The sequence below is a fragment of the Lathyrus oleraceus genome, chromosome 7, assembly GCF_024323335.1.
Source record: "Lathyrus oleraceus cultivar Zhongwan6 chromosome 7, CAAS_Psat_ZW6_1.0, whole genome shotgun sequence".
Taxonomy (NCBI): domain Eukaryota; kingdom Viridiplantae; phylum Streptophyta; class Magnoliopsida; order Fabales; family Fabaceae; genus Lathyrus; species Lathyrus oleraceus.
In genome coordinates this window covers 546,070,415-546,142,503 of record NC_066585.1, presented here as the reverse complement: position 1 = coordinate 546,142,503, position 72,089 = coordinate 546,070,415, and the positions used below count along the sequence as shown (strand labels likewise).

At 33.0% G+C, this 72,089-nt stretch overlaps 5 protein-coding genes across 12 annotated transcripts; 4 read left to right on the top strand and 1 right to left on the bottom strand.

Annotated features, from left to right (window-relative positions):
* Nucleotides 1-5,137: 5,137 nt before the first annotated feature.
* On the bottom strand, nt 5,138-7,206 carry LOC127107594 (glyoxylase I 4). Its single transcript, XM_051044888.1, has 3 exons — nt 6,882-7,206; nt 6,678-6,783; nt 5,138-5,698 (listed from the first exon to the last, which is right to left on the bottom strand). The coding sequence occupies exons 1-3, from the start codon at nt 7,034-7,036 to the stop codon at nt 5,426-5,428; spliced, it is 534 nt and encodes a 177-aa protein (XP_050900845.1). The 5' UTR covers nt 7,037-7,206; the 3' UTR covers nt 5,138-5,425.
* Nucleotides 7,207-30,057: 22,851 nt separating this feature from the next.
* LOC127107975 (uncharacterized protein At2g34160) lies at nt 30,058-31,733 on the top strand. The gene is made up of 5 exons (XM_051045333.1): nt 30,058-30,324; nt 30,468-30,516; nt 31,098-31,160; nt 31,273-31,337; nt 31,447-31,733. The coding sequence occupies exons 1-5, from the start codon at nt 30,208-30,210 to the stop codon at nt 31,552-31,554; spliced, it is 402 nt and encodes a 133-aa protein (XP_050901290.1). The 5' UTR covers nt 30,058-30,207; the 3' UTR covers nt 31,555-31,733.
* Nucleotides 31,734-35,577: 3,844 nt separating this feature from the next.
* On the top strand, nt 35,578-37,225 carry LOC127107974 (40S ribosomal protein S11). The gene is made up of 6 exons (XM_051045332.1): nt 35,578-35,589; nt 35,676-35,716; nt 35,812-35,912; nt 36,520-36,664; nt 36,758-36,847; nt 36,975-37,225. The coding sequence occupies exons 1-6, from the start codon at nt 35,578-35,580 to the stop codon at nt 37,063-37,065; spliced, it is 480 nt and encodes a 159-aa protein (XP_050901289.1). The 3' UTR covers nt 37,066-37,225.
* Nucleotides 37,226-41,607: 4,382 nt separating this feature from the next.
* On the top strand, nt 41,608-47,400 carry LOC127107972 (uncharacterized protein At2g34160). 4 transcript variants are annotated; one of them, XM_051045331.1, is made up of 9 exons: nt 41,608-41,663; nt 43,024-43,103; nt 43,867-43,983; nt 44,223-44,436; nt 45,202-45,332; nt 45,481-45,529; nt 46,480-46,542; nt 46,650-46,714; nt 46,803-47,400. In XM_051045331.1, exons 5-9 carry the CDS (start codon nt 45,216-45,218, stop codon nt 47,127-47,129), a joined length of 621 nt encoding a protein of 206 aa, XP_050901288.1. In that variant the 5' UTR covers nt 41,608-41,663; nt 43,024-43,103; nt 43,867-43,983; nt 44,223-44,436; nt 45,202-45,215; the 3' UTR covers nt 47,130-47,400. The 4 variants fall into 4 exon arrangements, with proteins under 4 accessions (XP_050901288.1, XP_050901286.1, XP_050901287.1 ...); XM_051045329.1 differs by having other exon boundaries at nt 43,867-44,111; XM_051045330.1 differs by having other exon boundaries at nt 43,867-44,137; nt 44,234-44,436.
* Nucleotides 43,050-53,580, top strand: LOC127107971 (O-fucosyltransferase 13). Of its 5 annotated transcripts, none has more exons than XM_051045323.1 (5): nt 50,934-51,288; nt 51,392-51,471; nt 52,074-52,144; nt 52,254-52,342; nt 52,494-53,580. In XM_051045323.1, the coding sequence occupies exons 1-5, from the start codon at nt 51,086-51,088 to the stop codon at nt 53,452-53,454; spliced, it is 1,404 nt and encodes a 467-aa protein (XP_050901280.1). In that variant the 5' UTR covers nt 50,934-51,085; the 3' UTR covers nt 53,455-53,580. The 5 variants fall into 5 exon arrangements, with proteins under 5 accessions (XP_050901282.1, XP_050901284.1, XP_050901280.1 ...); XM_051045324.1 differs by having other exon boundaries at nt 50,940-51,213; XM_051045326.1 differs by having other exon boundaries at nt 51,117-51,213; nt 52,035-52,144.
* Nucleotides 53,581-72,089: the final 18,509 nt, after the last annotated feature.

Here is a 72,089-nt window from a genome sequence, read left to right as displayed (position 1 = left end):
TTTGCATTCATATAAAAGTCAGATACTAGACAAACTAAAAGTTAAATATGTTCGGTGGATTCACTCACATGTGGTGGGTCTTACCATTCATTTAAAAGAGAAAATAAATTAGCAAGAAAGGGAAAAAAATATTTTAATTTTTTATAAACATTAAAAAGAAGTATTAAGGAGTATTCACTCTTACATAATCAAGGAAACTAAGAAAAACAAACAATTACAAACCTACAAACAAAAACCAAAACATCAACTAAAAACAATAAAACTACTTCTAACAAACTCCGAGATTGTTACACCAATCGAACAAAGAAATGTTCTCTTTTTTATGAAGTACATTAAATCAATCATAAGTTAAAGGTTAAATAAAATTTAACGTGTCCATCAGAACACTATCTTTAAAAAGAATATAATTTCTATAAGACAAAATGGACCAACAAAAGGCAATATAAAAAAATCAAAAAGAAAATAATGAATTTAAATCTTTGAGCCTATCCAACAAAGAACCCACATGAGACGAAGCATCAACTCCATTCCACAAGCAAAAATTATTCCATAAGAAATTAGAAAAAGAGCAAGAACAAAACAAATGTTCCACATCCTCCTTTTCATAAAACACAAGGGACAAACCACATTATGAGCACCTTCAATGATTCCCCGCTTAACCAATTCCAACCTCATAGACAACTTATAAAGAATTAACCTACAACCAAAATAAGGATTTTGATATGGACTTTAGATTTCTATAAAAAAAGCTAACGCTTTTGCTTTAAGAGGTTCCAAAATAGACACCGAAAAACAAGATTCACTAATCCTCTTGTAGCAATCTTTAACCGAAAACCCGTTTTTATGTCTCCACTAAACAAAATGGTCTTCTTCATGAGGCTTATACTTCACCCCCGTGCAAAATCAATAACAAATCCTCCGAGAACAAGGCATCATAGCCACACAAGACCACCCCCATTGAAACCAATATCCCACACCCAAGAGTTATTGAACCAAAATCCCGCCACTCTAACTTTAAGGCAAGCTAAATCACACAACTGATATAAATAATGGAATAAGACATCAAAATAGGAGGATCCAAACTTATAAAATCTTCCCATTTCCAAGCTTTTAAGAAATTGATGAAGAGAACCAATTAAAATAGGAAGAACTATCCACAGGTTCCCCAATAGCACACAAATTCCTCCACCACAAAGACGCCTTCCTACTCAAACTCGAACCACCTAAAAAATCCAATTTCACATCCCCATACCTACAAGAAATTAAGTCAGACCACAAGGAATAATCATCATTTAAAATCCCCTATTTCCAGTTACTTAACAAAGCAAGAATGAACAAACAACAATGTTTCACCCCTAAACTACCTTCTTTCTTAGGTAAGCAAATAGAATCTCAACTCACCCAACTAACCTTCTTAACAGTTTCGCCCCATCCCCATAAAAAAGTTATTCGGAAGTTTATGATCTCATTAATGATCACCTTAGGTTCCTTGTAGAAAGGGAATAAAAAATTGGAATGTTAGCTAAAACGAAATTTAAAAGAACCACCGTACCTACAATAGACAAAATGTTGGAACAAAATTGCTTTGTACCATATCCCTTAGATTTTAATGATAACAAAGTATAAAGAACAATTGGGTAATACTAATAGTTGTTCAAGTGTGTAAGACCATAGACTAAAATTTTAGAAATAATCTAAGTATTGGTTCTGATAATGAACATCTAAAGAGAAGCTTAAATACCAGAATCTGGAGGATCAAAAGTCTTCTTCTGAAGAAGTCAGCCTCTGAAGACCAGACTTTGGAGAAGTCTGCTTCTGAAAATCAGAATTTGACGCTAGTCAAAGCGCAAAGACCAAGTGACTCTGATAGATCACGGTCAGACTCTAAGGTCATTTTGTCTTCTTCTGATCACGTGAAGATCTAACATATTTTTTCTAATAGATAGTTGGGATGTATATGATAATTCCTTTTGAAGCAAAATAATTTCAAATGGCTATTCAACAACATGAATCATTTGAAGAAATATCTAATGTCTCTATTCAAGCTTCCCAAACACTCTCTTGTGCAATTTCTACAACATCTATTTTCCTTATCTATTTAAGGAGTTGAATGCTTGAATAACTACAATCAAATAATTGACATTAAATTACTTGTTACTCTATCATAACAAAAACACAAGTTTAATTTATGATCTCTTATCTTTATATATCCTAGAAATCCCTAAGTATTAAGAGTCTTCTTTTATTGTATTTTGTCTAAACATTTGATTGTATATCAAGTGTATTATCCCAAATAATCTTTTATCTTTTAGGTTAATTGTTATATGTCTCTTACTTAGTGTTTAAGCATTCAAAGTCTCTTACTGGTGTGCTTGAGCATAAAAGTCTCTTATTTTGTGTTCGAGCATTGGGAGTTTCTTGCTTGTGTGCTTGAGCATATAAGTCTCTTACTTTATGGTTGAGAATTGAAAGTCTCTTTCTTGTGTGCCTGAGCAACTTGTAATCTTGTGTAATTATAGTAAAAATCTCTTGTAAATACAATGAGAATTGACTATTCTCGGCTTATGAGAGGAACCAAAATAACTTTGTGTGTCTTTTTCTTTCTTTCATTCCTTATTCCCTGATTATCACTCATCTCTAATTGATTTAGATTTCATACTTTATGTTTAGAATCTAACTATAGCTTTAAAAAGAAAGAAAAGTCTAATATAATTCAACCTCGTTCTTGTGTTGGATGACGTGAACTCATAGAAGGTTGATCTGAAGCCATTAAGGGCATAAATAACCAAATCGAGATCATCAAGAGGATGTCTAATTATAGATAACTCATCAGCAATGAATTTGAGAGACTAAAGGTATGAGGAAGCTAAAGATGTTCATTTCGTAATAAACTTGAGACGCTATTTGAGGGACATGATCTAAGATCGGGATCTATTGTTAAATGCTCGTTGAAGAGCAAGTAATGCTTCATGAGAAGTATCTGTCGAAGCCATGACTGGACGAGCTTCAGGATCACATGAACCAAAAAAACTTATATAAAGAAAGCTTGTATTAACGAATCCACATAGAGTATGTCGAATTATAAACAATTTTACCTTCAGAGGTGATTGTGGTTGAAGGAAATTGTTTGTTATCAGTAACAAAGCTATCAAGATCTCTTGTAATAATGAGTGAGGAAACACTACTACAAATAATATATTTCATGACAAAACTTTCACGTTACTCTACCAAAAATCGAGGTAAAAAGTCAAAGTGCACAATATTTTATATTATTTTTTATTAAATACCATATATTTCCTCGGTTCCTAAATAAAATCGAGGGGGGAAATGTTTCAGAACATACTTCGAATCTCAGCATCAGCAATTTATGTTTTTGATTTTTTAAAAGTGATATTTTCCTTTTTCTTTTATTTTAATTTATAAATTAATGATCTATTCATTTGTATATAAAAATTAGGGATTAGATTATCATATTTTATTATAAAAATACTCGTTAATCAGATTTTACCCTAAGTCTTACGAATCATTCTCTGGGATATATTACAAGACATTAAAAATATTCAATGTTCTTCAATATTGAACAAAATATTTTATAATAAATTTCATATGTCGTAAATTAAAGAAAATATTGAAAATTTTATTGCTTCCTTCGGTTGACAATATTGAGAAATTTATTCCTAAAAACAATCATCCATTTCTCTTTCATGTTCTTTGTCATGTGAAAGCATTTTCCATAAAAAATATTTGTCGAAAATAATGAAATCTCTTTAGGATGGATTGCAAGCACAGAAAAAAAAAATCTCAGTTGAAATAAATAACTTATCAGAATTTTAGAAAGATATGTTATTCTCCCAGAATCAATTGTCAAACTCTTGATTTGTTTGAACAATTTATTTTATTATTCTGTGTAAACAATGTAAATATAAAAAAAACTTTTTTCTCTCGTTTTTTAACAGAAATTGAGAGGTATGTCATTGAACAATTTATTTTATTATTCTGTGTAAACAATATAAATATTTTTAAAAAAACTTTTTCCCCTCGATTCTTAATAGAAATCGAGAGATATATGGCAATTGGGTTGAAACTATTTTATTAAGGTAAAATATAAGTGTGTTTCTTCACCGTCCTTAAACAAATATTTGTTGTTCATTTAATAAGCAAATCTTTGTTGGTCATTTAACGAGTATCAATGCTCAAGACATTATCATTAATGATCCTTGTGAAATCTAAAAGCATCAGCATCATTATAAAAGCATTATGAATATTAATGAATCTACAAGAAACCCAAACGTTGTGAAATTCTTTATGTTTAATCAGAGCACTGTATCAATGTGATAGATAATATGTGATTGATAAGAATACTATATTTGATGGATTGTAAGTGCAAAAAGAAATTCTTTATATTTAATCAGTGGATTGTAAGTGCAAAAAGAAATTCTTTATATTTAATCAGCACTGTAGCAATGTGATAGAATGATAATTAATAAGAAAATTATTTGGAATTCAAGATTTGTGTTCTTATATAATTATATAATTTAATATCTATTTAATTTATTTAATTTTTTTAATTTTTATATCAAAAATAAATAAATGTAAAAATCATAAAGAATATACTATATTTAACATTTATTCTTCATTGATATTAATGAAATAATATTTTTATTTTAATATTTTATAAAAACAATAATATTATATGTTAATAATATAATTTATAAACAAATTCCTCAATTTTATTATAAAATTGAGAGATATATAGTACCAATTTAATAGAGTTATAGTCAGTGGAGTTGAGTTAGATTGATCTTTTTCAAAGGAAGAGGTTCGAGAGGTTAAAGACACTTGTTCAAGTATTGCTTGGATCGATAAGAAAAAACTGTTATGTTAAATGTACTATAAAGTTGATACCATATAAACAAACACGAAAAATATGCAAGTTAGTGTAGTTAATATTGTTCCTTTATAATACTGAATGGAGTAGAATGAAATAAAATAAATAAAAATATTACTATTTTATGGTAGAATTAACTAATTAATATTAACTCCCAAATTCAAATATATTTATAAAAATTGAAAAGGGGGTCCCACTCCATTATATCCTTTTCTTTTAAATTAAATTAAACAATATTTAAAACATAAATAACAAAAAAGACAATATTATATACCAAACCTTAGACAAATAGACTTGTAATAAAGAAAAGACCATAACAAACCAAACACCAATCACAACAACTAAAAAAAACCACTCTGTTTCGAGTACAAACAACTTGACAATTATTTACTAATAACAAGTACATAATAAATAAAAACAACATCATAAATCGACAAGTAGAAAGCAACAACAAAAGAAAAGCAAGTACAATTCCATGACTCATCGAAGATGCATGAATTGGTCACATCACAATCACAACAATACTATAATAACCAATCACTTAACAATCTTATGTATCTGATGTTGTTGTTGTTGCTGATTCTGATTCTGCATTAGTTGTTGAAGATTCAAACGAGAGCATGATCTTGCCACCTCACCAGCTAATGGAATCACAGGAAGACTGTCACAATTGCATATCTCAATCATGAATCCATCTGGATCATGAAAAAATAACTGATCTACTTGAATTCCACCTTCCTCTACTATTGCTCTAACGTAATCGATTTCCATTTCTTTCAGCTTTTTCTCAACTGCTCCCATACTCTCACACTGACAATTTACCAATTCAAAAACAATCATATATTGAGGGAAAAAATAAGTGATTAAATTTTAGAGATTTTTATAGTGTAATTTATGTAAAAAATTTAAAGCTAAAATAAACACGTCTCATATTTCATACAATGAAAATTAATGGAATATTTCCTACAACAATATATAGTAATTAATGATGTCATATTTCATACAATAATGATATAAGTGAAATATAAGTGAAATATAAGTGAAATATAAGTGAAATTAACTCCGTCCTACAACAATATTAGTTGATTTTTTTGGACAATTATTAATGATTTTTTTATTTTATTATATACTAATAATGATAAATATAAGTGAAATATCTCTTATAACCAAATATTTTATTTTAAAAAATACTTTTATTTTAAATATAATACTCTTAAATATTTAATAAATTCTTTTCTTCATAAAAAAAATTATTTTTAAAATATAAAAATTTCAAAGAAACACTTAAAAAGAAAGAGAAAACGTATTAGGTAAAATGTCTTGACTTATTAATGCTATGATAGCTACTATAGAATGAATGATAGGATGTTAGGCAAAGCAAATTAATGATGTTATATTTCATTAATTAATATAATAATGCATGTATTATTTACTTTTTGAAAAAAATAAAATAATTTTAAAAATATAGAATTAATTTTAAAAAATTAAATTCATAATTTTAGTAATAAAAAAATTTAAAAATAAATTTAATTTATTTTTCTTTCAATTTACAAAAACCTTATCACCCCAAAACAAAAGTAGATGATAAAGACCTTAAAGATTGCATAAATGTCCGTGATATCACACACATATGTTTAATTTTATTTTTGGATTTTTTCTATACAGTCACTTTAGGCCATTTCTTTATCAAGTTCCTTCATCAATTGAATCACGTCTTTTATTTTTATTTTTTAAACCTGAACAACAATAATCAACAAACAATAATATAAAATTTACTGAAAATGTTTACCTGAAAAGATATATGATTATCCTTTGGATTAATTTCTGTTTTCTTTGGTAACTTTTCTGGGTTCTCTGCTTCTAACAAATGAATACCAATCCCAAACCCAAATAGCCTGCAAATTAAATTTCACCATACACAAAAATCAAATTTCATATATAAAATCAACAAAAAAAATTTAATTTCTAAGAAGAATAAATAAATAAATAATACCATGCTCCATCAAAATTAAAAGAACCAGGCCTTCTAATTGGGAAGAAACCAAGAACATTCTGGTAAAAATCCATTGATTCTTCCACTGATCTGCATATGAGTGATATATGATTCACAGATTTCAAGTGCAAAGGGTTTCCAACACTTTCCTTCATTTTCTCAAACAAATCAACACCCGATTGAACAAAATAAGAAAGATAAAGGTATCAAAAAATGATTATAAATAAAAACTTTTGAGAAAATTAATGAATGTGATTACAAATATTGTCAAGGAATACAAGAGGTAGAAAAATGAAACAAAAAATGTTTGGTTGTAAGATATGTCACGGAATTTACATAACAGGATACTTGGTTTATATAAAGATGGAGAAGCTACGAATGTTTGCCACGTGTCCGTATGTGTCATACGTGTCGGTTACGTATTTTGTACGTGATATGATAAAAACACACGTTGGTGACTAGGATTGTGTTATGTGGGGCCCTGACACGTGAGATGATGTGTTTTGATATATACGGTTAAGGTTATTGTGATTAGGATGGATTTATATTGTTTTTCCTAACTTATCTTAGTTAGTATCTTTGTCTCCCAATTCAAGTTCTAAACTATTTTATAATTTTAAAAAGGACTAATATTGATGCTACGGGTGTTTAAATTTAAATTCATTCAAATAAATATTGGAATGTTGTTGATAGGAGAAGATTCAATCGCTTTTTTGATTGATTTAAGATTTTTATGATTTTTTTGTGCAACGATTTGAAAATGAATATATGTGTGTGTGTGTAAGAGAGAGTGTGTGTGTGTGAGAGAGAGAGTATTGATTATGTAGGAGAAATGAAGAATGTATTGATTATTTGTTGATCTCTTTGATCTGAACTTATGTATAATACAAATATAAAGTGACTTCCTATTTATAATGAGACTAATTGCACATAAAGTAATCTCTAATTAACTAACTAATTGACTTTAACAACTTGTATTCGGCTCTGTCGAATACACACACCTTAGACTACTAGAAACTGTATTCGACTCTATGTCGAATACATGCATATTCAACTACTATAAAATGTATTTGACTTTCTATCGAATACATATAACTTCGACTCGGTCGAATCCTGCATTTACAAACATGTTTAACACAAAATTACATATTTAACACACCACTTAATTCATTGTATCTAATATATCTACATTTATCATAGTTCTCAATCTCTTAAACAGATCCACATGCACATCCTTTGTCATGATGTATGTAATCTGATTCTTAGTTATGTAGTGCTCTAAGTTTAGTTTCCCATTTGTTACTTGCTCTCTATGATAATGGAATCTCATCTCAATGTGTTTGCTTCATCCATGTGCTATTAGATTCTTAGCCAAATTGATAGCAGACATGTGATCAATCTTCATGATCATTGCTCCATGATTCTTACCTGCAATTTCCTTAATCAGATTCACCATTCATGTTGATTTACATGCACAAAGAGAGACAACTATATACTTAACCTCACATGATGGCAGAGCTACAACTGGTTTTTTTCTCGAGCTTCAAGCAACTGGTGCACCACCTAGCATAAACACATAACCAACTGTGGATTTTTATCATTAGCATCACCACACCACCTTGAGTCTATGTATCCCACTAGTTTGCATTCCTTTCCTGAATCAGATGTAAGAAACAAAATTCCATTATCCAGTGTTCCTTTAAGGTACCTTAGTATCCTCTTGGTGGCTGCAATATGAGATACCTTTGGTTTTTGCATGAACCTACTCACAATGCCTACACTATATGTTAGATCATGCCTTGTGTGATAGAGGTATCTCAATGATCCAATGAGTCTTCTCTATCGTGTTGGATCAACATCATATTCATTTGAGTCCTTCATTGATTACAGTCTTAGTTTAGATGGTGTCGAAGTTGCATTGCAATTCTCTATCTCAAATATTTTGAGTATCTCACTTGCATATGTCCTTTCGTGCATCAGCAAGCCTCTACTACTCTTGTAGAATTAAATATCAAGGAAATATGAGATGTAACACCCGTATATAATACATGTCTAGAATTACATATTATACATAGCTGTAATGTTGGTATTGAAATACATAAGTGCCTAGTAGTAACATTGTGCATATTACATGTCCAAAATGAATACAATTATGGCACAATATATAAAATGGTGCCCAAAAATATAAACTAGGAACTAGATCATTATAGAATGATCTTAAAAGTAATATCTACACAGCAGAAAAAGCCATCTAAAACATCGAACAAGTAAGGACATCAAGTTATCTTGTCATTACCCTTCACCTGCTCAGAACTACTTGAAAAATAATCAACAACATAGGGTGAGATAATAATCCTAGTGGGTTCCCTATCTTATGGGTCCCCTCGGCTCTACAGGGTTTCTAATCGATTTTCTAGCTTAACTCAACAAGGGAAATAAGACTTAAGCAAAGGGGAAAATCTCGCAATATATGACAACATGTTACCTGAGTTCTCATAACTCAAAAAAATCACTATTCAGATTCATGAAACATCAATCCTCGAGCGGACCTACGTCTAGGGCAAGCTCGATTCACGCATGCTCATATGATTCTACTTTCATGGTGGATATCGGGTCCTCCATGAGACTTAAACTCAGTTCAAGGGACCGTCACCCGTATGGGCCTCTAACCCACTTAGGGTATCTTTCACCGTATGGGCCTCTAACCCACTTAGGTGTCCATCATGATTGGGCCTCAAACCCAATTGAGGTACGATTCATTGGTGCCACATCCCATTCCTACTTTACATAAGCATATCAAAGGGGATGCGCACCCTCAAGGATTTTTTTTATCTGAATACATGATTAGTTCCACAAAACATGATTGAATTCGCCAAACACTAGGCAACCTCATTCACCAATAATCACATCATCAACACATGTTCCATACAATGCCTATCATTCATGGCTTAACAATTATTTGTCCATGATACACACCGAGGTATCATTGTGTACAAGAATTGGCCTTTAAGTTATTCATCATATCCTAATTATCTTTCTAGTTCATTCAATTAGTTTGCACCTAGGATTTTCCTCACCAATCATTATGAATTTTCAATCATAATATCACATTCATACAACAATTAAGTCAAAACATATTCATCATGCTATCATATATAAAATATAGTTGAGTCAATGATAATTCCATGCCCACATATCATAGGACAAGTTATATGACCCTTAGGATAGTTTAGGAAGCACAGAAAACATGACTTTTGCAAAAACCAAAGGCTACAATTGATTGCACAAAACCCACAATCATTGCACCAAGTTCCATAACTCTTTGTTTATGATTTTGAAAAGAATAACTGATTGTTAACATAGTGCAATCGATTGTATTGCTCCTGAAACGTGATTTTCAACTTTTTTGTGAAGGGTCAATCGATTGTGAGGCAGTGACGATCGATTGTCACAGTGAGTCCTGTAAAAATAGTTGTTAAAACATGTTTCTTCCCATTCCTAACCATCCCTAAGTTCATCTAACAACAACCATCCATAAGACACAAGATTTTCATGGTATAATACACCAAAATCCACCACTCTAACCATAACAATGCTCAATCATATTCAACAACAACAATCATAGCAATTTCACATGAATGATGGAAGAAAACATAACAACATGTCAAGAATCATCAATTTCTATCATATGTTTTACAAACCCTAACTTCTTTAATCACATAGTTTCTACCTAGAATCCACCTTGCTAAATAGATGAAGAAGTTATTGAGAAATGATGAGATGAAATGGTGAAGAAAACCCAAGCTCTAAGTTCTTCCAAGTTCCTTATTCTTCTTCTTCTTTTCAACATGTTCCTTCTCTTTATCTCTTTGTTTCCTTTTTCCTCTTTCTTATTTTTACTGATACATTGCAATTAGATTAGTACAAGTAGCATGACATGAGAAAGCTGGTATAAGTTGTGTGGTTAGAAACATGTGATCACAATTGGATAATAAATTTGTGTGGTCAAGAAGCAATGACAAAAGTAGTAACATATATATTAAGTGGTACAATACTTAATAGTTTTTTCTACTAAAGCAACTGACTCATTATTAATATTAACAAAAAACGTGAAAATTCATATATATTTCGACTCGATTCGCATGCAATTTAGTGTTATTTTCATATGTTTTTGTAGTATTATGTCGATATTATTTAATTGTTTTAGGTATTTATCGAAGAAGAGCATTCGTACGAGAAAACCGGGAAAAAGAGCAAGAAATGAAGAAAAAGCGCATAAATAATCATTTTCTAGTGCATGGCGTTCGCCATGCATCTCACAAGACACATATTCCACTTTTTAAGGCCATGGTGTTCTCTATGAACCTCATGGCATTCTCCATGAACGCGCAGTTCAGAAAAATAAGGAAACCAATTTGCTCAGTCTCCACCAACTTATGGACATTTTCTCCACGATTTCCACACGACTTATGGACGTTTTCCAGTAGCATATGACTATATATTGATAGTTTTCATCATATTTTGAGATCAAAGTTTAGACGCATAAGTTTTATTCTTAGTTTTAAGCAAAACATACATTCCAAAATGATAAAGCTCTCGCATTGGGGGACTATCACACTATATTTCTTAGGATTTTTTAGTGTAAGCTTGGATCAAAGTAATTGTGCCAGTATTATAAGTTATTCTCCGTTCCGTTGTTTGTACGAAGTTATTTCCACATTAATTCCAGTTTTTCAGGTTCTTTATATAATTGCTTTAATTTATTTCTACTTGTTTAAAGTTTATTTACTTAAAATTTTGTTGTTAATTTCCATTACCATGAATTGCATGTTTATGTTTAATACCATATTCGACTAAATTGCTTTGAGTCTGGTATGTGAGGACCGTCGTTCCGACGGGACTCGGTAATAAGTTGGCGTAAACCTTTTTATAAATTATTTTTCTGGTTTTGATTTTTAATTTTATATACTGAAAAGTTTTGCACCAGAGTGAAATCATTAAGGTTTTGAGTCAATACCATAATGGTCCTGAGGTAATTTATATGCCCAGAAACCAGAATGTCGACCAAGTACTTAGAAATGTCCAACATAACAATTTGGCGGGATAAAATAACATAACAAACGTGGTTAAACAGATCTTGGCCCAAAATGGCCTTAATATTGGCCTACATAGGCCTAACTATATATCTCATTTGTCAAAGTATGCTCGACAAACTGAACTTCCATCCCCAAATTTACTAAGTTCTCTGGTGAGACTAACGAGTCGACATTTGAGCATGTAGCTAGATACCAGGCTGATGCAGGGGATATAACCAATAATAAGAATTTGAAGATGAAATGCTTTCCAAATTCTCTAAAAAAAAATATTTTACGTGGTTCACTACACTTCCCCCTAATTCCATACATATCTGGAATCAATTAGAGGGAGTGTTTCACGAGCAGTTCTATATGGGCCAATTGAAAATTTACCTTAAGGAGTTGGCTAGTGTCAGGTGTAAAATGCCTGAATGGGTAGATGATTACCTGAACAGGTTTAAACTTTTTAAAGCAAGATGTTTTATGTAAGTCTCGAACATGAGTTAGTCGAAATGGCTACCGGTGGCATAGATTATTCAATCAGGAAAAAACTAGATACTCAGTACCTTAGGGATATAGTCCAATTAGCGAATAGGGTACGTCAGGTTGAACGTTTGAAGGCTGAAAAAGCCAGATCGAGTAAATACTGGAAAAAAGAAAAAGTTGTGTTTGTCGAGATAGATGAAATAGATAGTTTGTTTGACACAGATACCAGTTATTTAGAAGAGAGTGAGGTCAACGTGGCAGAGTTAAAGTTTGGACCTCCATATAGATGTAAATCACTGAAGCCTTCGAATGGAAAGATTCCCATAGAACCAAAAAATGAAAAATTAGTCACAAAGACTTACACATTTGATGTAACTAAGTTTGATGAGATTTTCAACTTGTTGATTTCTGACTGTCAGATAGTAATTTTTAAGGGGTAAAAAAATCTGTCGTTAGAACCAAGAAAGAAAAATGATTTTTTTAAATTTCATAATTTTCTTAGACAAAAATGCTTAATATAATTCTCGTGGGATAAATAAGGTTCTTATCACTTGCTACTAGTTTGACTCGGTATACCGGCACACGCAAAACAAAGGATCAACATCTTAAATGTTTTGTTTTTGAAAATGTAGAATCTTGAACAAAGCGAAATGTGTCATTTTTGCCAATATCGTTCTTACTTCTTTGTCTGCATATAGTATGTGAGTTTATTGGTCTCCTCAATATTTTTATTTGACATGGTATGAAGGATTGATCTATTGCATATTGTTGTTTAGGAATTTGTCTGACACGTTTGCAAAATATTGATTTGTTATGAAAATATGTTTAGAGCTTGATGGAATCACACAATAAATTGTATCTATAGTTTGGAAGATTGAAAAAAATTCTTGATAAAAAAAATAAGCTATGTTATGTTCCTAGATAAAAAAATCTCTCACCTACATGAAAAGTCATTATTAAAACTTGTGATGTATTTAAAAATGGTTTCAATTTTAGTATCTGTTATGGAGATACCAATTTTTAGTTTCAACCATGGCTATAAGCATCATCTTTTTAAGAATATCCAATTTATCATTCATCAATTTATAGGATTGGAGATTAATTAACTACGAATTGATGATAAAATTACATTGCAGAAATAAATCTTCTGATGCCAAAAATAAGTTACTAAATTAATTTAGAGATTGCAACCAACTTTTATTATTTTTGTTAAAAAACTATTGATTATATAATGAAAATTTTAATATTGAATATATTATCTAAAGCGAGTTTTATTAGTTGTTAACTATACATCAAAATTATGACTAAAATTGAATATGGAAGCTACCTCTTGCAACTAAGTGTTCAATTTTTATTTGACAAATTTTTTGTAACTCCCCTTTCAATAAAAAAAATTCTACAACAATGATGCGTTAATGTTTATCCTACACGTCCTTAATATGTTGTAATGTCTAAATTATTGCTCATTATTTACTATTTGTCAGTGAGTTGTATCAATTTGGCATGGGCGTTGCTTTTCAAATATTCGTACAAAGTTGTTTTGAACTTCTTAAACTATATACAAAATATGGCTCTATCCCCAAACTCGGTTTTTTTACCGAGATAATCCAGTTTTTTGAAAAAATTCCCAAAATACCCCACGTTTCAAAAAAATTCCCAAAATACTCCATTTTTAGGAGGTGTCGCCAATTGGATTGGCGATTCCTCTTAAAATTTAAAGGGAGACGCCAATTGGATTGGCTAGGGCAGGTGCCCTAGCCAATCCAATTGACGCCCATGTGTAATTTTTAAGAGGAGGCGCCAATCCAATTGGCGACTCCCTTAAAAAAACCTCAAATGACAAAACCTCCAACATGAAAGTTGTATATATTTTCAAGACAATGAATTTGGACATAAATTTTGCATCATTTGGATTTTTTTTGAGAAAGTTATGGGCAGTTGAAGTTGGACTACTGAGTTTTTCAACTATTATCTGACCTATAATGTTTTGCATTATTGCATGTGTTTCTTTTAGAATTATGAAATTTTGTCCAACATAACATTTGAAGTAGACATCTCAAAATTTTCAATGTACTTGGTCCCACCTCAAAATAATTAAAAATGAGTGAGTTAGGTCCTTGCGAACTTGACCCAAAATTAGCGTTTCTGTCAAAACATGTGTATGTGAATTTTGCCAAAAGGGACCAACTTCAAGCCCTTCTGTTTGAATGATAAAACCCTCAAATGACAAAACCTTCAACATAAAAGTTGTATATCTTTTCAAGATAATTAATTTGGACTAAAATTTTGAATCATTTGCATTTTTTTTGAGAAAGGTATGGGCACTTGAACTTGGACTCTTTGACATTTCAATTGTTATGTGGCCTATAATGTTTTGTATTATGACATGTGTTTATTTTTGAATTATGAAATTTTTTCCAACATAACAATTTAAGTAGACATCTCAAACTTTGCAATGCACTTTGTCCCGCCTCAAAATCATAAAAAATGAGTGAGTTAGGTTCTTGGGTAGTTGACCCAAAATTAGGGTTTGAGTCAAAACATGTGTATGTGAATTTTGCCAAAATGGAGTTTAGACAAAGAAACCTAATGTTTGGAGTTTACATAAAGATAAATTTGATATAATACGACTTGATATTAATAAAATTTGGAGTTTAGACAAAGAAACCTAATGGTGATGACCGAGATCACCTAACCGACCTCCGGTCCCACATCCCCTAGCTACCCTAACCCTAGGCCCTAACCCACGTTGACGATTCTGCACCGGTGTTTGTTCATCTGAGGGGCCAGGAGCGTCATTACCTCTTACAGGAGAAGATCCGTTGAGGTATTCAGCCAAGTCAGCATAATCTTCAGTATTCAATGATGGTGTACCGGCGTAGCTGAGCTCATGACCCATGCCAGAGAGCTCTGACACGTGGCAGTCTTGTCTCATGCATGCTGAACAAGTCACTTGTGGATGGCTTGTATGATTGACACATCATCTCTGACTATCTTACATGTCCGACACGTGTCTGTCTTGTCTCCTGCATGCTGATGACTAACTTCTTGATAAATTGCATGGTTGACACATCATCTCAGACTGTCTTGCATGACTGACACATCATCTCAGAACTAGCTTACATGTCAGACATGTGGCTGTCCTGTCTCCTGCATGCTGAAGAGTCACTTCTTGATAGCTTGCATGGTTGACACATCAACTCACACTTTCTTGCATGACTGACACATCATCTCAGAACTAGCTAGCATGCTTGACACATCATCTTAGAGTAGCTTGAATGTCTGACACATCATCTCAGAACTAGCTAGCATGTGAGAAACTGATACCATATATTTAAGTGTATTACTATCAACATCCAAGACACTTCACTCACATTCATCTGCACTTGCAAAATAGTTTTCATCTCCACAATGTCATCTTCATCATTATACAGTGTCAACATTCACTGCAACGGTGAAACTTTTGAGTTTGAGCTTCATGATTTTTATTTTCGAAACACTGATACCATTAGAATCACGATCAAGAGAAATGCAACCTTTTTGCATTTGAAAAAAAGAATACAATCCTTTATAGGATCAGGTATTGTGTCAAAGATCACATATCAAAATCCAATATTTTTTGAGAATGGTCAATGCAAGTTTTTCCCCCTTAAGGTCCGAGACGATGAAGATGTTGAAAACATGTTTGTTAGTCATGAACATTCAGGCAACAATTGTATCGAGTTGTACATTACTCTACAACGATGTATACCATCTCAACAGTCTCAACTAACCGATCAGGATGAAGCTGGTGAAGATGATGCAGATGATGCACAATGGTCAGATGAACTCAACCCAGAAGCAGAAGTAGAAGTCGACGTTATTGATGAAGAAGAAGAGGAGACCGAGATACAGGTTGATCACATGTTGAACAACGACGATGAAGATGATGATCAACCACCACCAATACCTCATAGTCATGCCTACAATCCGCCTCAACATATGACAAATATGGATCTTCACGACGATGAAACATCCGACAGTGTCTTCTATAATCCGTATCCGAGACCAGTAGGCGAATAAAAGGTGGGAGACATGTTTCGTACCAAAGAAGAATGTGTATTGGCAATCAAAAAATTCCACATGAACAACTTTGCTGACTTTACTGTGAAACGCACTGATTCTAGAAGGTATGTTATCGAATGTCGTAACATGCTTTGTAAGTTTCGTTTGGTTGCGTCTTACAAGAAGAAAAATGACGCTTGGGAGATCGCTTCAATAGACCCACCGCACAGTTGTGTTGCAACTAACGTTGAACAAGATCACCGTAAACTGAGCACAACTTTGATATGTCAAGACATTCTGCCATTGGTAAATAAAGACCCATCAGTGAAGGTGAGTATAATTATATCCCATATCCAAACAACATATAATTATACTCCATCTTACAAGAAAGCATGGATTGCGAGGACAAAGGCTGTTGAACAGGTTTTCGACAACTGAGAGGATTCATTCAAGGAATTGCCACGGTTTTTATGGGCACTAAAAACATATGTCCCAGGAACTGTGGCAATTATGGAGACAGTGCCAGCAATGATGCCAGACGGAACCTGTGCTACAGGTAATAGAATATTTCACCGTCTCTTTTGGGCATTTGACCCGTGCATCAAAGGTTTCACTTTCTGCAAACCTATCTTGCAAATTGATGGCACTTGGTTATACGAAAAATACAAGGGTACTTTGCTCATGGCGGTTGCACAAGACGGTAACAACAATGTCTTTCCCATTGCCTTTGCTCTTGTTGAAGGTGAAACGACTGGTGGATGGGGTTTCTTTCTTCGATATCTCAGAACGCATGTGGCTCCACAAGCCAATCTATGTTTAATTTCTGATAGACATGCTGCCATTGAGAGTGCCTACAACAACCATGACAACGGATGACATGATCCTCCTTCTACACATGTCTACTGTATCAGACACATTGCACAAAACTTCATGTGTGCTATAAAAGATAAGAATCTTCGCAAGAAGGTGGTGAATGTTGGGTATGTTTTAACTCATCCGTCATTTCAATATTATCGTGATGAAATTAGACTGTCTAATGAAGACGCGGGGAGATGGATAAATAACATACCAGTAGAGCAGTGGACAAGAGCATTTGGCGGTGGTTGTCGATGGGGCCACATGACAACAAACATTGTGGAATGCATGAATGGGGTTTTCAAAGGAATTCAAAATTTGCCGATAACCGCCTTGGTAAGATCAACCTATTATAGGTTGACTTCTATGTTCGCAACCAGAGGTGAAAGATGGAGTGCAATGTTAATGTTTGGGCAAGTATTTAGTGAGTGTTGCATGAAGGTCATGAAAGAGGAAAGCATCAAAGCTAGCACACACGCTGTAACAGTCTTTGACCGTCATAGACAAAATTTTAGCGTCCAGGAAACAATGGGCAACAACGAGGGGAGACCAAATTTAGCCTACACTGTTAGACTACACAGAAGTTGGTGCGATTGTGGAAAATTTCAGGCCTTCCGCATACCTTGCTCCCATGTCATTGCAGCATGTGCTTATACTCGTCAAGACGCTTACAACCATTTATCTGATGTGTACAAGGCCAACGCCATCATGAATGTATATAGTCAAAGCTTTTCAGTACTACCAATGGAGGATTATTGGCCTCCATATGAAGGAGATATTGTTTGGCACAATGAAGAGATGCGTAGAAAGAAGAAAGGAAGGCCAAACAGCACACGTATCAGAACAGAGATGGATTCCACAGATAAAATGATAAGATTATGTAGTATCTGTCGTCAACCAGGACACAACAAAAACAACTGTCCCAATCAAGGAGCATCATCTAGATCTTAAGCTTTTTGTAACATTGTATTTCTGTAACAATCAATCATTATATATCATTAAGTTCTTGTTACAACGAGTTTCATAACAAACATCAGTACAAAACATCTGAAAACATAAATAATTCTAACTGATTACAACAATCAAATTAATGTCGTCTCGACCGAACATCATTTCCTTAGCATCCTTATCAGTCTTCATTCGCACCCAACCAAAGATACTGTCAAGTCTCTCAATACTTCTGATTTTTCCCCTTCTGGTATTTTCCCGTCTAACCATCGAACCAGCTCCCTCTTCAGTTGATCTAACGTGGTGATGTTCCAAAACAGCATCAGCAATTGAGGTTTGTCTCTCGCATAAATCACCTTACCGTATCGGCGACGAACATCAAACATGATAGCCAAATGATTATATGAGTTGTGGAACAATTGGTCACACAACGCATCTATTTATAAGACAAAAAAGGCATTTTATGAGGGAGTACTACTCTTAAAACCTACACATAGGCGCCAATTGGATTGGCTAGGGCATCTGCCCTAGCCAATCCAATTGGCGCCTCCATTCAAGTTTTAAGAAGAGTCGTCATATGAACAACTTTCATGTTCATCAAAAATCCATTTGAAGCATGGAAGGTCATCATTCATTTCAAAACATTATAGGTCATTTTGACAGAAACCCTAATTTTGGGTCAAGTTCGCAGGGACCTAACTCACTCATTTTTAATTATTTTGAGGTGGGACCAAGTGCATTGGAAAATTTGATATGTCTACTTCAATTTTTATGTTGGACAAAATTTCATAATTCTAAAAGAAACACATGGGATAATACAAAACATTATAGGTCAGATAACAGTTGAAAAACTCAGAAGTCCAACTTTATCTGCCCATAACTTTCTCATAAAAAATCCAAATGATGCAAAATTTATGTCCAAATTCATTGTCTTGAAAAGATCTACAACTTGCATTTTGGAAGTTTTGTCATTTGAGGCTTTTTTAAGGGAGTCGCCAATTGGATTGGCGCCTCCTCTTAAAAATTACACATAGGCGCCAATTGGATTGGCTAGGGCACCTGCCCTAGCCAATCCAATTGGCGCCTCCCTTTAAGTTTTAAGAGGAGTCGCCAATTCAATTGGCGTCTCTTTCTAAAAGTGGGGTATTTTGGGAATTTTTCTGAAACGTGGGTATTTTGGAATTTTTTTTTTAAAAACTGGATTATCTCGGTAAAAACACCCCAAACTCTCCTAAAAGAAAACTCTTGTGCTATATTTTTTCATGCGATAATCATATAAAAACTTTTGTGATAGTACATGCAGAGCCTTTAAAAAAAGATGCTTTTATTCTCTTTCATGTAAAAAAAAAAAAGAACACCCGCATAATAATTATATTTTCTTTTTCAAATTTGTCACTTTTATAAATAGATCGAGAAATGAAGCAAAAGGGTGATAATTCCTTACTGGTTCTGTTAAGTGTCTATGCAGTGCATAGTAGAAAAAAAGCAAAAGCAACTTGGTATATATGAATACTAAATAGTAGTGCTAAATATAATCACACTAGCTCATACCTAACATTTCAAACTTTAACGAGAGGATTATGGCGTATACAGTAGACAACCACAAAAACAACTTGGTTCACTTTCTTTTCCTTTTGTCTAAAGAATGTTTTTTTATGCGATATATATATAAAGTTAATTTTGAAATGTATTATATTACTCTATAGTTGAAATTTCTATCATAAACATAAGTTGGTCAAAAATCAAGAGAATAAGATATTAAAACAATAAATCATAAATTATTTTATAAAATATTATTTATAATATTTAATAAAATTTAATATAACTTAAATAAAAAAAGTAAGTTGAATAGATATGAGAATGATTCTTTTCAAAATAATATAAATTATATTTTTTTATAAAAAATTATATTAATTAAGTATAAGGGGTGCTAACCCAAAATAAAAGGGAACCGAAAAAAAAAATCACAACTTCAAATAGGAAAACTACACCCCAACATACTCCCTAAAATTGGAATACCTCACATCCTTAACTAAATCAGCTCTACCTTTAGACAAAATAGAGATCCAAACTCAACTTATCGATTTAATGAAAAGCAGAATTTTTGCACCATTCCAAACATAATTATTAAAAATCACCTAATTCCTACTCAACCATACACAACAACAAACTAACAACCAAAAGAAAGAAAAAAGATAAGGTTTAATGACTCCGACCAAATATTCATATATCAGAAATATTATATTTACATAATTTTTACTGTTTACCATATTTATACGACCAACACAATATATATATATATATATATATATATATATATATATATATATATATATATATATATATATATATATATATATATATATATATATATATATATATATAATAGGTCATGCATATATTAATATGCTTAATCAAAAGCAATGACGCCGTGCAAGTTCTTCAAGTTACGTTTTTAAGAAAGTTTAAGTGAAAAAAACAAAGCATGCAAGAAATTATTACCTTGAAGAGGTTAGCCTCCCTACATAATTGTATAGTCAAGAAAATGTCATAAAGATATTTTTAAGATTAAATATATTTGTGTTTCTTTTAAATATTTCAAATTTTATTTTTAATCTCTCAATTTATTTATTTTTAAAAATGGTCTTTCATAATTTTTCATATACACTTTGTCTCTAATACTAAAATTGTCGTTAATTCAGTCGTTAAATAATAAATTATTGTTAAAACCATTGCTAATTTCATTGTTAAATTGTAAAAATCGTCGTTAAATTGTTGAAGGGGTCAAAAGTATGGATGAAATTTTTTAGGAGGACCATTCCTTGAAGTAAATATTTTGAAGAACTAAACACCAAATTTGAGATATCTAAGAGGGTCCCAAACATATTTAACTCTATCTTTAATTATATATTTCTATAACATAATTTTGAAATATATATATATATATATATATATATATATATATATATATATATATATATATATATATATATATATATATATATATATATATTTCATTGTGGAATTAGAATTAATGTTGATTGATGATGTAGGACTCTAAAATCGTCGGTGTTGATCTCCAATACAGTGGTACAGAGTGGAGCTGTAAGGTTAGCACTCCAACGCCCAACTTAGTTCATTGTCCAAGATGATTGTAGTGAAAAGTGAAGATAAGAAAAATGTACCTTGAATCTCATGTGTGATAACTATATACTGAATAATTTTGATTGGGCATGTGCATCGTTGGGCCCTTTCCTTAAGCCTTTGGTCGATCCAAAACAGTTGCCCCCAAGGTTGTTCGAACGTGTATTGGCCTAGAAGTCTTTCAAATTATTCATAGCTTCTATAATGGTCTCCTTTACTCCACAAGGATGGCCTTAGATGCGACTTCTAGCGGAGCCCTCATGAATAACCCCCAAAATGTGGCATATAATTTAATAGAACAAATGGCTAAGAATCATTAGTCATGGGGAAGCATGCGACAAGTCACCGCTATATCTAACCCTAAAACTGGTGTACTCTATGAAGTGAGTATGTTTGACCATATGAGTGCAAAGATAAATGTTCTCTACCAGAAAATTGATAGTTTGTGCATCACTTCTTCTGAACCTGTTCCACCCACTATTGTTGCTTTTGTCGCCCCCAGTACTCTTTACTGTGAGATATGCGGAATAAACAGGAACACTACTAATGATTATCAAATGGTTCTCACAAGAGTATCCATCCAAGACAATGTTAATTTTATGAACAATAATCAATGGAACAATCAATATTCTGATACCTACAACCCAGGGTGGCGAGACCATCCAAATTTTTATTATAACAACAACAAACCTCAACAAGCTATGGGACCATCGGGTTTCCACAAAATCTATGTTAGTTTCCCCTAAGTAGTCTAATTTAGAACTTTTAATGGAAAACTTTGTGGTGACGCAAACTCGTCAAAACAATGATTTTAGAAATCAGAACCTCCACACTAATGAGGAACTTAGGCAGTTGGCTACCAAAATTGAAAAAATCTTGATACTCATAATAAAATGTTAGAGTCTAAGATCTATCAGGTTGCACAACAATAAGCTTCAACTTTCGTCCCTCCAGTGTCATTTTCGGTGCAACCCAAGCAAAATCCTAAAGGGGACCTAAATGTTGTGACAAACCGAGGTGGTAAGAAAGTGGCCAGTTCTAATGAGAGAGAAAAAAAGGTTAAGGTGAGTGAACCAACACTGCCTAAAAAGGAGGTTATGGAAGAAGTCGAGAAGAAAGAACCATATGTTGCTCATCATCCCTATAAACCACCCATCCCATTCCCACAAAGTTTTGCAAAGGCTAAAGTGAATGTCCAGCTTAAAAAGTTTGAGGAACTCCTTAAAAAGATCCACATCAATGTTCCTTTTACCGAGGTATTAACTCAAATACCCACTTATGTGAAATTCCTAAAAGAAATTCTTAATAAAAGAAAATTATAGTATCATGAGACTGTAGCTATAATTATTGATAGTAGTGCGGTGATTTAAAATATGGTGCTTCCTAAACTTAAAGATCAAGGGAGTTTTTCTAACCCCTAACAAACAGGCACCGTGAATTTTGAGAGATCACTTTGTGACTTGGGGGTCACCGTTAGCATGATGCCCCTGCCAATGTGCAAAAAGTTAGACATGGGTGAGATGAAACCAAAAAATGTCTCTCTTTATTTGGCAGATAGGTCGGTTGAGTACCCATTGGGAATGTTAAAGGATGTTCCAGTGAAAGAGTTCCAAAGGTTGTAAAGCTTACATCACGTTGAAAGAGGAGGATGAGAGCTCCTCCTTCGATTCTTGCTCGAGCTCAAATGATGAGTGTGCTAAATTTTGCTTGATGACACGTAAGAAAGGTGAAACTTCAAAGGTATATAATAATAATTATGAAAATGAGTATTCTTATAATGCATTCAATGACATGTATGTTGATTCTATAAAAGCGTTTAAGAAAATTTCTCTCCAAAAAGAAATGATTTTAAAACTTGAAGAGGTGATAAATAATCTTTATCGTGCTTTATAATCTCTTAAGGAAGCACATACATATTTAGTGGATGAGCATCGTAATGTTTTAAATAATTTAGTTTAAAAGATGGAAGTTGTGGAATGTGTTGAGTGTCCAATTTTAAAAGTTAAAATTGAAACTTTTAAGGGACAACTAACACATGTTGCTTCACTATCTTGTACTTGTTCTACCTCTTCGAGTGAAAGAAGAGAAGTTTGAAAGAAAAACCCTCATGTCACTAAAAGAAATATAAGAAGCATTTCATCTAAAGTTATTTGTCATTATTCTGGAGATAAGGGACACATTAGGTATTTTTGTCATGTTAGGAACATTTAAGTCCCCAATGGTAAAATGACATGGATTCCTAAATGTAACTCAAGTAACCCTAAAGAACCCACTAGTTAAGGATCTAAATTACCTATTTTATTTATCACATGAAAGTCTTGCCTCCGTAAAAAGATTATGGTTTCTAGATAGTGGATGTTCAAGACACATGACAGGAGATGCTTCCATGTTCGTCAAATTTGATAAGAAGGAAAATGGTCACGTCACATACAAAGACAATACCAAAGGTAAAATTCTTGGTGAAGGCATTATGGGAAATGCCCCCATAGTTACCATTGAAAATGTGTTGTTAGTCAAAGGGCTTAAACAAAACTTACTAAGTATTAGCCCATTATGTGACAAAGGTTATTCTGTAGTTTTTGATACTCTTAGTTGTGTAATTGAACATAAGACTAGTAAGGACCTTATGTTTAAGGGTTCTAGGATTAAATAACAGAAAGGACAATCTTGGTAAAATTCAATGCAAAATTTGGTATAAACTCTCACTTGCAATGTTGAGCTACCTAATTCCTTAATTTCTTTTCCTTATAAATAGAAGCTTTTTATATTTATGTTCACACTCTTGTTGCTTTCAGTTCCATGGTTTAGAAAACAAGCTTTTATACAGTTTCCAAGTTTTTCTTTTGCTCTCCGCAGTTGTTTGTCGTGTTGAGATGTCGAATAACATTGTTTACTCTCGAACAAGCTTTGCTTCCATCAAACACATAATGAAACATTGGGTTGTGTTCTTAGAGTATAATTCCACCTTCTTCACCTTTATTAACTCTATTTTTTCCCAAATTAAAAACTTTAACTCAATTTCTTGTTCGCGTATCTATATACCATTACTCTTGTTCTCACTAGCGCCCGAAACATGAGACATGGAAGGACAAAATGCTTAAGAATATTGAACCGGGATGACTTTATTGGGTTCAAATCAGGCCAACCCACATCTCAATTAGTTAGAAACACCACATATTGACCGAAGACGCAAAGTGGTGGCATCAGGCGGCGGGCACATGAGAGCACCTGACCCAACCTAAAACGCTTGACACTAGATTTTATAGGCTTGACACTAGATGTTATAAGCTTTCCTTTTGAGGAGTTAAGGTTGCAATTTTATGAAGTACATAATCAATCAAACCTAATGAGTAATCAATTATGAGCGTTAAAAAGTCTAATGATAATTTTTCTTTTTTAGCCAAATTTCTCACTTATAAATATATGACTCTTCTCACTCTCTACTCTCCTCCTTCTCATTTCTTTAATCTCACTAATTTTTTTGGATGCTTTAAGAGTGAAAAATAACAGTGATGATTTTCTTTTGTATTATGGTGATTGGGGTCTATTGTATTATGGTGATTAGGGTCTATTGTCCAACATAAGTGCCATCCAATGTGGGACCTCTGTATAATTGACTTTGACTCAGACCACATTCTCACTTAACATATGGCTCACTTAATCACCCCTTCACAATAGTGAGAGAGACACTTGTAGTAGCGACAATAATAATGATGTCATAATAGAGATGCAAGTCACTCTAGCGAAATTGCGTCATTACAACGTAACCCTGTAGGACAAAGTCTTGCTTCTTAAGTAACATCGTCAAGAAATAAGCCCACCAGAGAGAGCTGATATCCTTGATCCCTAACCCACATCTGACAAATCCGATGCACTTTGGTTCTAGAAAATTTCAAGCCTTCGTCCTTAATTAATTTCCATAGAAAGAACGACTCGCAGAAACACATCACTGCCATTAACATTTAGATGTCAAATAATCAATGTCGTTGACTCCTTGAAATAAAGACTTATATTCAACACTTTAAAGGGAGGAAATTTTTTAAGTGGTACGCGGACTTCCCCATACTTTCGTTAACTCTTTATCAAGGCCTCTCGAGAAAGTTAATCCATCAGCTTTCGACGAGTAAAAACGTAAAGGTCTCCACGACTAGCCTATTCAAAGTACATCATAGATACTCAGAGTCCTTGAGATAATATTTCATCGATTTCAATTAGTTAACAATTAAGATGTTACACCCAATTCAGAAAATGTTTATGAGAGCATTTCAAAATGGCTTAAAGGAAAGACACTTTAATGAGTCTTTTACCCCAAAACCCGCCACTTCCATGGTTGAAATTATGGCACGAGCTAAGTGTTATATCAAATGGGAAGAAAGCAACGCAGAAAAGAAAGTCAAAGATGTCAAGAAGCACGTTACTAGTGGTTCTGATCATTCACAATAAATGTAACTCAAGTAACCCTAAAGAACCCACTAGTTAGGGATCTAAATTACCTATTTTATTTATCGTATGAAAGTCTTGCCTCCGTAAAAAGATTATGGTTTCTAGATAGTGGATGTTCAAGACATATGACAGGAGATGCTTCCATGTTCGTCAAATTTGATAAGAAGGAAAATGGTCACGTCACATACAAAGACAATACCAAAGGTAAAATTCTTGGTGAAGGCATTGTGGGAAATCCCTTCATAGTTATCATTGAAAATGTGTTGTTAGTCAAAGGGCTTAAACACAACTTACTAAGTATTAGCCCATTATGTGACGAAGGGTATTCCGTAGTTTTTGATACTCTTAGTTGTGTAATTGAACATAAGACTAGTAAGGACCTTATGTTTAAGGGTTCTAGGATTAAAAATGTATATATGTTTGATCTAGATGACATATTAATGCATATGACTAAGTGTTTAGAAGCTAAGAGTGAAGATTCTTGGTTATGACATAGACACTTAAGTCATGTGCATTTTGACTTGTTAAATAAAATAACATCCAAAAATCTAGTAGTCGGACTTCCTAAAATAAAGTTTTTAAAAGATAAATTACGTGATATTTGCTAAATGAGAAACCAAACGAGAGTTTCGTTAAAACTAATAGGGTTATTTTGACATCAAAATCTCTCGAGTTTCTCCACTTAGACTTGTTTGGCCCTTCACTGACAAGAAATTTATGAGGCAACTATTACAGATTTGTGATTATTGATGACTAATCTAGATTTACTCGAACATTATTTTTAGCCCATAAGGATGAAACTTTTAAGACTTTCGTTGATTTTGCTATGGTTGTCCAAAATGTTTTTGGTTTTAAAATCATCACTCTCTGTAGTAATCACGGTGGTGAATTTGTTAACCATAACTTTTAAAACTTTTGCACTGAAAATGGAATTGCTCATAAATTCTCATGTCCTAGAACTCCACAATAAAATGGTGTTGTAGAGCGTAAAAACTATGTTTTGGAAGAATTTTCCCATACTATGATAAATGAAATGAGCTTATCTAAGTATTTTGGGGTATATGTGATTAATACCGCATACCATCTCTTAAACAAAATGATCATTCAATCGATTCTATATAAGAAACCCTATGAGATACTTAAGGGTAGAAAACCTAATATTTCTTATTTTTGTGTTTTCGGTTGCAAATGCTTTATTTTAAATAACAGAAAGGACAATCTTGGTAAAATTCAATGCAAAATTTGATGAAGGTGTATTCGTAAGGTACTCATCTACGAGTAAAGCTTATAGGGTTTACAATCATAGAACTGCTTCTGTAGAATAGTCAATTCGTGTTGCTTTTAATGATTCCTCACCTCAAAAGACAGAGAAGGATATATTTTTTTATGTTTCGGGCGTGATAACAAAAAGATTGATCAACAACGAGAGTTCCAAAGAAGACCTTACTCCTTCAATAAAGGATGAGAACATTACGGAAGATAAAAAGGAAAGCTTACATAAGGATGAAAAACAAGAGACCTCGAACTAGCTGCCTCGAAATTGGATAATCGCAAAGGATCGTTTGTTAGATCAAATCCTGGAAGACATCAAAAGGGGAGTAAGTACTACGTCATATGTTAACAATTTATGCAAGTACTCTGTTTTCATTTCTCATATTGAACCTAAATCGATATTTGATGCCTTACTTGATAAGAGATGGTTACTTGCTATGCAAGAAGAACTAATCCAATATAAATGTAACAATGTTTGAGACCTTGTTCCGCGTTCGGTCGGTAAAACCATCATTGGCACAAGATGGATGAAAATGGTGTAATTACTATAAATAAAACATGATTAGTTGCAAAAGGATATAGTCAAGATGAAGGGATAAACTACGAAGAGAATTATATTCATGTAGCCTATCTAGAAGCTATTAAATTCCTTTTGGAATTCACTTGCTATCTGGACTTTAAGCTTTATCAAATGAGTGTTAAGTATGTTTTTCTTAATGACCATATAAACGAAAAGGTGTGTGTCTCATAACCTCTGTTTTTTGAGGATCACGATAATCCTAGTCATGTTTTTAAGTTGAAAAGAGCCCTATATGGTCTCAAATAAGCTCCTAGAGCCTGGTATGAGCGAATGAGTGGATTTTTTTAATCAAACATGGATTCAATTGTGAGAAAGTCAACACCACTTTATTTATAAGACATAAGGAAAAACATATTCTTTTAGTTCAAATTTATGTAGATGATATTATTTTTGGGTCTACTAATGAATCTCTTTGTCAAGAATTTTCTAGTTTGATGTAGGGAGAGTTTGAGATGTCACTTTTGGGAGAACTAACAATAACATACTTCTTAGGATTGCAAATCAAGCAAGCCGAAGAAGGCACTTTCATAAGTCAAACAAAATATTGTTTGGAGCTTCTCAAGAAGTTCGATATGAAAGATTCGAAGAATATCTCAATACCTATAACCTCAAATGTGCTTATTGACAAAGATGAAAGAGGAGTGCATTTCAATGTAACCAATTATAGAGGTATATTCAGATCCTTACTATATTTAACAGTAAGCAGGCCAAATATCATGTTTAATGTGTGCATGTGTGTCAGACATCAAGCATCACCTAAGGATTCCCACTTTAATATCGTAAAATGTATTTTGAGGTATCTTAACGGAACCTCTCATCATAGTCTTTGGTATAGTAAAGACAGTGCTTGTAGCTTAGTAGGTTATTCTGGTTCTAACTTTGTAAGGTGCAAGTTAGATAGGAAAAGTACCAGTGATACTTGTCACTTATTTGGAAGTTGTTTAGTTTCTTGGCATAGTAAGAAGCAACATAGCCTTGCTCTTTCTACCGACGAGGCTGAATATGTAGTTGTTAGTAGTTGTTGTGCACAAATCTTATGGCTAAAACAATAATTATTAGACCATGATTTAAAACTTGGTTGTGTTCCGATTAAGTGCAATAATACTAGTGCAATAAGCCTTACTAAGAATTTGATACTTCATTCACAGACCAAGCACATTGATATCCGACACCATTTCCTTAGAGATCATGTGGGAAAAGGGGGTGTTGATTTTGAATACGTTGATACTAAAAGTCAGCTTACTAACATTTTTGTAAAACCATTGTCATCAGATTCCTCTCACAAGATTTGTAGGGATTTGAGAGTCTTAGACTCTTGATGCCTTAAATAGAATAAGGATTTTGTTTAGTTCCATTTGCTATATATTTTGTTTTCACTAATTTTGTAGCAAATAATAGCTTTTACCAAACTACAATGGTATGTCTCTATAACCCTTGTATCTAGTTTACATCATTCTATGTGTTTATTCTAGAGTTATGCATTGGTTTGCTTATTTCCTCCTTATCTTTCTCATTCATCTCTAACTTATATCTTTGATTGTTGTTATTTGAATTTGTCTTTTTAAACGAGTGTTGCTAATTATGTGCATTTGAGCATTTGTATACTTGTTCATGCGTTATTTATGATTGTTAATGCATTCCTTAACATACAAGTTTTGATCACTTAATTGTTAGTTGTTGAATGTTGATGTTGCATGTCTATTTACATTTTGTTGCTCGTGACATGTCTATATTCATGTTCGATATGAGATCTCTCTTGTTGTATATGCTTCTTAACTGTTTAGATCATATGTTTATTGGAATTATTTGTTGGTGGTTATTTACTTGGTTCTAAAAGCATTTCAATCTATCTCTTTTTGATGTTGTCAAAGAGGGAGAAGTTGTAATTAGTCTATAATTATTTTATGTATTTTTATGTTGTGAGTGGTTTGTGTGCAATGTTTCAGGGGGAGTATAAATGTTTTTCGCGTTATTTATTAGGTCGTGTACGAAGATTTTTTTAAACTCCGGGTATGAGGATGAGTATTATACTACTCTGTCCAAACCATTTCCATTAACATCCTCGATACGTTGTGAATATGTTATAACTAAGAAGTTAAACCAAATCCTACGAAAGTATATTTATGGATTTTTTCGGAAAGTATATTTCCATTTTTCTTGACAAAATAAGAGTGTAACTCACTTACGCATACATTTAGTGTATTTTGGATGTGTCCGAAAACGTATTTTTCAATTAAGGGTAAAGGAGTAGAATTAAAGATGGAAAAGTAACAACCTAAATAGAACATATAACTAATGGGCCTGAGTAGAGCCCAGAAAAAGGCATACGCAAGGCCCAATTTATACTATATTTTCTCTACAAACACATTCCGAAACAACAGAAAAGAAACATTGATTTGGGGAACATTTCATTGATTAGGGTTTCTGTTTTCACTACTCTTCGCTGTCTTCTCTCACAGTCCCACACACAAACACATCAATGGAAGCAATCACAGAAGGAGTGAACACCATCAACATCTCCGATTCTATTAAGAAGAATCGTATTCAGGTCTCCAACACCAAAAAACCCCTCTTTTTCTACGTAAATCTCGCCAAGGTAACCTAATTAACGATTTGTTTTTGTTTTGTTTTTGATATTAAATTTTAAAGCTTTCGAGTTTCTTCAGTTCTGTGTTGCTTTTCATTGATGCGGGTTTTGTTTAATATTTTGTTGATTTTGTTTTTGTTTTTGTTTTGCAGAGGTATATGCAACAGCATAATGAGGTTGAGCTTTCAGCATTAGGAATGGGTATCAAATCTTGAAACAAAATCTCTTTCATTAATGTTTGACCATTGTTTTTTGATTTTTCTGTTTTTAATTGGTTTGAGTTGAGTTATTTGTTACACATATCACTCTATATTTAGAATTGTTCATGAATGTTGTATTCTGCTAGTGTTAATGGTATCATATGTGAAGACAAATTGTTATAAGAGGATAAAGGTATTTGATTGGGACTCAAAGTAAAGGGATTTGTTTGATTCTGTATGGTAGATTTGTTTACTCCACCATTTAAAATTACCTCTGGTGTTAGTAAAAAAAATCACCCACGCCATTTAACAACACTGGGTTGAATAGGATTCAAAGTAATTTGTTGGCTATATTCTGTTTTTGTTTGTATTGGAATTGGGAGTCTTTGAGAACCATGACATTAAGCAATAAAATGTGTCTTGTTTTTCCATTGGTTATGACAAGAGTGTGTATTTCACTTTAGAAGCAAGTTGGAAGCTAATATAAATTGGGCCTTAGTATCTACCTTGTTTATATATTGAATCTTTTCTTGGTTATGTTTTTCCAATTTTCTGATTCATTTTATTACATTATTGTTACAGCTATTGCCACAGTGGTTACTGTTGCGGAAATTTTGAAAAACAACGGGCTTGCTGTTGAGAAGAGTGAGATACTATTTTTTTCTTTTTCAAATTGTTTCCCTTTTCACCTTTCTCTTTCTGCTACTCAAATCAGATGACCGAATAATAAAATTTGATTTGCTGAATCTTTATGCAGAAATCATGACTTCAACAGTTGACATTAAAGATGATTCCAGAGGTAGACCTGTCCAAAAGGCCAAGGTAATGGTGGTAATATGTTTTTGTCATAAATCCTCAAGCCTATGGCTTTGGATTCTGCTTTATGATGTTCTTTTTAAGCCTCATTTGTTGTGATAAATTGTGTTTTTAGATCGAAATATTGCTCGGGAAAACTGCAAACTTCGACGAGTTGATGGCTGCTGCTGCAGCAGCTGCCGAAAATGGTGAACATGGAGATAATGAAGAGCACACTGCTTGAAGTTCACCCATATCACCTGTCTTGGGTTGAGTTATGTCCTCTTGAATGAATTATTTGATTGTTGTTGGTAGATAGTGGACAAACTTATAATTTGTTATAAACTCTCACTTGCAATGTTGAGCTACCTAATTCCTTAATTTCTTTTCCTTATAAATAGAAGCTTTTTATATTTATGTTTACACTCTTGTTGCTTTCAGTTCCATGGTTTAGAAAACAAGCTTTTATACAGTTTCCAAGTTTTTTTTTGCTCTCCGCAGTTGTTTGTCGTGTTGAGATGTCGAATAACATTGTTTACTCTCGAACAAGCTTTGCCCAAATTAAAAACTTTAACTCAATTTCTTGTAACATAACTCGACATTGCATAAACAAAGGCATTGATCCGTATCAATGCTTTAAATTCATGAAGTTCATAACTCTGGAGTGTTCATCTCAATGATAGGTACAAAGATGAAATGACATGTCATAAAATAAAACAATGCATTTTTTTGTAAGGGTACTTCATTAAAAAAACTAACATTATAATCCATTACAAGCATAAAAGAACAAGATTAATAATGCCTGTCATGACGGGCCCTTGATATTGGGGGTGAGACCATGTTTGTACGAGGTTGGATTCAAGACTTTTTTTTCATATATCAGTCCACATCCTCTCAAGCGGAAGTCTTATCTATATATTTCAGAGCATTGCTCTTGTTCACCTATCTATATACCATTACTCTTGTTCACTAGCGCCCGAAACATGAGACATGGAAGGACAAAATGCCTAAGAATATTGAACCGGGATGACTTTATTGGGTTCAAATCAGGCCAACCCACATGACACTAGATGTTATAAGCTTTTCTTTGAGTTAAGGTTGCCATTTTATGAAGTACATAATCAATAAGACCTAATGAGTAATCAATTATGAGCATTAAAAAGTTCAATGAAATTTTTTCTTTTTTAGTCAAATTTCTCACTTATAAATAGATGACTCTTCTCTCTCTCTCTATTCTCCTCCTTCTCATTTCTTTAATTTCACTAATTTTCCGGATGCTTTAAGAGTGAAAAATAACAGTGAGGATTTTCTTTTGTATTATGGTAATTGGGGTCACTTGTCCAACATAATTGGCGTCCAATGTGGAACCTCAGTATAATTGACACATACCACATTCTCACTTAACATATGACTCACTTAATCACCCCATCACAATAGTGAGAGAGACACTAGTAGTGGCGACGGTAATAATGAAGCCATAATAGAGATGCAAGCCACTACGACAAAATTTCGTCTTTACAACGTAACCCTGTAGGACAAAGTCTTGCTTCTTAAGCAACAATGTCAAAAAATAAGCCCACAAGAGAGAGAGACTATATCCTTGATCCCCAATCCACGTATGACAAATTCGATGCACTTTGGTTATAGAAAATTTCAAGCCTTCGTCCTTAATAACTTTCCACAGAAAGAATGACCCGCAGAAACACATCACTGCCATTAACATTTAGATGTCAATAATCAGTGGTTGACTCCTTGAAATAAAAATTTATATTCAGCACTTTCAAGGGAGGGAAACTTTTAAGTGGTACATGAACCTCCCCATACTTTCGTTAACTCTTTATCAAGGCCTCTCGAGAAAGCTAATCCATCGAATTTCGACGAGTAAAAACCTAAAGGTCTCCATGACCACCCTATTCAACGTACATCAGAGATACTCAGAGTCCTTGAGATAATATTTCACCCATTTCAATGAGTTGACAATTAAGGTGTTATACCCAATTCAGAAAATGTTTGTGGGGGCATTTTAAAATGACCAGAAGGAGGGAAACTTTAATGAGTCTCTCATCCAAAAACCCGCCGCTTCCATGGCTAAAATTATGACACAAGCTGAGTGTTATATCAAATGGGAAGAAAACAATGCAGAAAAGAAAGCCAAAGATGTTAAGAAACGTGTTACTAATGGTCCTGATCCTTCACAACAATAACACTAGAGTCACCACACTTTGGCAGAACGTGTATAAATCCTAGTTCCATCTCTCTAACCCTATCTCTTTAAAATTTGTTATTTACTTTACTATTTAATTTTATTTCCGTTGTTTTTCTTTCTGATTTTGTGGATACTAACTATTAGCTTGGATATTCTAGCTGAAGAAATTCAACAAAGAATAGTAATAACCATGTTGAAAAATGCTAAGTGTCAATAACTTCAAACATATCTTTGACAAATTAACTATGCCGACTAAGATTGTTTGACTTACTTATCAGATAAGTTAAGACATATGATATTTTAATGTCCACGTAACATGATTTGGAAGAATCGCAGGAATAAATCCACAAGATTATGATCCCTCTCTCTTTGAAACATGTCCAAAATATTGGAAAGACTTACATAAAGCAGCTATTCGGCAAGTGTCGAATTTGACACGTCCACCAGATATTAGATACTTGAGATATTCTTAAGTCCACAAATTAGGTGTTGTGAAGTTGTCTCAATAACATTATAGGAATCGACCAAAGACTCTTGATAGAGGTAATCAAGAGGTTCAAAAGAAGTTATCAATACAATGAGCAGTTTGTAGTAGTTTTAGCAATTTTCAACGTTGAAGACGCGTGGAAGCAAGTTAGAGCACTGAAGCACATGTAATGAGATACATGTCAAATCATGTGGAAGTAACTGTTGTCGAAGGTTACTATTGTATTAGTATATACAGTCGTTCTCATTTTTGGGATCAGGGTTGCAAATTTAACATATTATCTATAGAACTAAAGTACCAAAATCACAAAGAAAAACAATTTATGAGATAATGTATGATTAAACATCCACTATTTAAATTCTTCAAGTATTCTTAATTAAAGCATTTTTACTTTAATGACTTTTGTCATGCTTTTTGTTTATTATTTTCATCCAAAACTTATTGTTGTTAGAATCTACATTTAGTTTGTTTATGTTCAAACATTTGAGATTCAATCATTGACATTTTTTATGCATATTTCTGCACAAATTGTCCTTGAGATTTTTTTGAGTTTAATCTCTTATGTGAACCAAACTCGTGACTGTTTACTAAAAATACCAGTAAATACTAACACAAATTAATTTTTAAGTAATATATTTTTTAAATTAATCACAAATTTTAAATACCACAATTCACCCCTCTTATGTTTAAAGTCACTTGTTCAATAAGAGCCATTGGGATATCTAACCGATTTGTATCTCTATATTTTTTTATTGATGCAAAATATATTTTTATCATTCATATACTCTTTTATGAAAATATCACTTTGGACAACCATCTTGTCAAGAGTCAATTCCTAATCTCCTTATTTTGTGTAGCTACAAGCTGATGATGTTGTTGGCCTCCTTGATAACTTTCTTAACTCTTTTGACCTCTATTTATAACTCCATTGATGTTGTTGACTTCTTTTATAACACCCTTGATGTTGCTCACATCCTTGATAACCATTTAGGCATTGTCTTTTAGGGCCACCTTATTGGTCTCTCCAAGATAGGTTTGAATGATTCCTCCATAATAAGGTGTAAATATTTGAATGAAGGTTATTCTGTTGACGATCTCCCACCTCCTTGATTGTTAAGAATATATGTATTCACTCAACATGTACATCATGAGATAAATAGGATTCACAATGCATTTGAAGTGAGATCCTACACACAACTCACAATATATGTTGTTCATTTGGTGAACTTGATAAATTTGAGTTTTGCACAGGTTGAGTGCATCCATTCTTCTTTCCACCTCAGACATGTTCTTCAAACTATTTGTTGTTTAGCACATGGTTCTCCCATGAATTCATATAAAATAGGAATTCTTTAGCGGTAGATAATATGTGATACAAATCTAAGTGTTCATTTGTAGTAATAACTTGATAACTTTTATAATTTGATTTGCAGTTTTAAAGTTTAAAAGAACTACCAACTATTGTACCAAGTATTTGTTTTGTATTGAGCTTTAGGCCATTGAAAACTATATGCATTTGAGATGTGATGTCCAGTGCGTGCGGCTTCACCAAATCCCTCCTCCGCAATTCCACCATGGCTGAACAAGTAACTTCTTGTTGCTTCGTTTTTCGTTTTTTTCATTCTGCTATGTTTCGATTTTCCATTGATGTGTATTTTTTAATCTGTTACAGACTGAGAAGGCTTATCTCAAACAACCCAAAGTGTTTTTATGGTATATTCAGCACTTCATATCTCAATGTGTGTTTTGTTTTTAACTGTGATGATTGTTGATCCATATTTGTTTGTTGTTTTTGCTCAATTTCGTAGCTCGAAGAAATCTGGTAAGGAGAAGAGGCCCGGTAAAGGTGGAAATCGCTTCTGGAAATCTGTTGGTCTTGGATTCAAGACCCCCAAAGAAGCCATCGAAGGTTCCTTTCTCTCTGTATTTATATATCTCAGTGTTTGTATATATATGGAGTGTCTTCGAGAGTGTGTTGATGTTTGGTTTTGAATGTATAAATGTAGCCTTTTGAAGGAGATGAGTGATGAACACACTTTGATAGCGAATTGATGCAAATCAAAATTAGAGAAAGATAGAAATAATGCAATAGAATACTACTAGAGCATTTTGGATTTGTGTAGTGGATGCTTAATTACATCTCTATATTTTTCTATGATTTCATACTTGTGAGGTTGCCAACTCTGTTTTTGTTGTGTGTTTTGTATTGTATTCCTATTGGAAGTATTGAGGTCTCGGGTCTCTATGATGTGCTTAGAAATCCTCAATACTTGTTCAAGTTATTAGGTGTTGCTTTTTAATGAATGGTTTTGGTATCTATTTTGAAAGAATTGGTATATATGTGGGGCAAATGTAAATGCTTGTATCTTGCTTCATGAAAGTGTTAATTGCAAACAGAATAATGGTCTCAATATATAGAGGCAGACTATTCTTAATATATCTCTGTATGATTATATGGTTATGGTTATTTTATTTCTGCTTCTAATACAGAAATGACCTTTGAATTTCAAATACAGGAACCTTTATTGACAAGAAGTGTCCATTCACTGGCAATGTTTCCATCCGTGGTCGTATCATAGCCGGAACCTGTCACAGTGCCAAAATGAATCGGACTATTATTGTCAGGAGGAATTATCTTCACTTCATTAAGAAATATCAGAGGTATTCTCCTTTAATGGCATGCTCTTCATTTTTAATTTGCATGCTTGGATAAACATAATTTGTAAAACCTTTTTCCTTACGTGCTCTACTTAGGTATGAGAAGAGGCATTCCAACATTCCAGCTCATGTGTCACCTGCCTTCCGTGTTAAGGAAGGTGATCATGTCATTATTGGTCAATGCAGGTGAAACTCTAGCAGAATTCTATCATTTCTGTATTAACCCATAAATACTTTTATTTTAGTATATTATCATATAGATATTGGTATATGTATGTGTGTGACTAAGCCTTTACTTGTGCCACTTCTATAGGCCACTCTCCAAGACAGTGAGGTTCAATGTATTGAAAGTCATCCCAGCTGGATCATCCAGTGGTGCAAAGAAGGCATTTTCTGGCATATGAGATTTGGTTGGCACTCTTAGTATAGAGATTTTATCATCTATGTTGAAAGTAATTCCCGATTTCTGTATGGTGAAGTTCTTATCAGTTTTGGTAATTTTTGTTTGCTTTTGAAGTTCTGTACTGTGATTTGATAAAAGATATTTTAATTATGTTTATTTTACTGGGCATGATCTTATTTTGGTTATTGAATACTAGTTTCAAATATTTTGAATTTTGGACAGAAAATTCCCCCTAAATTACTGTTTAGTATTTTAAACAAGTCTATGTGATCCAACATAGAACCTCAGTTTACAGAACCCATTACCCAACCTTATCAAATTTCAATGGGTTGGGTTCTTCGACGGATTTTCAATTTTGTTGTCAAAACTGTCCGATCCGTTCAGTTATGGGTTGAATTGAGTTTGTGGGATGTGTTTTAAATTAAAAATATTTTTTAATTTAAACCCTAAACCTGGAAAAAATGTGGTTTAAAACAAAAGCTTCAAAAATTTTCGTATACCTTAGACAGCGCTTTTGTAAAAAGCGCTGTCTAAGGGGGGGATTAGAAAGCGCTTTAGGCAAAAGCGCTGTCTAATGGGGGGGGGGGGGGGCTTAGACAGAGTTTTTTGAAAAGCGCTGTCTAAGGTATACCTAAAAAAATTAAAATAGGAGGGTCTTAGAAAGCGCTTTTGGCCAAAGCGCTGTCTAAGGGGGGGGGGGGGGGCTTAGACAGCACTTTTAAGATTTAAAAAAGCGCTGTCTAAACCTTTAGCAGCGGAGGTTTAGACAGCGCTTTAAAACGCTGTCTAAGGCTAAAAAAAGCGCTGTCTAAGGTCTTGTTTGTTGTAGTGTTTCCATGTATTGATGCTTTGTGGTGTCGGTTGTTCATACCAATATTCTATATTATTTGTTAGAGTAAAAGGAAAAACTATTATCATTTACCTTTTCCATTATGTCCTTCTAGTGATGGAAAGGGTGATGAAATGCTTCAAATGCTTGTTGGCATCTTTTTAGGATCGTTTCAAATTAAAGTGAACTCTAAGAATTGAGTCTTTATAAAATTAATTTTTTATATATATAATTAAAAATATATATACTTTTCACGATTTTTTGTAAAATTTAATTTTCAAAAGATAATAAAGCCAACTCATTTTATCTTTGTCATTGTTGATATTAGATAGGGTTTTATTAATTTTAATTTTAAAAAATTACATTCCGCATAAACAAGACTTACAAGAATTATTAACATTATTATATAAGCAATATATGCATTTGAGAAATAATCATTTTTTTTTTACATAATTAAGTATGTCAATTGGTGTATTATTTTTTACGTGTATAATTTCTTTTAAGATGTTTAGTTCTGTAAATAAATTCAGTTCATCAATATTTGAGTTTTCATTATGTTTTAATAAACGTTCAAGATTAAGAAAATATTCTTTTAATATTTTATTATATAATGACCTTATTTTTTCAATGCTAAAAAGAAATTCAAAAATATCATTATACAATTTAAATTGTTCAAACCTATTTTGTAATGAAATAATTGTTTTCTTTACTACTGACGTCTAAACGGACATGTCCGTTTTTTTAAAATAAAAACACGCATAAAAAATATAAATAGTATTTTATTAATTTTAATTTTGATCTAAATTATTTGTATAATAAACTTTTAAAGTGAGAATGCAGTTAATATTGAGAAGTTAGAGTGCAATTATTGTTATGTTAAACTTATAAAGTGAGAGAGAGTTAGATGGTGAAATTGAGAAACTATAGAGTTATTAACCATTCAATTTTTAACTTGTATTTTTTATTTTTTATAAAAAAAAAAGCGTATTTTTGGGAGAAAAAAAGAGAAGCCAAAAAACACTTACCCCCTTATATATAATTATAAATGTATAAAAAATAATCAATTTTTCAGGAGATTTAATAACTTCATTATCAATATTCTCATCAAGTTGTTTCTTTTTAAGAATAGTTTGTTTTAAAAATATTCTTTAATAAAAATGGGAATGTATCAAGTGTGAGTAATAGTCCTACATTGATTAGAAATGGGGAGACTTGGATGTGGTGTATCTCTCACAAAAATGTTATTATAAAAGAAAAAGTCCCGCAATGTTCAATGCTCCATAGTAAAAAAAAATCTTTCAACATATTTTTCAAAAAATGTAACTAGACCTTTCAGTTGTTCTATAGCAACATTAATATACATATCGTTAGATTGAAAATTTTTACTAAGTGAATTTATTGCAAACAATATCTCATACCAGATAGTCATACCTACCAAAAACTCAAAATTTTCAAGCTCATAAGTTATTAAACATTCAACTTCACTCTTTATTTTAAGTTCACCATTAACTTCATCTCATGATTCATTAACTTAAAATTAATATTTCTCCAATCCGTACTTCCTTCATTAGCTAAGTTGGTTCACAACGACCAACATATTACCATTAAATGTACAACCACCATAGTCCCATATTAATCTTCCTTCTGATGGATGAACTCTTTCTTTCTCTTAATGGCTTGTCATATCGTTGTATGACTGAAATTCCTATTTTTTCCGTTCCTAATTCTCTTTTACTAGCTTGCTCTTTCTCTTATTGTTTCCTTAATCTAGTTTCCTTTAGATTTTCACGAGCAAACTTTTTTAATTTATGCTTCAAATAGAAGTTTAATTGAATATTGTCATTGCATATAAGGTTAGACAATTTGAGATCTTTATCAAAGTTATTGTGCAATATTTTCACCTCTTTATTGGTTAAGAGAGATGGTGACTCCTCCAATATCCAATTAAAATTGTCATCAAACATTTCAAATATGACCATAATTTAGGTAATCAAATGTTTTAACACTAAACATCACAAACATATTTCATTCCAAAATATAAATTACCTTTTCTCGTATCATTAGTTAACTTAATCAAAGTCTAAGATTTCCCAAAGGATACTTGTTAATGAAATTTAAAAGTCAAAATCTTCTGATCATATACTTTACAAATTAAACATACCAATTTATTGACTAAATGGACTTAAATAATAACAAACTTGATGAAGTTTTTTATATAACTATCAAGTTTATCTAAGATATTCCGGAAAGATTTCATTTTCTTCATAATTTTTTGAAACCTCTTTACAATGTCCCTTTTAGTTTGGACTAAAAATTTGTAATGAATGTCCATGACAAATTTATCTTCCCTATCAATAATATTCAATATACTTACAAATGGTTTAGTAAATTTCACTACATCAACATATTTATTCTCAAATTCAAAGTCTAAGACTTGATCCAAATATTCTTTGTCTTTGCTTCTTTGGCATTAGGGAAATTGCCAATTCTTTACATGTTATCACAATTCTTAATGTGTCTTTATGAACTAAAATATTTTGCAAAATAATGAAATTAATGGCAAACCGAAAATGACGAAACATTTCTCTCCACATGTATATTTTCTCAACAAATAGAAAACATAATAGTGGTTACAAATATATTATCTAATAGACTTAAATACTTTTTTCTGTAAATCAAATTGGAGTGTTTTTATTTTTAGTTCTTAATGTTTTTTTGAAATTATTCTATGCTATTTTTTTATTTATTTTAGTTTTAAAATTAAAATTTATAGAAAAATCTATAAATTTTTCTTTGAATTTATCTACAAATTTTAATTTTAAAGATTTAAACTTAAATAATTTTAATATTTAAAAATAAAATAAAATTGTGTATTAAAAACAAACACACTAACCAAAATACTATTGAAGCCTGGGTAGTCTTATAATCATGTAGCACAACCTCAATCTCTTATTTTTAGGGGTGGCAAAACGGGCTCGGCCTGCTGGACACGGCCTGCTAGACATGTCCGTTTTGCCCGCACTTTTGTGCGGGGCGGACCAAAGATTTAGGCCCTCACCCTCAAATGTGTCCGTCCCGTTTTTTTCGCAAGCTTTTCCGGGCACGTGTATTTACATAAATTTTTATATTTTTAGGCTTAAAGAGTGAAGTGTCTGTGGGATTTCCCCGTCCCGTCCTCACTTTTTTGCGGGGCGGGTCTAAGTTTTAAGCCTGCATCCTCAACTATGACCGTCCCGCCCCGCCCCGTTTTTTTTGTGGGCTTTTGCAGGACGGACCTAAACGGGGCGGACATGTCGGTTTGCCACCCCTCCTGATTTTTCTATGTATCGCAACACAAAATTAATTTAATTGCATAAAAAAAAAAGCTAAAAACAACTTAGGAAATTCATTTTTCAATAACCTTCTAATTACATCACAGTTCTTTGAAATCAAATTGCCGTTTTCTCTGTAAAACCCTTATTCACCATCTTTGTCGTTTCCCTAACTTTCCCTGTCGTTTTCACGTTGCTATCGCCTCGTTACACTTTCTCCCAATATCCCATTTCTGGACTCTGGAGAACCCTCACTGTATGCTTCACAATTTCAATTTCCCCTTTTCTTTCTAGGTTCAATATGCCAAAAAAAAATTGAACTTTTTTATCCCATACAATAACAATTTCTATTTTTATTATTTATTTTTCCTTGTGACTTATCTATAATTTGTTGGGGTTGCAGAGGATAGGTAGATATATGAAGTGTTTGGGGACTCATGGAATGGAGATATCAAACAGGTACTTTTTGCTTAACCAAATCATATTTTTTGTTCTATTATTAACTTTCATCTTTGGAGGTTAAAAGTTAGTTATTTTTTTTATTAACTTTTGTGATTACTTGATTCATTCAGTGGACATCGGTTCCAGATTGGTTTTAATTTCGTATAGTTTTAGAATTATTTGGAACAATTCTACTTGTGTTTGTGTTTGAATGATTGAAACCTTGAGTATATGCTTAGCTTTACTTTGAACGCATAGTACATATTGAAGCATTAACACATATACCAAAGTAATATATCGATACTGGTAGTAGTTTGAGTAAATATAACTAATTCACCCATAAAAGATGTGTAATAAATGTCCATAACAAATTTTTCTTCACTATCAACAATACTCAATATGCATACAAATGGTTTAGTGAGTTTCACAATATCATCACATTTACTCTAAAATCCATAGTCTAAGACTTCTGCATGTTGTTTTGTTTTTGCTTCTTTGGCATGTGAAATTGCTCATATTTTATTTGATGTTATCACGGCTCTTACGCTATGTTTGGATAGATGGAATAAAATCAAATGAGATGGACTGAAATGGTATAAATTTATTTTCAATTATTTGAATTAATTAAAAATGGATGAAATGAAGCGAAATTTGATGGAATAGAGCAGGATCTGATGGAATGCATTGCAGTCTATTCCATCACTTTCCATCATTTTTTTGCACCTTCGATTTGGACGGAATGACAAAATTGCTCTATTCCATCATGAAATATCCAAAAAATAGAATGACATTTTTATTACATTCTACTTCGGATGCTCTATTTTACCTCGCCCCATTTCGCTCCATTTGTTTTACCATGTTCAAACATAGCCGTAGTGTGTACTGTGTGTTTATGAGTTATAATACTTTGCTAAGTAATGAAATGAGTGGCAAAAGAGTTGGAACATGATGAAAAAATTCTCTTTCACATATATACTTTCTCAACAAATACAGAACATAATAGTGGTTTCTCTTTCCATCCTCGTCGCAATCGCTGAGTGAAATCATATTTTCATCACAGTTCTTTGAAATCAAATGGTGGTTTTCTCTGTAAAACCCCTATTCACCATCTCTGTCGTTTTGCTCACTTTCCTTGCTGTTTTGACATTGCTATCGCATCGCTACCCTCTGTCCCAATACCGGATTTCTGGAGAACCATGACTCTATGCTTCACAATTTCAATTTCCCTTTCTCTTTCTAGGTTTAATATCCCAAAAAGATTTCAACTTTACAACTGGGTATTTTCAATATGAATTTTTAGTATCTCACACAGTAACAATTTTTCTATTTTTATTATTTATTTTTCCTTGTGACTGATCTATGAATTTTGGGGTTGCAGAGGGGAGGTAGATGTATCAAGTGTTTGGAGACTCATGGAATTAAGACCTTGCAAATAGTGGCTACAAGGACATCAAATAGGTACTTTTTGTTTAACCAAATCATAGTTTTGGTTCTATTATTAATTTTCATCTTTGGAGGTTAAAAGTTAGTTATTTTTCATTAATTTTTGTGCTTATTAGATTCATTAGGTGGTTATGAAGCATAGACACCGGAAACACGTAGTCATAAGTGTTGGTGTCGGTTTCGGACACGGACACCGACACGGATATACATTGTTTCAGAGGTGTCAGTACTACATATTTCAAAGTTGGACATCAGTCCAGCTTCTTTTTTTACTTAGTATTGTTATAATTGTTTGTTGGGATTAAACTTTTAGAAATTACTTGGAACAATTCTACTTGTGTTTGAATGATTGGAACCTTGAGTATATGCTTAGATTTACTTTGAACGCTGAAGCATTAACCCAAACACTTAAGTAATACATCGACACCGGTATTAGTTTGAGAAAGTATAAGTAATTGAATGTAACTACGAGAAAATAGAAGTAATTGGATATAACCATGTCTCCGTGTCGAACACTTATATCTGTTGGACAACGGATACACCTTCCATATGGACTATGAAGTATCAATGCTACATAGACATTGATATTGGAACTTAGAAGTTAGTGCAACTGAGGAGTTGAGTTTTGCTAATATCATTTTAAGCTGATAGGGTCAAGTTGGTTGGTTGAGACTTGGGATGAGGGTTGATGATTGGCTTTTTGTTTTCTGAATCAACCTTAATTGGCTTTCATTGCTGACGCCACTGTCATGTTTTGTTTATTCTTTAAATGTTGCAGCTCTACCGTTAGAAACCAATGGATATATCAGAGTGGATTGCTACGGGGGGCCTCAACCAAATGTGAAGAGATGTGAATGGTTGAAGACACCTCTTGAATTTTAACTTCAAACCCTAGGTTGATGTTCGATAATCTTTTGCTTGTTTCTTGAGATTGATATATAAAATCTGCCGTGATTGCACTTCTGTGACGGTGTGGAAATCGCTCGGCTGCCAAATAGAATGCTTGTCCTACCAAAATTTGAGGTGGCTTCATATTGGAATGAATCAAGGCAATATATCATTCCATTTCTGTGGAATTGGTTTTATTTGCAATTTGTCATTGGAAATAATGGTAATTGATTGGTATTATTGCAGTGGTTTTGCAGATATAGACTACTTCATTCCACGAATGGATGGCTTTGTCAAAGTCATCAAAACGTTACCACCATGAGATTGCAACTAAAGAACCTGCTCAAATGGACAGTTGCAAAAGGAAAGGCCAATTTGATTATGTTGAAAGCGTTCTCCCATCTCTTTCAAAACACAAATACATTTCAGTCACATTAGCAATGTCCCGAAGAAGGAACAGGTATGATTACGTATCTCATTTCTGTCTGCTATTATGTGACAACTCGGACATTTTTTGTTCAAAGACACCATAAATTAACTGCTATTAAAAGAAAACAAACATCTAAGATATTGTTTATTCAAACAATTTCATGGCGAATGAGCTTTTGCTCAAAAACTATATCCCCAACTTGGTCCTTGAATTAAGAGAAATTCAAAAAAGTCCCTAAAACTATAAATTATCGGTCATTTTAGTTTTTAGCCATAACTCTCTATGCAGTGTTGTCAAATAGCGGCACTATATTACTTTAGTATAACAAAATTTGAACAAATTGCCACTGTTCCATTATACCCTATTTAACGCAAATTGTTATCAAATAGCGGCTAATCTTCGGTGTAGGTTAATTTGAACAAACCACTATTTTCTGTGATTGACAACACTACCTCTGAGTACCATTGAGTTTTAGCTAACTCTTATAAGGACTGATTTGATATTTATCATGAAACCTTTAAGGGACTAATTTGAAATAATTGCTAGTAGAGGGCAATGCTCGGACAAAAATGATAGACGATTTAGATTTCCAAAGACCTTTTTTTTTTTGTTTTGACATTATTCCCCTAACTAATGGGCCAGAATACGGACCAAGGAAGAGTCATGGGCAAGGCCCAATTGTTATGACATTTTTCCTACAACACATTAGAAAATAACAGAAAAGAACATTGATTTGGGGAGCATTTCATCGATTAGGTTTTCGTTTTCAATTGTCTCCGTTGTCTTGTCTCACAGTCACACATACATCAATGGAATCGATCACAGAAGGAGTGAACAACATCAATATCTCTGCTTCTATTAAGAATAATCGTATTCACGTCTCCACCAGCAAAAAACCCATCTTCTTCTTCGTTAATCTGGCCAAGGTAATCTAATAAACGATCTATATATTTTCGTTTTCATATTAATTTTAAAACTTTCAAGCTTCTTCTTTAGTTATGTATTGTTTTTAGTTGATGCGGACACATTAGGTTTTATTGAATTGTTTGTTTTTGTTTTTGTTTTGTTTTGCAGAGGTATATGCAGCAGTATAATGAGGTTGAGCTTTCAGCACTAGGATCGGGTATCAAATCTTGAAACTAAATCTCTTCCATTAATGTTTGGCCATTTTTGATTTGGATTTTTATTCGTCTTAATTGGTTAGGGTTTTGAGCTATTTATTGCTTTTATCACTTTAACTATACGAGATTAAGAATTTTGACAAGCTAAAGAATACCGTACACAAAAACTATATTGATTTGTAGATGTTTCTCTCGAAAGCACAATGTTACACAAACTACCTAATCTTGTAGACAGCTTCTGTGTATGTTTGAACTCTTGAGGCCTCCTCAGGTTGAATTGCCGTTTATTGATAAGCTATTTCGTACTAAATGTTGTCTATTGCAGTAAATAGCGGTCTGTTCAAATTCCGCTATGCTACAATAGCTGATCGTGGAACAATAGCGATTTGTTCGAATTTTTTGCTTCGCTATAGTCTCGATTTGACAACATTGGTTCTTAGGTCTTTAATGAGTTTTTTAGGTTAGTTTGGCTACTTCTGTGATTCTTTCTGCCCTGAACATGGGCAGAGAAAGCTAGACGTGCTTCGGTTTGCTGCGGTCTAGCACGTTTCTCAAAATGAATTGTGTATTATACTAGTGTCAATGGAATCATATGTTAAGAAATTGATATTTTAGGATAAAGGGATTTAAATAGGACTTGAAAGTAAATAGATTTGTTGTTTCATCTTGTATGCCAGATTTGAATAGTGTTGTCAATGGCGGAAAGCCAAAATTTTGCCATATAAAAATACCATTCTGGCTTCCGGACCCGCCATTTGCGGGGATATCATCCCTTCACAACTTGCCATTTGCAGGGGTATTAACTGATTACACATTTCACTTAAGAAGCTTTCATAAGTTGGAAACTAATTTAAATTGAGCTTTACTATCGTTCTGATTTATATATTGAATCTTTTCTTGGTCATCCTTTCTTATCTCTGATTTCATTTTTTTTACATTATTGTTGTTGCAGCTATTGCCTCAGTGGTTTCTGTTGCAGAAATTTTGAAACAAAACGGACTTGCTGTGGAAAAGAGTGAGATACTATGTCTTTTTTTCGCAAACTGTCTCCCTCTCTCACCTTTCTCTTTCCGGTATTCAAATAATCGAACAATTAAATTTGATTTGTTGAATCCTTTGCAGAAATCAGAACATCATCAGTTATCCTAAAAGATAATTCCAGAGCTAGACCTCTGCAAAAGGCCAGGGTAAGGGCGGAGCATATATTTTTTGTCTACTATCAAGGACCCTGCTTTCTAACTTAATTTTATTAAGCCTCATTTGTTGTGTTTTTAGATTGAAATATTACTCGAGAAGACTTCAAACTTCGACGAGTTGATGGCTGTGGAAGCTGCTGAAAATGGTGAAAAGGCAGCAGCTAAAAATGGTGAAAAGGCAGATAAGGAAAATGGTCAAAAGGCAGCAGCTGAAAATGGTGAGAAGGGAGATAAGGGAAATGGTGAAAAGGGAGATAAGGAAAATGGTGAAAAGGAAGCAGCTGAAAATGGTGAAAAGGGAGATAAGGAAAATGGTGAAAAGGCAGCAGCTGAAAATGGTGAAAAGGAAGAGATAAAGAAGAGCACACTGCATGAAGTTTCACCCATATCGCCCGGTTCGGGTTAAGTTATGTCCTCTTGAATAAATTGTTTGAATGTTGTTAGTAGATAGCAGACAGAAATATTATGTGTTAGACTGATATGTTACCAATAAGTTACAAGGCTAAGCTCTTATCATCGCGTTAAATCCTCATTCGTAAATTTTACGAATTTTGAGGTAGCAAGTAATAGTCCTGGGTATGAATATATGATATTCAACCTGTCTGTAACATTGTTCACAACATTATATGTTGAACTAAAATCTAAACATTATGATCTTGATCTAACGATCACCGATATCTTAAATGTGTTATGATGCGTGATTGCGTGATAGTAGCGACTGCAGACAAACCTGATTTGTGAGGAAGATGGTGCTTAATGATAGAATTAACTCTTTGAAGGGTTATATGTATTTCTGTTTATATCTTTTACCTTCTTCATTGTCTTGAGAAACCTTCATGTAAAAAAAATCTAAAAATAATAATTTCAAAGTAAAATTTATATAAAATCAAAAAGACCAATCAATCAAATACTCTTCTAAAAAGTTAATCTTCAACTATAATTTTTTCTTCTTCATCATCTTGAAACTCTTGTCATATTCTCCACAACTTTGCATTCTCCACCATCAATAAAAAATAGAACTCCACAATGTCACATTCTCACTCCCCTAAAAGCTTATTATATTTTCTTTTTGATAAACTGAATTGAAGTATTCACCTAAATGAAATTCTCACTCCCCATAAATAACAAATTTGTGGAAAGTAGTGAAAGGAAACAATATAGGACGATACAAAACTATGTTCATGAGCTTATTAGGAGAAACTCATCATTGTTGGAGTAACCTCTAATAATCAAACAATATTGGTTATTGTATCATGATCTTAATATATATTATTTATGCAAAATCCTCTTAAATCGTTTTCAAAAACTTTTTCTTGTGCAAAATCAGAGTTCAATCATAAAAATCAAAAGTGACGGGCTGAAACAAAATAAATCAGATGAATTCAAGAATTATATGTTTTACTGTTTTCTTAATATGTATGATTCAATCAAAATTTAAACTAATCGAGATAAAAGAAGTTGTCTTAACAAACAATTCAATATTGATCATAACACAATTTTGAACATAACTCAAAATTGAGATAAACCAATAATTGATTAATCTAAGTCTAGAGTTATTACAATCTTAATAAGGGTATAATGAGCTAGATACATCATAGACCTAAACTTATATGATAAAACGCTATAAATCAGATCTAAATCTAGATGATATTCTAAAGATGAACAAATTCAAAAGCATACGATATAATGCAGAAAATTAAAAGAGATAGAGAACGAGAAATGTACACCAAATATGTAGTGGTTCAACAATTCGTCATTGCCATGCCTACTCTACTCTTCAATGATTTTACCATTAAAAATTGTAATGACTTCCACTATTTTAAAGATAATAATACAAGTATTTTGATACAATGGATTATCATTAACATAACACTATAAGTCCAAAGATTCAACAAACACATATGTAAAATGATATTTTCTTTTATTGAAGTAGATTACTCAACTACTAATGTTCAAGATCTTCAATGATATTGATCCAAAAATCTTGCAAGACATTATAATCCGACTCCAAGCTTATATTCTACAACAAACTTTACTCGGCTCTACCGAAGTCTTGTCTTAGCGATTGTTCTAACCAAGTTGAATTGAAAAAGTCCCAAATTTGTTTTGCGGTAACCTTTATTTAGTTCCATCAAAGTCTTCCATGGAGTATGGAGAAACTCTTCTCTTGCTAGATGAAACACACCAAATTTCATAGACCAGGAACAATTCTTTTTCTTGATGCACACAACAAAACTTCACAAAAAAACATTAGTTTTCATAATGTATCTTGGATTTACCTCTCACACTCAACCTTTAGAGTTGAAAACTACAAAAATAATTTATTGTTACAAGTTTGAAGATGATGAGTGGTATCTAAATAATCTCAAGAACAAAATTACAAACTTTCACAACATCCACACTATAAGAAGTTTTTCACAAGATTGAATCAAGGAGATATTGAGAGAATCTCATTGTCATACTTTTCTTTCCTGGTGATTATCCTTAGTTAATTAACAAGAATAACTCACTAGCCACATTATATATCTAATGGCAAACTTGATAATCTACCTAAGAAAGATACACTAAAAGGATCAAATAGGTACTAGAGGTTATGCACAAAAAGATTAAAGAAATAAAAAAATGAAATGAGTCAAATCACGAGGTTATGATTTAAATCAAAGATAGTAAAGTAAAAAATTTGTTATTTGATTTGAATCATGATTTGTGTCTATGATTCGAGTCACACCAAAGCATGATTGTAATCACAACTATTTGAAAACAGTTTTTAATCACATGATCGAGTTAAAGGTTTTGCGATTCGAGTAAAAAAGTGTTGTGATTCGAGTCACTCTTTTTCCGGATTTAAATCAAGATGATAAAACCAAATTCTAAATTTCAAGTGAATGTCTTATTAGAGTCATAACATGTCTAATTCGATAAAGCTTTATAAATACATTGATTTAAGTATTCTAACTTGTAATTCAAACTACACTCAACATATTGACTTACATCAAATTGTATGGGTTAAAAACACATTGCCTTGGTCCAAAACAAATTTATAAAATGTAGGGGTACCTCAAAGATACAAATAATCAATAAATCAAACATCAAATTTAAATATAGCATCAAAATAAAATGATACATACCATAATTTCAATTTATACTGGATTGAGCCACCATGAGAATACTACATAGTATGTTATGTATGTGTCATAAGTTATTCTCACAGTGATACTGGTGTATACCACCCTTCAACCTAAAATCATTGTGAATCCTAGATGCGGAGTTGAGTATTTTATTGCAAATCAAACGTTGTCCGTAACAGGATAACTATAAAGATGATAAATGGATACTCCATAATTCATATTAAGGAACATGAGTGACCTAGACACGATTTGCCACATCCTACATATACATAAGTAATATATACGAGCTCCTTGATGAAGTATGAATGTAAAATACATGGTCGTGCCCAAATAAGTCGCTATGAGATATTTGACTTATCTGTTGTTATCAAGTATACCCGGGCATAAAAAAATATAATATTGGACAATACAAAGGTGACACATTCTATGTTTTGTGTTCAATATAGATATAAGGGAAAAACATAAATCGTACACATAATCAACTTTTTCATGGCGTTGAAACCCTAAGATAAGTATGTATTCTTTCTACCTCCTAGTCAAGGGTGAGAATAGGTTGAGCAGAGTTAGATTTTGCCAAGCATGAGTCTGACCTACTAAAAAAACTTCTTGTATGGTAGATCGTCTGATTATATCTGACATTGTACAATCGTTTGCATGTGATGATTGTGTGTGGGCCTTACAGATGCGGGTACCCCGAGTCCTCACGTCATAGTACACTCGCTCTTAGATTGAATCTCATCATGATTGAACTTTATAAATCCTTGGACTTGTTACCTGTCTAAAACAATTTCATTTCATCACTTACCACTATTCTTTTCGTCCTTTAATTGACATGAAATGAGTAACGTATTCAAATTTGTCATAAAATATATAAACAATTGAATATTTCCAATTCACCAAAAAAATAGTTAATCCAAAAAAAATTACTAAAATTTTAAAAATGCAATTTTGATTTGGATGATTAACAAATTTGTCTATTCCCTAAAAAGAGATTACAATTCAGATCCACATCCATGACAATTCACCAAAGTATTAAAGTCTAACTAGAAAAGAGATGCATTAATTTATCCAAAAAAAAAGAAAAAGAGTTGCATTTTATTTAAAAATAAAATAAATACATGGAGGAACCACCCTGTACAATGCACACACCTAGCACCAATTTCTTTCATTCTCTTTCCATTTTCATCGCCATCACAGATAGATCAAATTTTCATCACAAGTTCTGTGAAATCAAATGGTCGTTTTCTCTGTAAAACCCTTATTCACCATCTTTGTCGTTTCACTCACTCTCCTTGTCGTTTTCACATTGATATCGCCTCGTAACCCTTTCTCCCAAAATCGGATTTCTGGAGAACCCTCATTGTATGCTTCACAATTTCAATTTCTCTTTTTCTTTCTAGGTTTAATTTGCCAAAAAGATTCGAACTTTGCAACTGGGTATTTTCAATATGAATATTATAGTATCTTATATAGTAACAATTTATTTATTTATTTATATTATTTATTCTTGTTAATGATATGTGAATTGGTGAGGTTGCAGAGGGGAAGTAGATATATGGAGTGTTCGGAGACTCATGGAATGGAGACCTTGCAAATGGTGGCTACAAGGACATCAAATAGGTACTTTTTTTTTCTTGATCAAATCATATTTGGTTCTATTATTAGCTTTAAGCTTTGTGGATTAAAAATTTGATTTTTTTTTATGAACTTTTGTTTTCACTAGATTCATTTAGTGGACATGAGTTCTAGCTTGATTTTTTTTAAGGATAGCTATAATTGTTTGTAGTGGTGATTAAACCTTTGGGAAATTACTTGGAATAACTCTACTTGTGTTTAAATGATTGGAGTTTATGGCATATGCTTAGCTTTACATTGATCTATGAAGTACTGCAACAAACACAAACGTCGGTTGAGACAGTGATACATCGACACTGAAAGTAATTTGAGAAAATAGAAGTATTTGAATGTGATCACATATGTCGGTCGGTGTTGCATACTAGTACGTGTCTGACACCGGACGCACCTTCAATACGAAGTATTAGAAGCCAACTATGGAAGTTAATGTTGCTAATACAATTTTAAGTGGATTGGGTCAAGTTTTGTTGGTTGGTTGAGATGTGGGATGAGGGTTGATAGTTGGATTTTTTATTTTCTGAATCAACCTTAATTGGCTTTCATTGCAGACATTGCTTTTGTTTTTTTTTATTCTTGAAATGGTGCAGCTCTACCATTGGAAACCAATGGATATATCAGGGTGGATTGCTACGGAGGCCTCAATCAGATGCGAAGAGATGTGAGTGCTTTGGAGAAATCTCTTGAATTTCATCTCTAGACCTGTAGATGATGTTCAATACTCTTTTGTTTGTTTCTTGAATTTGAGATAAATTCTGCCGTGATTGCAGTTCTGTGACGGTGTTGGAATTGCTCGGCTGTTAAATGCAACGCTTGTCCTGCCAAAGTTTGAAGTTGCTTCATATTGGAATGAAACAAGGTAACTTTTCTTTCTATTTCTGTGGCGAAGCTTTGGCTTTTCGCCCTGCAATCCACAAAATGGATAACATTGCATTTGATCCGTGTTGTCCTAAATTACAATGATTCATTTATCGTAATCTTGTTGAAAGGACTTCTATGTTCTATTGCAGTGGTTTCGCAGATGTATATGATCTAGATTACTTCATTCAAGAGATGAATGGCTTTGTCAAAGTCGCCAAAACATTACCACCGGAAATAGCAACAAAAGAACCTGTTCAAGTGGACTGTAGCAAAAGGAAAGGACAATTCGATTACGTTGAAAGCGTTCTCCCATCTCTATTAAAACACAAATACATTTCAATCACACCAGCAATGTCCCAAAGAAGAGACAGATATCCTTTGTATGCAAAAGCTGCACTGTGTCAAGCTTGTTACAAGGCGTTACGTCTCGCCAAACCCTTAGAAACGAAAGCCTCTAAGCTCCTAGATGCAATACCTAAACCCTTTTTGTCACTCCATCTCCGTTTTGAGCCCGACATGGTTGCGTATAGCCAGTGCCAATACCCCGGTCTTTCACCTTCTTCCATCAAAGCCGTAGAGGCAGCAGTAGCACTAGTCGAGAGAAAACCATGGACTGGAGATATAGCCCGTGTTTGGAGACAACGCGGGAAATGTCCCCTCACACCTAACGAGACAGCTTTAATACTTCAATCTCTCTCTATTCCGTCAACAACGAATATATACCTGGCAGCCGGAGATGGTCTGATGGAAATCGAAGGGCTAACCAATATTTACACAAACATATTCACCAAGTCTAGCCTTCTCAATGAAGAAGACTTCACAAACATGCATGGCAATACCAAAGCTGCTTTGGATTATCATATATCTATCAATAGCGATTCATACATAGCTACATATTTTGGGAACATGGACAAAATGGTTGCAGCAATGAGAGCTTTCAAAGGGTTATACAAAACTCTGTTTTTGAGTAGAAGGGGATTTGCGGAATTAACCTCACAAGGTCTGAGGGAAAAAGAGTTGATGCAAGCCCTATGGAAGGTTCACAGAGACGAGTTCGTCGCGGGAAGAGGCTCTGCTCTTCCCGAATGTTTTTGCGAATTCAAGTTGTGATTTTGTTTCTTGGTTCATCAATTTTTACTTTATTTCTTACTTATTAACTTGTGGAAATCCTTATATTGATGGAATGTGTTTTTTCTTAAATGTTATCACTAATGATTGAATGTAGTTCCTTTAAAATGAACAATTTCTTCAAAGGTTGAAATCAGGAATCTCAAGTATTGATTAGTAAACCAATAGTTGATATTGTATTTATATACATGAATGTTTTTCAATTGAGGGACACAATCGATTTAAAACTATTTGACACAATAAATAACTAATTTAAAATATTAATAGATTTAAAAATATTAATAACTAATTTAAAATACATGTTTGTTTTGTTTTTCTTTAAAATGATTTTTATAGTGTTAATATAATTTTATGTAAAAAAAATTTAAATAAACTTTTTATAATAGTTGCAAATGAAAGTTTGGTTTGAAATATTTATTCTTATAATGTTATTTTAGATATTTTATTATTTAATTAAAAAATATTTTTTTATGTTAAAATTTCAAAAAATCACTTAATTTTGGGACTATTTTAAATAATTTTTTATAAAAATCATTTTTGATATACAACTTTTCAAAAAGTTGTGATTTTAATTATATTTCGATCCTCTATAATATATATTTATATTATAGGATATCAAAATTAGTCTTTCAATTTAAAAAGTAGAAATATACAAAAGTTTATAATATTTTAAAATCTGTTTTAAAAAATCCATTTTTGAAAATACAATTTTTTTTTAAACTGAAACAAATAGGATTATTTAGCTAATCTTTTTTTTTTATATTTTCTTTTTTAAATTGAAAGAGTAATTTTGACATTCTATAACATTATTGAAGATCAAAACATAGTAGAAATTGCAATTTCTTTTATATTTCAATTTTTTAAGAAAATTATTTTAAATAACTTAAAAATTAAGTTTTTCTTTTAAAAATTTTGATATAAGAAATGATAAAGTATTTAAAACAACATTTTAAAAATAACTATTCAAATCAAATTTAGGTGTATCAAATGGAATAGAATAAATTAATAACATAATTGCAATTTTGTCCAAAAATTTAATTTCATTAATCATATTAATGTTTTTAAAACCTAGGATAAAAATATTAAAATATTTTTCGCCTCGTTCAATTTCTAAATAGTAGAATGAGATATTAGTTATGCTGAATAATAAAATATTTAAACAATGGAATGAAGTTTATTTCCGTTCCATTCCATTTTACTATGTTCCGCTCGGCTCTATTAGTTTTTAAATTATCCAAACAGACCCTAAGGATATACTCCCTCCGTCCCATATTATAAATAATTTAAACCTTTCTACATTCATTAAATAATTAATGTTTCTGGTCTATTATATAGACCAAATACATTAATTATTTAATGAATCTAAAAAGGTAAAATTTGCTTATAATATGTGACAGAGAGAGTATTTGGATTGATGGAATGAAACAAGACGAAATGGAATGATATAAACTTAATTTTCATTGTTTGGATTAATTAAAAATGAATGAAATTGTCTCTTTCCATCACTTCTCACTCATTTTTTATACCTTTCAATTTGTTGTAGTTCACCAATGAATTTCTATTAACAATGCATAAGAATGGGAGAAGATGAAGATGATATATGAGAAGAGAAAGAGAGAGAGAGACGATTTTTCTAACTAACTTTTTTCAAATGGAAGAACTGTTACAATTTGTAACTAACTATTGGTTTATATACTAACCAAGTCCTATTGCACTAAATGCAACTGAAATTAAACTCAAACTAAACAAGGATGCAAATTCAAATGAAACCTAAATTAACTTGTAAAATGAATTACTTCTAACACCATCCCTCAATTTATATTCAAGTTTAAAAAATCCACAACACCAATTTCATCCCTCAAATTGATGAAGGTTTCAGTTTTGATTGCATTGGTCAGTACATCTGCAAGTTGCTTCTGAGTGTTGACATCAGCACATCTGCAAGTTGCTTCTGAATGTTGACATGAACAACCTCAAGTACTACATTATGAACTTGATTGCGCAGAAAACGGTACTTGGTATCTATATGCTTGCTTCTTCCATGCAACACTGGATTCTTAGCAATACTTATGGCATATTTGTTGTCAATCATCAACTTGACTTGTTTGCTCACTTTGAACTTTAGTTGCTACAACAAATTCATCAGTCAAACAGCATGACAAGCTGATAAAGCATCACTTATGTATTCAACTTCACATATTGACAATGAATCCACTGATAACTTCTTGGAACACCAAGAAATATGGGCTCCCCAATACATAATAAACATGTATCTTGTAGTACTTCTTCTGTCCACTCTGCCACCACACCAGTCAGAGTCTGAGTAGCATATAAGCTCAACAATATTTGACACTCTGGATGGAAATAAAATTCCATGCCTTAGAGTTTCTTTTACATACCTCAGAATCTTGACCACAACTTGGTAATGTGACCACTTTATTTTACTCATAAACCTACTCACCATTTTAACTGTATAACATATGTTAGGCTTGTTGTTACACATATATCTTAGACAACTAACCAACTGTTTGAAGGTTGTGACATCTACATCCTCCCCATTATCATTAGAGTCCAACTTATGATTTGTCTCAGCAGGTGTAACTGCTGACTTACAATTTATCAACTCAAATCTCTTCAGCAACTCAAGTTCATACTTCAGTTGGTGCACAATAATTCCATTCTCATAATGCAAAATCTCAATCCCTAGAAAATATACCATATTTCCAAGATCAGTCTTATCAAATGCATTCATCAGCATCTTCGAGAACTTGTCTATCTCAGAAGTACAACTCCCAGTCAGAAGTATGTCATCCACACACCAGAATCACATTGCAATCAGAAGTATGTTGCACATGCGCACCATATTCCATTTCACATTTCTTGAATCCAGGATACTTGAGAAATGAATCAATCTTCAAATTCCAAGTCCTTTGAGCTTGTTTCATCCCATACAAGGCTTTATGCAGTTTATACACCATCCCTTCTTTGTTCTTTTTCACAAATCCAGAAGTTTGTAACACATAAACTTCTTTTTTCAATAGACTATTTAGAAAATATGACTTTATATCTACATGCATCAAATGCCAATTCCTATTTTCAACCATAACAATAACCAACCTTATGGTTTTATGTCTAGCTAAAGGTGCAAACACTTCAAAATAGTATAAACCAGAGTTTTGTAGGAATCCTCTATCTACTAACCTTGCCTTATGCTTGATAACTGAACCATATGGCTTCAACTTTATCTTGAAAACCCATCTCACACTGATGGCTTTCTTGTTTTGAGGTAGAACAATCAATTCCCATGTCTTATTTCTTTCAATGCCCTCAAGCTCTTCCTTCATTGCATTCACCCACACATTCTTCTTGCGAGTCTCATTTATTCTAGAAGGTTCAAAGTCCATCATTATTAGGGGTGTTCATGGGTGCGGGTCGACCTACGAACTCGACCCAAACCGAACCAACTCATAAATTACTCGAACCCATTCATTTATGGGACCCAATCCAACCCATAACAACCCACGGAGTTTACATTATTCTAATATTAAATTTTATTTCTTATTTTATTTTGTATCATTTCCAATTTATGTATTTTATGACGTGTCTGATTGAATTTTATACTATTATCAAGTTTTATGTCGTGTTAATGAAGTTGATTAGATATTATATGATGTGTTTCATCGAATTTGAGTGTTATACATGAGTATGATTGTATTGTATTATGTTACTTTTTTTAAATTGACAAAAATAATCAAAAAAAATTTATGTGAAACACAACCCGCAAACCCAACCCATAAATGAACGAATCGGTCTGGGTCGATTTTGACAATAAAATTGTGGGTTGAACTACGAACACAATCCATTAAAGCTTGAACGAGTTGGATAACGGGTTAGGCCAAACCCGATCCAACCCAACTCGTGTAAACCCCTAACCATCATGGCAGTCTGCACGACTTTCCCTTCAGAGTCAATCTCAGTATCTTGCAGCAACTCAAATTCTGAAAGTCTCCTTGATATATGTCTAACTCTCTGTGGGATTTGGAAACCTTCAAAAGCAGGACCACCTTCGAAAGTTCCACCTTTAGAAGATGAACCACCTTCAGAAGCTCCACCTTCAGAAGTTCCACCTTCAGAAGTTCCACCTTCAGAGGCTGGATAATCTTTAGAGGCTGATCCACCATCAAAGTCAGAGTCACCATTAAAGTTAAAGTCGTTTTCACAGCCAAACTCATTTTCAGAGTCAGAGTCATCTTCAGATTCAGACTCTCCTTCAGAGGAAAAATACCCTTTAGAGGCAGAATCTCCTTCAGAGGCATAATCAAACTCTAATGTTGACAATACACTAGAGTTGGATTGAGACTGGTTCGAATCCCATGTTTTTTACTCCTTCACTATGATTTCTTTAATGACTTCAACTTTGTTGGTGATTGGACAATAAAGCTCATAAGCACATGTACTGTGGTAACCTATAAGCGACATGACTCTTCTTCTATCATCCAATTTACTTATAGTAGCATCTGATATATATGTTTGTAACATACTAAACCAAATACCTTGAAATGGATGACACTTTGCTTCCTTCCAGTCCAATTCTCAATAGGAACTACTTCCTTTAACTTCTTTGTTGGACATCTGTTGAGCACATATACTGAATTAGCAATTGCTTCACCCCACAATTGCTTAGGAAAATTCTTCCTCTTCAGAATGCTCCTTGTCATGTCAAGCAAAGTTCTATTTCTTCTTTCAGCAAGACCATTATGTTGTGGAGTTTATCGAGGAGTCACCTCATACAATTTCAAGCGATTGTTCTTCATGGTAATTGAAAATCGTTTTTCAATCAGCTGACCTACACTAATCAGATTGCTATTCATACCAGGAACATACCATACATCCTTAATCATTACAATTTTTCCATTGTTCAACTTAACTATGACATTTCCCATTCCTTTAGCATTCAGATACTCATCATTAACACATCTGATCTTGGTCCTCTTACCAGAGTCAAAATCAACTAGCCATTGTTTGTTTCCAATTAGGTGATTTGAGCAGCCAATGTCCATATACCACTAGTCTACCATTGATCCATCTACATTCTCATATGCCTTCAATAGCACATATTTATCATCAGAATCTACTCTGGATATGTTGGCTTCTTCACTATTGTTAACCCTGTTTGACCAACAATTAACAGCAAAATGACCAAACTTATTGCAACTGAGCACTAAACTTTTCTCTTGTCAAACTTCTTCTTTCCCTTCCGAACATTCTTCTGTTTCTTATCAGAATTGAAGAGTTCTGACTTCTGAACACCATCGTCATACTTCTTGTTCTCTAGCCAAACTTATTTCTTATTTTTCTTTCTAGAAGAAGCTTTCAGAGTCCGAGCTTTCAGAGCCTGTTCTAACTTTTGTTTAAAGTTTCTTTCAGTCATACGCAACTCTTGTACCTCTAAACTACTTCTAAGCTCTTCAATTCTCATGGTGCTGCTATCTTTAGAGTATTCTATGACTACAACTATGTAATCAAACTAAGGAGTAAGTGATCTCAATATCTTTTCAATGATTACTTATTCAAAGAATATTTCTCCATAAGACTTCATCTCATTAGTGACCATAATCACTTTGGAGATGTAATCAGGAACCTTCTCACTGTTCTTAATGCTGAGATTCTCATATTGCTTACGTAGGGACTGAAGCTTGAACTTCTTCATTGATGCGTCACCATATTAGGACCGTACTAGTGTATCCCACATTGTATTTGCCATTGTCGAATCAACAATTTTCTCAAACACTTTTGTATCCATACACTGTTGAATATAGAACAACACCTTTTGATCATTCTTCGTCGTTGCTTAGTTCTTTGCAACTTCTATTGCATTTTATGTAGCCGACGTGTAACCGTCATTGACGAGATCAAGAATATCTTGAACTCCAAACAACACACACATCTGAATCAATCCCCCGATTCCAGTTCTTTCCGTCGAATACTGGAAGCTTAGTGTTCAGGCTACCGTTTTCGTTGTTCATATTCGTTCTTTTGCAAATCACTCAGTTCTCACTACACTTGTGTCTCCCAAACCCTGAGAATAAAGATCCATGATTCTCTCCATTTTTGAACTTCAATTCAATGTGAATTTCATAACCGAAATCAACCACACACCTCATTACACTCATGTTTACTTTTGAATTAACTATTGGTTTATATACTAACTTTTCTTAAATGGAAGAACTATTACAATCTGTAACTAATTATTGATTTATATACTAATCGAGTCCTACTGCACTAAATACAACTGAAATTAAACTCAAATTAAACACGGATGCAAATTCAAATGAAACCCAAATGAACTTGTAAAATGAATTACATCTAACACAATTTAGGCAAAATGATAAAATTGCTTTATTCCATCATAAAATACTCAAATAATAGAATGATATCTTTATTTTGTTCCAGTCAGTTCATTTTACTATATTCAAACATAGTCTAAAAGTTTCTCTTTAATTATTCTCTTTATTGGAATAATTCCTTTATAATTAAAAATAAAAATGGAAATAAGACATATTGAATTAAATATTTCAAAATAAAATAAATTCGAAAATAAAAAATAAAATCTAATCCTAGCTCAAATTGTAGTTTGACATTGATAGCTTTGACAGCGTAATAAAATTGGTTAGTTTAGTTAAAAAATTATTCTATGATAATGTTTTAAAATAAACAATAAGCAATATGACATATTATTTTTTGGATAAAAATATAGATATGTTTAAATAAATTAACAAACTACTAAACAAATGAAATTTAGTACTATTTCAATATTTACTATTGACCTCTTAATAGGATTGTGTTGTTTTCTTTAAACGTAACTTCCATGTGCCTTCCCCTGTTAACCCTTTGATCTCGTGACCGCTTGATCAGATGGACTGGGTTAAGTCAATGGAAGTTGACCCCCTCCCCCACCTTGGACTAGCGATTGGCCTCTTCTTGGGCCTATGTCACTATCAACACCCTCCTTCTTTCTAATGCAACCATGCTTTTTTTGTATGTGAGATATTATTTGGCCCTTGGGCCATCTTTTAATTACTAATCCCATAATCCCATGATACTTCGTGCACCTCACCTTTGATTTTATTATTTCATTTATTTATTTAATTGCTATAATTAATTAAAAAAATGGATGATAATTAAAATTAATATTTTTAATAAATTTTAAAACCCTTATCCAACGGTGGAATTTTCAAACTCATTTTCTTTTTAATTAATTTCGAATTAATACGAATCAAACATCGACTCATTTCGAGTGCGTTTTATGAAATTAAACGTCTAATTAAAATACTCTCCTATCAAATTGTTTCAAACTTAATCGTTAAGTTAAAACATTTTCTTAATAAAGAACGATTGGAAAAGGAATGGGGGATGCACATACTCCTGTTCCCCGAATAAATGAATGAGTGGCGTACGCCATAGTTCTCGAACTTTCGTCTACCGATTAAAATATTGTTAGCAAACTTGAAAGAAAAAGGAATAGTGATGTACATCCTTCTGCTCCTCGAATAAGTAAGTGGGAGGCGCACGCCTCGCTACTGCAAATATTCGTCTTCCACAAATAATTTTTAAAACTCTGAATTTGATGAAAAGGGAATGAGGGATGCACATCTTTCTGCTCCTCAAATAGACGAATGGTTGACACGCGCTTCACTTCTCGGTTATTTGCTATCCTTTTAAAAAACATATTCAACATATTAAACTTATTTTTCTCACCCCCGCGCGATCAATTTTGTTTTCTAGAAAGAATATTGTTTAGTCCGTTCTACCGCGATAGGAACAAACACTCTAAGCCTCCAATTACGAGCACAAGCAACGTTTAACCGCTAGAGCGCGATCTAAACATTTGTTCAATAAAATCAATAAACCAATACTTAGTTTTCTATGCAGAACTACATTACTTTGAATTCCTCATTGTACCTGAGGATGCATAGGAGCGAGACCTGAAATCTCGTCAACCACTCTAATAAAAACCTTTTTGCGACCCCTTTTATATTCCTTCTCAACCTTTTCATCACTCGAAGAAAGCAAATAATATAAATTAACATCCAATCGCAAACTTAACTAAATGGTTTCCATTGAGTATAATAGATGTGAGGGGTGCTAATACTTTCCCATCGCATAATCGACTCCCGAACTCGAAATTGGTTACGGCGGTCATTTCCTCTTTTTGTTTTAAGATTTTTATAGATATTTTCTCTTTTCTTATTTGGAACAAATAAATATTGATAGTGACTCTGTTCAATCATCCACGAGCGCGCAAATGCTCGTAGGTCGTATTTTTCGCTATGCGACAACGAGTTTTCACACCTTTCTTCAAACAACTTCAAGACTTTTACTAGATAATTTATGATTGTACATAAACTTTGATCTTACTTTGAACTCTAGTGCTTTTGTTGATGATTCATAAGATACTTTATTTGATTATATTAACATCATTGAGGTTGAAAGTTATTGTCATGCCTCATCGTCATCAAAACTTCAGATGATGATCTTTATTGCCTGCAAGCACATAAATCCACACCCCCTTTTGAAGATGACAACACATCTATCAAAGAAGGTGGTAAAAAAAGATACTTTCCTCCATTTTCGTTACTTTGAGGCTGAAATTTGAGCTTTTAATAGAAGATATTTTAAAGTGTATCTTCTTTATGCCTATACAATTTTTGCTCATATGCTTCAAGAGAGCCCATAAGTTCTTTCACTAATAAATTGGATAGATCTTTGGTTTTCTCAATCGTTGTCACGATTAGGTCAAACTCAAGAGGGGATAATATTTAGAATTTTCTCAATAATTTTCTTGTTAAGAATATTCTCCCCAAAAGCTCTTATTTGATTAACTGTTTCTTTAAGTTTAGAATAATAATCTTTAATTGTCTCAACCTCCTTCATCTTCAATAGTTCAAACCATTTTGTTAGAGATTGAAGTTTAACGAAGCATACATTATCGCTTCTTTGAAACTCCTCATGCAACATGTTCCAACTTCTTTGGCAGTCTTACCTCCCATAACTCTTGAAAAAATTGCATTAGCCACCACTTGTTGCAAAGTGAACAGTGCCTTTGAATTTTTCAGCTTAATTTTCTTCAATTCTTTTTCTTGAGTTGCATTATAAGCTGAAGTAGTAGTGAGAGAGGTGAAGCCTTCTTCTACTATATGTCCCATAAATCTTGAGATTAAAAAATATCTCCATTTTAACACGCTAGAAATCATAATTTTTACCATTGAAAATAGGGACATAAATAGATGATGATTGAGTGGTGTTATTCATAGGTTAGAAAAATTATTAGAATGAGTAAATAGTAAAAGGGCAATTTTTAAAAGTAATTGAAAATATTTTGGAATAATAGGTAGGTCATATAACTACACCTAATGTATGACCGAATGTAGCTCTGGTGCCACCGTTGGCATTTGAATAGTTAATAGTAAATAGTTTTAGAAAGAAGGAACTATCATTGATCTTTTTTTGGATAATCAATTACAAAGTATAAGTTGCCTATTTATAGGCTCAAGTGACCAACCTCTCTATGGTGGTGAATATTTATGAATTATCTTAACTATTTTTAGATGTTTCATGATTGATTAGTAATATAATAGTTCTAGGTTCTTTTAACGTTTCCATAGACATTATATCTAAGAAAATTCTAAAAATTTGTATCAATTTCAACCGTTTTTATAAGATGAGCTGCAATATTAGCTTGATGATTATTTTTGTTGCATATTTTTTTCTCTACGTGTCTGAACTTCTTGTAATGGTTTCTTGTGGCATATTACGATACCGACAATATTTCTTTACGTGGACTAATATTTTGAAGATATTGCGTGGAGAATTTTTATCTGGTTTGTTCTTGATGAAATTTCTAGAAACTTCTCTCTCTTCTTCTAGAGGTTTCTCCATAATTTTTCTTTCTTCCATTTTTTATTTTATTTTGAGGCTGCAATTTGAGCTTTGACTGGAAGGCATTTTCAAGAGTATCTCCTTCATCTTCAATAGTTCAAATCTTTTTTTAGAGGTTGAAGTTTAACATCACGTACCTTGTTGCTTCCTTGAAACTCCTCCTATAACGTGTTCCACGCTTCTTTGGCAGTCTTAACTCTCATAATTCTTGGAAAAAATATAATAGTCACTGTTTGTTGCAAAGTGAAGAACACCTTTGAATTTTTCTACTTATTTTTCTTTAAATCATTTTCTTGAGCTGAGATGAAGTAGCCGTGGGAGCGGTGGAGCCTTTTTCTAATATGTCCCATAAATCTTGAGATGAAAAAATGTCTTTATTTTAACACGTCAAAAACTTATAATTTTTACCATTGAAAATAGGGATACAAATATATAATAATTGAGTGGTGTTATTCAGAGTTTAGAAAAATTATTGGAGTTAATAGTACAAAGGAAAATTTTAAAAGTAGTTGAAAATATTTTTGAATAATAGGTAGGTAATATAACTACGCCCAATATATATCGAATGTAGCTTAAATGCCATTGCTGGTATTTGAATAGTTAATAATAGATAGTTATAGAAATTTATAACAATTTCAACCGTTTTTATGAGATGAGCTAAGCAAAATATACTCTCCATCTTAAATTGATAAAAACCCAAGATGAAAATATTACTTAACACCTCGTCAATGGACACATTATTCTTCAAAATACCAACAAGACAAGGATACAACCATCATGATCAGAACTACCTCTTTTGAATCATTTAATAAAACCTCCTTGAATTATCCTTTCCCATAACAGATTTCAACACTTGGTTAAAGGTATAAGGCCTAACCTGTCTTGGGACCCTTGGGTTTGGTTTAGAGAATAAATTCAAATGGTATCTCAATTGGTAACTGATGAACCACACCCTATTAAGTTTCCCTTTAAGTTTATTAATGTTCTTAACTTCACCAAATCGAACAAAACTATATCTTAAGCTCTGTTTAATTTCTTAGGGGTGAAAGCCTTCACAACCGAGCCAAATTCTGAGAAACACTGATTTAGAGTTTCATGTTTAACATGTTGGTGCATAAGGTGATAAATATGAACAATGAACAAGAGAGAGAAGAGAGAATAATAAAAAATCTTCTACTACTCAAAATGGTCACACAGGAAAATGCACACACACACACACACATACACTACAAAACGGAATAAAGATGCAAATGCTCACATCACTTACTTGGTTAAATACAAGTGGGACTTAATGGAAATACTAAAATACCTTCTAACAAACTTTGTAAACAAGTTTCTGAAAATATGAATTAACTCTAACACCATACCTTAATTCATATTCATCTTAACCAAAACTAACAACACTAATTCAATCCCTCAAGCGGAGAAATTTATCAGTTTCGGTCGCCTTCGTCAAAACATCTGCCACCTGCTTCTAGGTGCTACAATTCACAACTTCTAACACTCTATTATGAACCTGATTTCTCATAAAGTGATACTTAGTCTCAATATGTTTACTTCTCCCATGCAACACTGGATTCTTAGCAAGATTGATTGCATACTTGTTATCGATCATCAGCTTCAGAGGCTTCTTTATTTTGATCTTCAGATTCTGCAGTAAACTCAGAAGCCAAACAACTTGACTTATAGTTACAGCACCTGCAGTATATTCTGCTTCACAGGTTGACAAAGCAACAACTGGTTACTTCTTGGAACACCAAGAAATAGGACTTCCCAGAAACTTAAACAAGTAGCCAGAAGTACTTCTTCTGTCAACTTTATCTCCACACCAATCAAAATCTGAGTAGCTCAGAAGTTCTGGCCCAGTTTCAGCCCCAGAAAGAAACAAAACTCCATACTTTAAAGTTCCCTTTATATACCTCAGAATTCTGACAGCAGCTTGGCAATGAGACTACTTCGGTTTACTCATAAACCTACTCACGTTTCCAACTGCATAGCAAATATCAGGTCTGGTATTACACAAATATCTCAGAGAGCCTACCAATTGCTTGAACGTTATCGCATCTACATTATCACCATCAGAATCAGAATCCAATTTCTGATTTGTATAAGGAGGTTTGACAACAACTTTACAATTCAGCAGCTCAAACCTCTTCAAAAGCTCAAGTTCATATTTCAGCCGATGTAAAATTATGTCTTTCTCAGAGTACATGATTTTCATCCCTAGAAAATAAACCATATTTCCTAGATCAGACATCTCAAACTCATTCATCAGCTCCATCTTGAACCTAGCTATCTCATGTTCACACTTCCTGTTAGCAATATGTCATCAATTTACAGACACACCAGAATCATATTACCTTCAAGAAGTATGTTGAACATAGACACCATACTCCATCTCACATTTCTGAAATCCCTACTTCTTAAAAAATGAATCAATTTTTCAGATTCCAAGCTCTAGGGGCTTGATTCAGTCCATACAAAGCTTTGTGTAATCTGTACACCATCCATTCCTGATTCTTTTTCTTAAATCCAAAAAGTTATGACACATAAACCTCTTCTTCTAATTGACCGTTCAAAAATGTAGATTTCACGTCTAAATGTATCATAGACCAATTTTTGTTAGCAGTTATCGCAATCACCAGTTTGATTGTTTCATGTCTTGCTATAGACAAAAACACTTCAAAGTAATCTAACCCAGATTTCTGCAAAAAACCTCTCATAACTAACATTGCTTTGTGTTTTCCAATTGATCCATCTGACTTTAGCTTCACCTTATAAACCCATTTCATGCTGATAGTTTTCTTGTTCTTTGGAAGTTTTGTCAGCTTCCAAGTCTTGTTTCTCTTTATGTTATCAAGTTCTTTTTTCATGGTCTTCATCCTGACTTTTTGCTTGAGAGCTTCTTCTGTACTCACAGGTTCAGAGTTTACTAACATGGCACACTAAATAACTTCCCCTTTAGAATCTACTTCAGTATCTTACAGCATGTCAAACTCTACAAACCTTCTCAGAATGTTTCTGATCCTTTGTGGCCTCTGAACTAGTTCATAACCTTTTGATTTCGGAATAGTATCAGATGCTTGAACTCCAGAAGTACCGACTTCAGAAGCATGAGCGCCTTTAGAAACTGGAAAATTCCCAGAATCTGGACTTCCACTAGAATCTGAATCACCATCAAAATCTGGATCAAAACCAGGTTCTTCTTCAGAATCATTCTCGCCTTCTGATTCTGACTAATTCTCAGAAATCATTTTCAAGCTCTGACTCATCTTCAGAATCAGAATCAACATCTTCAGAAGTTAACTCTACACCAGAGTTGGATTGACACTTGCTCCAATGCCATACTTCTGACTCTTTCACAACAACGTCTATGTTGACTTCAACCTTATTAGTGAATGGACAATGAAGCTTATAAGCACCTGTATTGTGATACCCCACCAGTAACGTCACTTTGCTTCTATCATCCATCTTCTTTCTAGTAGCATCTGGAATGTATTTATAATAGACAAAACCAAATACTCTGAAATGAATCACACTTTGCTTATCTCTAGTCCACCTCTCAAAAGGAACAATTTCCTTCAGCTTTTTGGTTGGATACATGTTGAGCATATATGTTGCAGTGGCAATAACTTCTCCCACAAAGTGTTAGGAAGCTTCTTCTCCTTTAACATACTCCTTACCATATCAAAAAAAATTCGGTTTCTCCTTTCAGAAAGACCATTGTGTTGAGGAGTATAAGGAGCAGTCACTTCATACTCAATTTCATTCTCCCCAAAAAACTTTTTAAACTCTATAGAGTTATACTCACCTCCACCATCAGTTCTGAGAATCTTCAGAGTCTGACCACTCTGTTTCTCAGTCTTGATTCTGAATTTCTTAAATTCAACAAACGCCTCGTGTGTGTGAACTTTATAAGGGATACTCATGTGATCCTTGTGAACTCACCCATAAATGACACAAAGTATTTATTTCCTCCTAGTGAAGGTTCTGGAAATAGACCACACACATTAGAATACACTACTCCCAAAGCATGTTTTACTCTTAGAGCTACTTCTTATTTAAATGGCAGTCTTGGTTGCTTCCCTCTCATGCATACATTGCATGATTTTTCTGGTTTCTTAATTGTAAGAATTCCACGTACCCGTTTCTTTGAATTCGGATGTCCTAAACTTCTGAAGTTCAAATGACCAAATCTTTTGTGCCACAACTCACTCTCATTCTCAACACTTGTTGTGCTAAAGCATTCAGAGTCTGTAGTTTTAACATTCACCTTGAATGTTTATTCCTTCCCTATTCTGACTCCATAATCAACTTATGATTACAGTCATACAACTTCAAAAGATTGTCCTTCATGGTAACTGAGAATATTTTTTCAATAATTAACCTATACTCATCAGATTGCTCTTCATGCCAAGAACATACCAGACGTTCTAATTTAAAGCATATTTGCCATTATTCAGAATCACTCTAACACTCCCCATTCCTTCAGCATTCAGATACTTATCATCAGCACATCTGATCTTGGTCCTTTTCCCATAGTCAAAACCAACCAGCCATTTCTTATTTCCAGTAAGATGGTTTGAACAACCAATGTCCATATACCATCAGTCTTCTAGAGATGCACTATCATAATCAAAATCCATTAATAGCACATGTTCATCATCAGAACTTCTGGTTGTATTCGCTTCTTCTGATTTCCTCTCCTTGTTTGACCTACAATCTGCAACGAAGTGGTCAAACTTCTTACAACAATAACATTAAACTTTTCTCTTGTCATACTTTTCTTTTCCCTTTTGACTCCCAGAAGTTGAGGTTTCTGACTTCTGAGACCTACCATGTTTTTTCTTGGCTTCTTTCCAAGACTGCTTCTGGTCTTTCTTGACAAAATAGGCTTTTAGAGTCTGCTCTACCTCTCTCTCAAAGGTTCTTTCGGTCAGACGCAACTCTTGCGCCTCTAGACTGCTTTGCAGCTCTTCTATTCTCATAGTGCTCAGATCCATATAATGTTCAATTGCTACAACGATGTAATCAAACTGACGAGTAAGAGATCTAAGTATCTTCTCAATGATACTTTCTTCAGAGATAGTTTCTCCACACGACTTCATCTCATTTGTGATCAGAATCACTCTAGAGATGTAGTCAGGTGCCTTCTTATTATTTTTCATGCTGGGATTCTCATACTGCTTACGTAGAGACTGAAGCTTCACCTTCTTCAGTGATGCATCACCGCTGTAGCACCGCACCAGTGTGTTCCACACAACTTTCGTCGTCGACGAATCAACGATTTTCTCAAACACGTTCACATCCATACTCTGATGGATGTAGAACAAAGCCTTCTATTCCTTCTTCCTCAGATCATGCTGAGCATTTTTTTACGCATTTGTTGCATTTTCTGGAAGTGCAACCTGAATGTAACCGTCGTTGATGAGATCAAAAACATCTTGAGCTCCAAACAACACATGTATCTGAATCATCCAACGATTCCAGTTCTTGCAATCGAACACTAGAAGCTTGGTACTCAGATTACGGTTTCCGTTCATCTTCAACCTTCTGCAAAACACTCAGATCTCACCTAAACACAATGTTTTCCAATCCCGCAGAATCAAGATATGTGATTCTGTTCCGATTCTCAACAGAAATTCAACACGAATTCTCCGAACAGAAATCAATCACACAACGCCTCACTGTTTCACTTGTGTTTCCCACGGTGTTTCCATGTGGATCTGAACCGGGGTTCTAGATACCAATTATTGGTGCATAAGGTGATAAAGATAAACAAAGGAATAAAGGTGCAAATGCTCACACCACGCCCTTGCTTAAATACAAGTGGGATTTAATAGAAATAATAAAATACCCTCTAACAAACTTTGTCAACAAATTTCTAAACATATGAATTAATTCTAACGTAACATTCAAGTTGGAGAAGTAGAAAGAGTGCAGCCCCGACAGCTCATTCATAATGATAGGGCAACACTAAATGGTATTATATATTTGCATGCATAATAAATGGTATTATATATGCATCCTAATGTCTAACCGCATTGAATATGAAGATATCATAAAATATACTTAAAAAAAAGTAAATAACTAAATCAATGGAAGTTCATAAACAAATTATAATTCAACTATAAAACAACAGCCTTCAATCCTCATCCTCCGTGACCGAATCAACCAACTTGTGGAATTGATGACTATAAACACTGGGATAAGTGAGAATGATTCTTTCAAGTAAAGGGAAACATTCCGCTATGAATAAAATATCATTTTTCTTAATACTACCCATTCTTCGACTAAAGGGAAACAAAGGTTTATAGGAGAAAGTGCGCAAATTTTTCATTGTTTTGGACAAAGCTAGTATTCCATTTGCAGCGATGCTGTTGCATGATAATGCACGTAGATCAAGGGAGAAAGTGGAGATTTCTGTAAGAATGGCGCCGAGGTCACGCCCTTGCGATAAGGGACTGAGGTCGACGGATCTGACGTTAGGGAACCGGTTAAAGAGTCGAGAAAGGTAAGGGGTGGTTTCATCTGTTATTCTGATGGAGATTCGGAGACCGTTGGTGATAAAGAGAAACTGTTTGGAGACTATGGAGAGAGACTTGAAAGTGAAGAGGTCGCAGTGGAAACATTTGAAGATGCACTCCCATAATTCATCAGGTAAGCATGAACATGTTGCCGTTGTTTTTGTTATTTTTCGTTTCTTAGGGTTTTTTGCCGCTAATTTTCTTCTTTTTGTTGCATTGGATTTGACTGCAGCTGCTGCTCGTACCGCCAATTTTTTTCTTCTTGTTGTTGCTATTATTTTTCGAACATTGGATTTCGATGATGATGATGATGATGAAGCCGCCATTGTTACCGGTGCGAAGTGAATATTCTTCTATGTGGGGGCTGATGGACTAGATAAATAGGGCATATTATTTTGGGCCAATTGCTATTTATTTAATCATTGTGGTGTTTTTTTGGAAAAGGAAATTAACAACTTCGTTTCTTAAATTTAATTTTAAAATATATATAATTTGGTGTTTTCCTTATCCTATTCATTGGTTGTTATTTTTTTTATGTAAATGTGAAGCAAGAGGTATGTTTCATGCTAAATTATATTTTTATTTTTAAAATATTAATATGATTTAAAAAATTTAAGATTTTAATTGAAGGTGTGTAATATTGATTTACATTGATAATGTATTGATTACACTTTTTTTTTATATAAGCAATAGTTTTAATAAAATGAGTACAAACGATTTTAATCTAATATAAAATTAAACTAAAGATCCTTGTGATTAATCTTTTAAAATCTAAATTAATGATATGTTTGGTCAAGATATTAAGTCATTGGATTATTGGTCACATGATTTTTTATTCAATATATATAAACAATAAATCTTAATAGATGTAAGATTGTAATAGTAAAATCTTTTTAAAAAACTCTATAAAATCTAAATAAAGATAGAATCAAACTCAAAAACACGAGAAAAATTCAATAATCAAATTCATATAAAGTAAAAATAAATTATTTTCTAATAGGAGGTAACAAAAAATTATTATCATATATAGTGATCATCTCACATCCAAAACCATCTTAAGAACAAGTCTTAACATCAAACAAAAACAAAATATTGAGTTCTAAACCTAAAGCAAAATCACTCGAATAAAATGACAAACGATAAATATAAAACAAAAATGTAACATTAAAATTAAATAACGAAATGAAAGTATTAAACTCAATAATAATAATGAAATGAAATGATAATAACTAGTTTATAATAAGTAAAGAGATTAATTATGAGAGTGAAGAGTTTAAGGTGGATTAATGGATTAGAGATAGATTCTTAGAATTTTGAAAGTTTGATATTTTTAGTTTACACAAAAGGGGTGAGATGTCGTTTCAATTTTGCACTTTTAAAACTCCTTGCAAAATGTGTTAGTAAAAAAAGTGCAATTCGCCTATTAAAACAATCACACTGGTTTACTTGTTTGATCATTGAACCGGCCGAGTCACACCATAGTTAATTGGATATTTGGTCTTTTGACCTTTTCATCCTACCATACTCTCTGGTTCTCAGTCTGACAAGTCCGACTGACCGAGTCAGGCTGGGTTTTAAAACATTACTTACAATACAAGGCAATGGATTTATGAGTCATTATGCGGAAATATATGTATCACATTTCCCTATATATCTAGAGACATATCACTCCTATGAAGCAGACTTGCAACATGTTCTAGTCCGGTCAGAAGTCCAATAGATGTGACCTAGCGAATACATCGATGCGTCGTATCACTCACAGAGAAGGTGTGTTACCTTGGGTTAGAGTGCAGGTGATCTAAATCCATAATCCTTCTAACGGACTCCCGCATCCCAAGCCTATAGATCAACAAGGTGTTAGATTGCTCTCCTATGTAAGGATGTAACACGTCATTTTCCAGGTACAGTTCAAACTCAAACTATATTCACTCATCTTAGTCTCATACTGACTTGAGTTTTATAGTGTTAACCTTGAAGGTCAACCCCTCTCACATTGTACCGGAAGTTCAATTTCATTGTTGTAATTCACAACCTCCGATCTCCGATCAATTTTGGTCCCCTCGTGGAACATAACGATTCAACTCTTTAACCACGTCCTTGATTCCACCATTAAATAATACTTCATTCCTACTAAGTCAAATCGACCAACAA

Bases quoted from the DNA above. Each gene is read 5' to 3' on its own strand.
- LOC127107594 (XM_051044888.1), bottom strand. From the start codon at position 7,036: ATGAAGGAAAGTGTTGGAAACCCTTTGCACTTGAAATCTGTGAATCAT. The intron at 6,784-6,881 runs GTATTATTTATT...TTTAATTTGCAG, and splicing joins TTTAATTTTGATGGAGCATG to GCTATTTGGGTTTGGGATTG. The intron at 5,699-6,677 runs GTAAACATTTTC...GTAAATTGTCAG, and splicing joins ATAATCATATATCTTTTCAG to TGTGAGAGTATGGGAGCAGT.
- LOC127107975 (XM_051045333.1), top strand. From the start codon at position 30,208: ATGGAAGCAATCACAGAAGGAGTGAACACCATCAACATCTCCGATTCT. The intron at 30,325-30,467 runs GTAACCTAATTA...TTTGTTTTGCAG, and splicing joins TCTACGTAAATCTCGCCAAG to AGGTATATGCAACAGCATAA. The intron at 30,517-31,097 runs GTATCAAATCTT...TTATTGTTACAG, and splicing joins GCTTTCAGCATTAGGAATGG to CTATTGCCACAGTGGTTACT.
- LOC127107974 (XM_051045332.1), top strand. The intron at 35,717-35,811 runs GTATATTCAGCA...TCAATTTCGTAG, and splicing joins CAACCCAAAGTGTTTTTATG to CTCGAAGAAATCTGGTAAGG. The intron at 36,665-36,757 runs GTATTCTCCTTT...TGCTCTACTTAG, and splicing joins TTCATTAAGAAATATCAGAG to GTATGAGAAGAGGCATTCCA.
- LOC127107972 (XM_051045331.1), top strand. From the start codon at position 45,216: ATGGAATCGATCACAGAAGGAGTGAACAACATCAATATCTCTGCTTCT. The intron at 45,333-45,480 runs GTAATCTAATAA...TTTGTTTTGCAG, and splicing joins TCTTCGTTAATCTGGCCAAG to AGGTATATGCAGCAGTATAA. The intron at 46,715-46,802 runs GTAAGGGCGGAG...TTGTGTTTTTAG, and splicing joins GACCTCTGCAAAAGGCCAGG to ATTGAAATATTACTCGAGAA.
- LOC127107971 (XM_051045323.1), top strand. From the start codon at position 51,086: ATGGTCGTTTTCTCTGTAAAACCCTTATTCACCATCTTTGTCGTTTCA. The intron at 51,289-51,391 runs GTATTTTCAATA...GTGAGGTTGCAG, and splicing joins GATTCGAACTTTGCAACTGG to AGGGGAAGTAGATATATGGA. The intron at 52,145-52,253 runs GTGAGTGCTTTG...CCGTGATTGCAG, and splicing joins TCAATCAGATGCGAAGAGAT to TTCTGTGACGGTGTTGGAAT.